This window comes from Pteropus vampyrus, unplaced genomic scaffold (assembly GCF_000151845.1).
Source record: "Pteropus vampyrus isolate Shadow unplaced genomic scaffold, Pvam_2.0 Scaffold394, whole genome shotgun sequence".
NCBI lineage: Eukaryota > Metazoa > Chordata > Mammalia > Chiroptera > Pteropodidae > Pteropus > Pteropus vampyrus.
The window spans coordinates 2,374,203-2,445,504 of NW_011889175.1; the positions used below are offsets into that span (position 1 = coordinate 2,374,203).

At 36.2% G+C, this 71,302-nt stretch overlaps 2 protein-coding genes and 1 pseudogene across 3 annotated transcripts in view; all 3 read left to right on the plus strand.

Annotated features, from left to right (window-relative positions):
* Window positions 1–66, plus strand: part of UTP4 (UTP4, small subunit processome component) — a 25,723-nt gene extending 25,657 nt beyond the window's left edge. For both annotated transcript variants that reach the window (XM_011380564.2, XM_011380565.2), the window contains exon 17: window positions 1–66. This exon is cut by the window's left edge and continues 141 nt beyond it. The gene's annotated coding sequence lies outside the window, so the exon portion shown is untranslated.
* Window positions 67–8,362: 8,296 nt separating this feature from the next.
* Window positions 8,363–60,659, plus strand: LOC105305779 (beta-2-syntrophin). Its single transcript, XM_011380581.2, has 4 exons — window positions 8,363–8,993; window positions 43,589–43,802; window positions 54,353–54,563; window positions 60,488–60,659. The coding sequence occupies exons 1-4, from the start codon at window positions 8,408–8,410 to the stop codon at window positions 60,632–60,634; spliced, it is 1,158 nt and encodes a 385-aa protein (XP_011378883.2). The 5' UTR covers window positions 8,363–8,407; the 3' UTR covers window positions 60,635–60,659.
* LOC111731730 lies at window positions 19,118–19,236 on the plus strand (annotated as a pseudogene).
* Window positions 60,660–71,302: the final 10,643 nt, after the last annotated feature.

The window sequence follows — 71,302 nt, forward strand, 5'->3', positions numbered from 1 at the left end:
TGAACTGTTCTACCCTGTTTGTTTTCACAAATCATGATAATAAAACAAAGTTATTCTTTAGGACTAGTCATTGAAAATGTTACCTTTCAGAATAGCGGGCAATAATTTCCTTCCATTGAATGAACGTGAATGGGAATGCCAAGGTATTTGTAGCTGGAATAATGTTCCGGGTAGCTACAAATTTATCCAACTTTTTCAGGATCCAGTTTGTACTTTAGACCATAATCTCAAAAAATAAAAAATAAAAAATTATAGTTACTCTCTGTTCCCTCGCACATGTCGGAGGTTTCAGAGTGCTGATGACCTTCACCGTCTGCCAGCCTCTAGCCTGTAGCCCAAGCAAAGGTGTGGGGACCTGCCTAACATTGCCCTAGAAGGCAGGGAACCCAATCTTGCTTACTAAAGATATCCTAACTACCAGTATCAATAGTCAGCCTATACTTCAAGAAAGAATTTTAACTACAGTGTTCCATCTGAAAAGCAGATGCTTTTGATAGTCAAGTATTAATTTTATTTAAAGGGAAAAAAAAATAGGCTTTGAGATATCAGTCCCATTAACTCTCTTTTCACCTATTAATTGCCAATTTCAAAGGTTAAGGAAACATTGGGCATTTTGTTAAGAAATAGGAGTGGAAGTGGGGACCAGAAAGCCTGCCATATATATTATCTTTTCTGTCTTCCTTTACTTGCTTTGACATTGTCATTCCCGTGGGTGTTATCAACTGACTAGTTTTAATTTGATCTTTTACATTAGAAAACGAAGAACTATACTTAACCTGAACTGAGTGGATATATTTCTTTCCCATCTCAGTGAATGTATTCTGTTGCATGCCTGTGGAAACCCAGTATGTGTGGTTTTGTTTGTGTGTTTTTGGGAAGGAGGGCTGTGATACAGGTGGAGAAGTATGCGGGTTCTGCTGACATAGTAAAGTGCTGGTTAAAAAAACATTTTGCTAAATGAACCCTACTCTTGAGTTTGGAAAGGGAAAATATTAGAATTTTAAGGAGAATTAACAGAGGTAATAAGAGGCAAACAGAGCCCAATACTTTATAACGTAAAGGACAACCTATTTCAGGTTCATTTGCTAAGAGTTAACAGATACAAGATTTAGAATGGACACTGCTTCTCAGCCCTGCCTGTTTAGATTTTTTTACAGAGATAGTAATTTAAACAAATAAGTGCAACTTTTTAGGTCCTCTGTGTAAAATAACGTTCCTTTTCTCTTACTTGGATAAATGTCCTCAGTGTGGCATATTCTCCCTGTCTGCATTAGACTGGACTGTTACAACCTTTCAGTAGACAGGAAGATCCTGCCCTTTCTAAGAGATGTTTTAGGTGCTCTTTTGTGTGGTTGAAACCAAAGTTCAAGTCACCAGTCTACATTGAATATGACCAGAAGGAGGCTGGGATGCCTTAAATATTAACTCTCTTGCCTTTCACTGACTGTAGAGCTATAAATTCAAGGAATCTTTATTGACTGGAGTCTTAAGACTTGATTTACTTAACCTTTAAACATTCTGAAACCTTGTGGATCATGGAGAGTGTAATTCTGACAGAGAGGCTCACATTATCTGAGTGAAGAAGTAAAACTTCAGAAAGTAGAAGGCATTCCTTTGCAACATTTCCAGCCACTGGTTTGTATTTCCATAAATGGAATGGGAAGGAAGAGCTTTGGGCCTTGAAATCTTCTTAAGTAGAGAACTTTTGAGTACAAATGAAGCAGAAACTAATTGGGGTGAGTTAGAGAATTTGGGGGAAGAGAAGGGGAAGCAATATTAGATAAGAGGACACATCAGTGCATGTGTTTGGGGTGATTTTACTTTGGGAATTCGTGTAACCTAAATGCCTTATGTTTCTGTTTCAGGCATTTTGCAGACTGCAGCTCATATTTGGGTTCTACAGAAAAATTTGAGACCAGCCTAGAAACAGTCTTTTTTTGCTGACCTGACTCAGATGCTTTAAAGATTCACTTTTCTCATATAGTAAATTAATAATCTGACCTCTAGATAGATAATACACCCTTCACCATGGAGATTACAATAGATTAGACTGGCATATCGGAAGAAAGTTAGAGATTATCTAGTTTGGGGGTTTTTAAGATTTTTTTAAGCATCAAAACTTTCTTCAAATGGAACTTTATCCTGAACTGCAATACATTATATAGAAAAAGGTGAAGCTGTTCTGGTGGTTGGGAGGAGGGATGGGAAGGAAGCAGAGGTTTGTGAAAGGAACTGTGTGTTTCTTGGCCTTATATTTTATGCTCATGGCAATAGAGACCCAAAAGAACAAGGGACACACAATGGTTTGGTAGAGGTGAAGGTGGCATTCTTACAGTTATTTCCTCACTGTCTCTTGGTTATAGAGACCCAGTCATAAGTGTGATGTGATTAGTGGGCATGTTATGCAAAAGATTTTTCATTTCACAGACAGGGAAGGTATTTAAGCATTACTTGCTCTGGATGAGCACTTGATTTAGCTATAACCTTGAGTGCTGTTGGGCATAAAACTGTAGAGTTATAATGAACAACCTAGTATATTGTCTGCTAGTGCTTGCATGGGACTGTGACGCGGGTGAATTTTTGGGAGTGGAATTTATAGCTCATATTGTGTCCGTTTTCTTTCACTTTTAGTTGCCCTTTGGAATGGCTGTATTTTGATCGGCAGTGTTTGAAAGTACTCATTTCCTTACACCTGGACAATATAGTGATAGACTAGTTTTAGCCCATCTAATTTCTTTTGCTAATGAGCTTGCTTAGTTTTTTATGTGTTTTGTCTGTTTAGCTAATTGTGTAAATTGCATATTCATAATCTTTTTTCTAATGCGTTTTTTTTCCTTTCATATTTCAAGGTATTTTCTGGTGTAGATCAGCTCTATGCAGTAAATTGTCTGTGGTAGTGGAAATATTCTGTGTCCATGCTGTACAATAAGATAGTTGCAAGCTACATGTGGCTATTGAGCTCTTGAAATGTGGCTAATGTGACAAAGGAACTGAATTTTTTATTTTATTTAATTTTAATTTAAATATCTACATTTAAAAAAAAAATAAATAAATATCTCCATGTGGCTAGCGGGTTTCATATTGGGCAGCACAGACCTAGCTATTAAGGCTTAGCTTTGTGTCAGTCCTTTGTCTCCAGGAAGTTAAAGAACTTAATACTCATACATTTAGTGAGTACCTACTATATGCTATGTGCCAACAATAGATGAAAGATGATCTCAGCCCTCAAGAACTTCACAGCCTCGTTGAGGAGAGAAACAAGTAGATGAACAATGCTACAGTAGAGATGAGCACAGAGAAGGGGTTGGAGAGAAGGTTGAAAGTAGGAGGTGGTACTAGAGCTAATAACTCTTAGGATTGGTTAGTAATTAGTAAGGTGGAAGGGAGAAGAAAAGAGGCATTCCTGGAGCATTCTCAGTGCAAAGGCCTGAAATGAGGGAGACATAGCCTGTCCAAGGGTCTGCCAGTACCACATGGTCAAAACAGCATATATTAGATATAGAGGAAAATGAGGCTGAGAGGGCAGGCAAGGCCTACCATAGAACTGAGAGGCACTCAGATTCAAAGGAATGGCACAGTGGAAATGCCTCTTCGTGTAAGTAAGGAGCAGAAAAGACTGGAAGTTAGAAGAGGGGCAGAAAAACAGGCTATTGTGTAGGTTCTTGACTTGGGCATCTATATTTGTTTGCTAGGCTGCCATAACAGTGTCACAGACTGGATGGCTTAAACAATAGAAATTTATTTTCTAACAATTCTTGCTTGAGGCTAGAAATCTGAGATTAAGATATTAGCATTGATTTCTTCTAAGGCCTCTCTCCTTGGCTTGTAGATGGCCACCTTCCAGTGTTTCGCATGGTCTTCCCTTTCTGCGTCTGTGTCCTAATCTCTTATAAGTGACTTCATTTTAGTTTAGTTACCTCTGAAAAGATCCTGTCTCTAAATACAGTCACATTCTGTGGGTTAGGACTTCAACCTATAGATTTAGAGGAGACACAGTTCAGCCATAAGAGTCCGTGGAAGGGCTTTAGGGTCTTTGTGAGCCCTGAAGTTTGAATGCTGAATTTCGCACTAGTGTGCTTTTGTTTGAGGCATGTCCACAACATTCTGATGATTCCCAAAGGGATCCATGATCCCTGCAATTGGCTAGTTCATCAGCTAACTCAGGAGGGAGTTAAAGCTGTAGGATGAAGGCCTAGAAATACCATATGCATCAATAAATATGATTTGGTGTTCAATAGTATATAAAAAATGAGAGTCGAAGCTGACTATAAGACTGCAAGTCTTATGAAATTCTGTCCCCCAATTCTGTAAATTGGGGTGCAGGGGGGTCTTATTTGAGGACCTTATTTGAATTTCATGGCAAATTGTGTAATTTCCATGATTGTCCAAAAAAAAACTGGTAATTTTCCATAACTAAGTGGATTCACTGAAACTAACCTTCTGCTTAGTATGTCTTTGCTAATATTTTCCTAAAAAGAAAGTCACAGAGCTACAAAACTGTCACCAGCTGCTTCTTATTAGTAATGTGGTTAGCAGATGTGGGGTTTCATAGTCATAAAGCATGAGATAGTTAATCCATTTTTGTGGGTTTCAGATGGATAGTGATTTATCTTGGGATTAATTTTAAAATGTGCTTGCATCAGCTAAAAGACATATGCACCTTTCTTTCCCTCTTTCACTTTGTTTCTGCTGGAAAGAAGAATACATTTTAGGATGTTTCTCCTGGAAGGCAAAAGAGTACTGCCCATCGAAAAGGACAGTTGATCTCACTGTCTTCTAACTGGAGAAGAGTTATGCGTGGATAATTTTTCAAAGTTGAATGTTTGGTTATCTTACAAACTTATTTCTCCCTTTGACCTCTTTCGTAGTAATTGAGCAGCTCTCGCTTTTGTTCCACTGGCATCAGGCTGTTTTGTGGTAGTGACCAGGCTTGCTAAGGGCTCCAATTTGGCCTGGGGCTCTTTTTCTTTATGAAATTAACACTTAAACCTTGGAATGAGCCCCAGATCTACTAATTCTTTCCTTTGACGGACTCTTGGTGATATGTACTCACTTTCAGCAGAAGTGTAGCTTTATACAAGATCTCTTTGTCACCAAAATTAATTTGGTCATTTGTCCTCTAAGCCTGGAATCAAATGATATCATGGCAGACTCATTCCTAGATAACCATCAAAGGTTTTGTTGTTGCTGTTGAAGCTGAAGGTCAATAGGTAATAATAATAGCAGTGGGTACTTTTTATGGAACTCTTATAGTGTGGCAGGTACATTGCTGCTAAGTACTTTGCATACGTCACTCCGGTCAACCATCCTCAGATGTAGAAGGTATCTGAATTTCTCCAAAGAAGAAACTGAGGCCTATGACCTCAGCCCCTTCATCATTGTCCTATAGCTAGTAAGTGGCTGAACTGCAATTTGAACCTTGTGCTCTTAATTACCATGCTAAATTATGCATCTACTATGAGGGAAAAGGAAAAAACACCCCTGGGTTTTGAGAGGGCATAGAATCAGAGCCTGAGTCATAGAATTATAGGAAATTCTAGAACTGAAGAGAGCTAATTTAACCCTCTAATTTTAAAGCAGCAAAGATCTTTTCCTTGTTCTGAGAAATAGTAAGATAACAGCTTCAGCAGAGGAGAATATATATTGATGGGTGACAAGAGTGGAAGGTTATTAGGAATTATTTCCACCGTTTCCTTTTTTAGAGGTAGATTAACACACCTGTTCAAAAATTATCTAAGCTTGTCTCAGCATCCCTAAAGAAGCTATGGAAACAGATGTGTACTCTTTTTATTTCAGATTTCATTATCCACCATAAGTTGATTTCCACTGAGTAATTGAGATTTCTAAGATGGTAATTTTCACTCTGCAAGGACCCAATAACCTTCCGAGGGATTATTTGAAATGACTACTGTGCAGGAGGCACTGAATTTCAATCGTATGTTTAATGAGTTCCTGTTCTGCAAGGCAATATTTTTGGAATAGTGGGGAAGAAGAAGTCGGGTGGTCTCTGCCCTTCTATATTTTAAAATCTATTTGGACAAGACAGCCAGTCATAAAACAAAATTATTTAAAGGAAAAATCCCAACAAATGGGGTAGGGAAAACGGGAATAAGATCTTACTAGGTGGAAAAGTGGTTGAAAGGGGCAGGAGGTGTGTAGAAGGATGGACTCGGGGATTTGCAAGGCATCACTGGGAGACACTGGATGAGTTTGGCTGATCTGAAAATAGTAATGAAAGAGATTGTTGAAAATTGATTTCAGTTCTGATAGAGAAACTTGTAAAAACAGCTTGTCAATTGGGAATTTTTGTGGATGTATTTTAAAACTACTTAGTAAAAAAAACCCCAACTAATCCAAATCTTCATTATCTTCTCCCAGGGTTAAATATTTTGTTACATAACTTACTGTCTTACCTAAGTGCCCTCATTTACTATTTGGTTGAAAGATCTATAACTTCCTCCAACCCTATTGACCGAAAGGTCTTGAAACTTTTAGAATTTCCAGCATTTCTCTTACTGATAAAGGTGTCCTCAAATGCCCAACCTCTGGGTGATTACATATGTAAAAGTGTTCAAAGTAGTGCTCATACTCTAAGGAATCAGCTGCCAAGTGCTCTCTAATAAGCAGAAATTTCACATAACGCAGGCCTCGGGGGGCTTATGCCTCAGCTGGAGCAAAGCCAGAAATGTCCGTGACTGAAGGTGCACTTGGGTACATTGGGACCAGCTGGAACAGTGAGCTGGCCTTCCTGCAAATTGATTAGGAGAGGGCTGAAGAGTTGAGCTTCTGCTGACATATGCAACTTGGAAAATCCTGCTCTACTAATTGCAGAGAGGATTCTGCTGTAATGATTTTTTTGGGTAAGATACTTTTCTCATTTTGAATTTTTTCTTCATTTGGGCTCTGGCTGCTTTCCAGTTTCTATTTTTATTGTTTAAACTCCTGGTATAGGAAGTTTTGCTTACACATGAATGTGTGTTCATAGAGTGGTGCATCGGACATGGCTTACGAGCTTCAACATGTACTTCGTGAGCTAGCAGGTATACAGCCCCGTTTACAGGAATTGGTGCACACTTCCTCTACTTGCAGCCCCCCAACCCGTGCCTTGCCAATGAAAACATGAGGTTTTCACTTTTACTGAAGTCAAGTCAGAGGTCACCTTGACCTTATATTTTTGCTGAGATCTCTCTCAACAGTGTGATTTCTGGACCCTCATTTTTGAGGTCTGAGATATGTAGTAGTAAAGAAAAGCACTGAACCAGGAGCTAGGAGATCTGAGTTTTCTGTTTCCTTACTGTGGACTTTGGGCCAGAGTCTTTGGCTCTCTGGACCCCAGTTTCCTCAGCTCTTCCAGCCCAAGAAGCTAGAGGAAGCAGGTAGATTGCATCACCCATATTTTCTGATAAAAGCCATTGCAGGCTCTGCAGAGTGCATGCAATTTCTGGAGCCTCCCATCTATACTTGGTCCAACAAAATGCCTCCAGGATAAGAAAGTCAGATCTGCAAAACCAAGTCCAAACTCTTTGATATTTGATTTTTTGAGGCTTTTCACACTCATATCCTGCTGCCTCCACTGATCTTGTGCTCTGTTCACATTGGCATTATGGAATTCTTCCTAAGTAACCATCATTCTGCAAGTAACTCTGAGTCCTATACCAATCATACCTGCAAGGACTGAAGAAGCTATGATCCCCTCTCGCATTACAGGCAAGTAAACAGGTGACTACAGAGCAGATTCATGTCTCTGGACCTTTGCTTATGCAGTTCCCTCTGCTCCACCTACCTATTCGCCTTCTATTGTGATCTCTGTGAAGCTGACCCCAGGCCCAACAGAATGTTGCTTCTACTCTGCTCTCAGGGCGTTTTCTGTGTGTCATTTAACCACATAGTATCACACCAGGTTGGTTGGATCTTCCTTTTCCTTCTCTACCAGACCGCTAGCTATCAGCTGCGGTACATTTTACTCAGCTCCTCTCCAGGCCTCAAAAAGAGCACAGCGGCAGAGCCCTAAGTAGATCCGAATGAACCAATCAATGCAAGAATGAACGTGCAACTCAGTCTTGCAGTCTTGCAAAGTGCTTCTCGAAGCTGATCTTGCTTGCCGTGCCCACGCAGCTCCCGGGAACTGCACGGTACAGGTCGGAAGTTTGTGTGTGGGGGGGTGGGGGGGACCCGTCGGTAGCGAACATAAGGAGAACATGAGATGGACCCCCACAGCGATCCTGCTGCCCACGTCCGGTGAGCTGCAAAGGAGTGGACTGCGGGCAACTCCTTAACCTCCCGGAAGCGGCTCCTCTCCCCGCCCCCAGGTGGGCGTACCCTCATGAATAATGAATCACCGCGTGGGGAGGGGCCGGGCCCGCCCCCTCGGGCGGGAAGAGGGAAGCGCTGAAGCTGCCTGACTGGAATGAGGGTAGCTGCGGCAACTGCGGCGGCGGGAGCGGGGCCGGCCATGGCGGTGTGGACGCGGGCCACCAAAGCGGGGCTGGTGGAGCTACTCCTAAGGGAGCGCTGGGTCCGGGTGGTGGCCGAACTGAGCGGGGAGAGCCTGAGTCTGACGGGCGACGCCGCGGCGGCTGAGGCCGAGCCCGCTCTGGGGCCGGCGGCGGCCGCTTTCAACGGCCTCCCGAACGGCGGCGGCGGCGGCGCCGGCGACTCGTTGCCCGGGAGCCCGAGCCGCGGCCTGGGTCCCCCGAGCCCGCTTGCGCCACCGCGGGGCCCGGCTTCTGAGGCGGGCGCGTCGCCGCCGGTGCGTCGGGTGCGGGTGGTGAAACAGGAGGCGGGCGGCCTGGGCATCAGCATCAAAGGCGGCCGCGAGAACCGGATGCCGATCCTCATCTCCAAGATCTTCCCGGGTCTGGCGGCGGACCAGAGCCGGGCACTGCGGCTGGGCGACGCCATCCTGTCGGTGAACGGCACGGACCTGCGCCAGGCCACCCACGACCAGGCCGTGCAAGCGCTGAAGCGCGCGGGCAAGGAGGTGCTGCTGGAGGGTGAGCGGGGCCGGCGGGCGGCGGGCTGGCGGGCCGGCGGGCCGGCGCTCACTTTGTTTCGGCCACCCTGCCCCTTTTGCAGAGCGAGCCCGTTCCCTCCCCCTCCGAGGCCTCGTCTTCCCCTCAGCTGGTGTGGCCCGGCTCTCCCCGGACTTAGAGCATGGAAAAACTGATGCTCCTTGCAGGAAAAGTTGGGCAGCCGCCGAAGTGTAGCTTGCAGTCCCCTAAGGAAGACTCGGTTGAGATTTAGTATAAAGCAGCCGCGCTCGAAGCCTCGCCTCTGCACATTAAGCTGACACTAAGAACTAGAGGGCCGAGTTCTGGAGGTCTCCTTTTGCCTCCTAAGAAGTACCGGGTTAGCGCTTTCTTCACTCATTTTTGGCTCCCCGGGGCGGGCGGGTCTGTTTTAAAAAAAAAAAAAAGAAAGAAAAAGAAAAAAAATCGTCTACACCGTTGCCAGCGGTATGCTTGGGCGAACCACCAAAACGCTGGTTAATTTATGGGAATTTAACCCATCGTTGGCTCTCAACAATAACCATAGGAGATCATAGCATTTCCTTGAAGCGAGAAAGCTGAAACAGCAAGTTTGTGTGGTTAATGAGCCTTGTTTAACAGTAGAGGCTCACGTGTTCGAACATTTACTGCCAACTAGAGTTTTGCCCCTTTTGCAAGAGACTGGTGCCAGCTTCCTACCATTCACGGGCGTGCTGCTGCAAGGCTTTAAGCTTTTAGAAGCCTGAAATGTTAAATCGCAAGATGTGTTTGAATAGCCAGGAGTATTATTTACTTTAATATATATGTGGTCTGTAACCTGTATCTTTTATGGTGAATTTATGGAACTAAGATAGAATTAAATCTCTTCTCCTTGGAGGAATCATGCATGTTGGAGGTGATAGAGTATTGTAAATGTGAGCAGAGAAGCCAGTTGCTTACTTCAGTTTTTGAGCGATTGGCTTTCTTTCATTGGTGATTCAGTCATTCAGTGAGCATTTATTGCTGGCCATATAGAAGAGAATATAAAAGACGATGGATCTATTTGGTCTCTAGTTGAGGAAATAATAGAAAAATGCAAGACTAACAAGTTCTTGATTATGTAGTGCAAACTATATATAAATGCCAAGGGAATGCAAAATTAGGAATTAGTGGAAATCAGGATTAGTCAGGGAGGACTTTTTCAAGGAGCTGAATCTTGAGCCAGGACTCCAAGAAGGTGATGGACATAGGCAGAGATGAGTCAGGAGGGTATTCCTGGCAGAGGAAGAACAGAGGGAAGGGGTAGGGAGCAGGAGATAGGAAGAGACCAATCCTCAAACTGAGGCCAAAAGTCCAACCTGGCAAGGTGATTTTCACTTTTTTCAAAATCGCTGGTAAATATTTGGCAAAATATTAGTTTGCAAGTAAATGATTGAATGTGCTCCAATTGTGAAATTCCAGTGTCCCACTTTATAATATCTTATTTATAAATCTTATTTATGTCTCACTTATAGGTGGGACTAGACACTGCTCATAAATTAGTGTTAATAAAAGAAGTAGAATTACAGATTGTGGCTTGGGCGGCGTGTATTTGAAAAATCGTTTACCTTAAACATATACCTTAAAGTTGGCCTCGCTGAGCATTTGGTTATATATTCTTAGAGCCAGAATTTGAATATGGTACTGTTTATGTAGTACTTAGTGGTGATGGGCAGACATTTCAACTCTTTACACCATAGTTTTTAAAATATAGTTTTTGTTTAAATATAATTTGAAGTGCTATTTATACCAATTAAATGAAAATCACCTAGTATTCATTAGTCTAAAATGGACCACATATGCGTTTAGAAGGAGGGTTTGCAAACGACGGCGTAACATTTTACTGAATGCCTTTTTACCTAACACACAGGTTCTGCTTTATTTTCCCACTTTGGAGAAGACAAGCAGGTTTTGTCCCTATATGTTGGGGGGAGTATGAAATTGCACTTCCAAGCCAGGGGATATAAAAATAAAATTACTTAGAATAAGCAAAAATCACTGAAAACAGTGACTTAATTGAACCAGTCAAACTATTTAAAATAGAGAGCTGATGTCCCATCTAGGTAGGCCACTTTTAAAAGAGGTTTTTATGCATAGCTCTTAAAATTTTGGAACTGTATTGTCCTTTCATTAGATGTCTCAAAACTTGAAAAACTGCCTAAACATAGCACAGTGATGCTCTTTTGTGGTGTGGGCAGGGAATTTCAGGCATGCCCTTGCCACCCCCAAGCCAAAGAAAGCTGTAGTCTCTGGTTGCCTGCGGTTAGGGGACTGAGTTAAAGTGTTCCTATTTATCTTATGGGTTGGTAGGGATTATTCATTTATACATCTAACATTTATTCAACTCTGCCCTGTGCCAGAAGCAGTTGAGGATACCTAATTCCTGCCCTCAGGAAGTTTGGAGTTGAGATAACAAATAAGTACAGCAAAGGGCTAAAGCAAAGGGCTGTTAACAGGACACGAAGGAGAGATCTCTAGAAGACCACAGTGGGGGTCAGAGGTTACAGTGCCTAGGAAGAGGTTGATGGAGAAGTTGAAGCATGAATTGAGCCTTCCCCTAAGAAGAGAAAGCTGCCACCAGTGAAGACATGCAAGTGAGAGACATTAAGAAGGTATTCTGCTGAGTGAGGGTAGAGTACAATTGTGGACTTTGTGGTCAAACAGGAGCTTATTTCTAGCTAGTGGTTTGTAACCCCTAGCAAGTTACTCAACCTTGCTAAACCTTAGTTTCCTCATCTGTAAAACCAGGATGGTGATAACGCCTCCTTCAAAGGTTGTTATTCATTTGACATTTTATGTGCTGGGCCCTTTTTTTTAGGGACTGGAGTACAGCAGTAAACAACAAAAAACAAAGTCTGAATGAGGAAGGTAGGACTGGGTCATGAAGGTGTGCCTTGCATTAACAAAGACACTCTCAGAATAGCCAGGATAACAAGTTGTTAAATCTAAGGCTCTATTTTACTTGAAAAGAAATACCTGATAAGAATAAGAGTTATTTTAAGTGAACAGGTTAAGAATGAGTTTGCATTTCTTGGATGCCAACATCTTTTCCTAATCTTATTGTCTTGTTTTCCTGTCATCTCTGGTATAAACCAACTTTTTTTACCCTTAAATTTTGCGTTTAGTTTCCCATACATCTGACTTTTCCTTCACACTTGCTGCTCAGAACCTTAAAACTAGCTGTTTACTGTGTACTTGTAGTTTTGGCTAGTGACTGTTAGGATTGATGTTAAAATTTGCAGATATACAGATTGTAAGCATAAAGGGTGACTACTTACCTATCAGATATCGTATGTTGAATTTATCCTGTATCCTGGGTGCTAGAAATAGGATTTATGCAGAAAGCTTCTATAATTTATATTTTTAGGGCTTTAAAATTGGCTAAATGAACACGAATTAGATTATACATCAAAGTGTTCTGGAGAAGGTTAGGAAAAACTATATTAAGTGTCCAGTTTAAGGTTTGATATTTGAGAAAAGATCAATATTTTTGAAGCAATTCTCATTGGAATGTTGTTGGAAAATCATTTTTATTGCCTAAATATGATTTTAAAAATATTGTTATCGGATCTATTAAGAAAATGGTTAAGTGTATAGAGGAAGTGGATTGGTATGAAATTTAACTTTAGAATTAAAAATAATTTTTGTATGTAGAATGGTTAGAGATTTTGAGTGTTATATATAATATGGCTCGTTGTATATGTTAGGGGACATGTAACAAATACTGCTGACATTATTAGGCTACTAAAATAAAGAAGTTACTTTGGATTCCTTCACTGCCACTTTCTTCATTGTATGTTGAATAAGTTGAGAGTCTCCTAGGGAAACATTTTACATTTTCTATGAGGCTGGTGTATATTAATTAATGTAGCTCTTAAAGAACAACTAAATTGTCAGGACATTTGTGTTTCTCTGTTCTTTTATTTAGCTAGCCTCTTTATATTTCACTTGAATGATTAGATGTGTTTATATGAGAAGCTATGTCTTTGTAACCAGATTATTTCTTATGGAGTCTCTTTCATGCTAAAATATCTTCAAATTATTATCAAAATGAGAAGTTTATTCTAATACAGAGTGGTTATGAAAATTCTAAGAACATTTTTAGAAACCATAACCAGGCTTTAATTTAGATCTCAACTGATAACTCAGTAACTTGAACTGATATAGTTCCTGTTGTGTAGACCTTCTGGGATAAAGGTTACTTTACTTTGTGATCAAATGTGTGTCTTTGTACATAAGAGATGAGGTACAGCCTGTGGCTATGGAACAGTGGTCATTTAAGGGTCCAATCACTTTCCTTGGCTAGATTAATACACTGTCCTATCTGAAAAACAAATAATGCTGCTTGTTTGCTTTTTCCACTAAATAGTATAATAATGCGTTGCATTTTTATCAGAACTTTAAAATTATCTTTGCATTTTTATCTGTATTTTTTTCATTTGACCTTTACACAGTCCTTTGAAGTGGTGGGCTGTTTATCTTGTTTTACAGACGATTACACTGCAGTTCATTAAAGTTGAGAGTTACCAAAGGTCTCAGAATTTCTTTTGATTTTTAGAGGAAAATTTTTAATGTTTCTTTTGGGCAAGAGGAAAAATCTTACTTAGAATTTAAAAAGTTGTAAAGGCTCATCTTCCAGATGAGGAATTAATGACCAGAGAGGTTAAGTGGCATGTTTAATTAGTGGTGGAACTTGGACTAAAACCCAGTCCAGTTCTTCTTCCCTTGTACCATGCTACCTACAACCAGTTGGTCAGATCTTTTAGCATCTCCTATGCATCATCATGTTGCATTGTGTTAAGAGATCAGTGTGCAAAAAAGTTGAACGTGGTCCCTGGCATCAAAGCACTTGGACCAAAATTGGAGAGAGAAAGCTACCACATCGAGAGTAATTGCTAAAATATGTAGTACTCGCTCTTCAAGAGTTCTCTGAAGGGACTGATCCATTGAGGGATGGAAGCGTTGAGCATGACTTCGTGGGGAAAGGATAATTTGATCTGAGGCTTGTGGGACAGGTCGCTTTTCTATGTGGAAGGCAGCCCAAGCTGAGGGGTAACCTGAGCAAAAGCCAAAATGAACATGATATATGATAGGAAGTGAGGAGAATAGGATTGGATTTAAGGAAAGAAAATTAGTCTGTGTATATAGTTTGGAGCTAGATTATGCAAGGCCTTGAAAGTCAGCAAAGGAATTTGGTCCTTTTCATTCTTCCTTAGTCAACATTTATTAAGTACCTACTGCAAACAAGTTGTTCCCATAGATGCTGGGAATTCAAAATTGGAAGTAATCCCTGCCCCTTAGGCAAATAAGGAAACAGTTATAGCAGTGCTTTAAAAGAGGTGAGAACATGGTGCCCTGGAGACAAAGAAGTGCAAAGGGATAGCACTTCAAAGATGAGAAAGTGATAAGTATACGTGTGTTAAGAGAAGTAAAAACAGATAAGGTATGGGAAGTGTATATTGGGAGAGCAGGCTGGAAAGGCCAAATCATCAAGGGCCTTGTATGTAGTGCCAAGCAGTGGTCTCTAAGTGATGTTTACATTTACTTTTCAAGAAGATCTTGAGCTTTATTAATATTGTGTAGATGACACTGAGTCTCTCATTTAGTCTTTTGAGACAGTGCCATTACACATTCTATATACAAGGTGATGTCTTGAGGGAAAAGTGGAAGCTTCACAAGGCAGAGGGATTGAGAGTAGTGACTTTACTTATTTGTCTTTATTATCACATTGCAACTTATTGCAGTTTACTTCTTGAGTCTGAGTGGATTTACATGATATTATCAGCTTTTAACTAAATTCGTCTTTACACAGCGAACAAGTGGCTTAAAGATTTGCACAAAGAAACCATGGGTTGAAGATAATTCTAACACCACAAACAATAACAAAAAGATAAAGCTGACATTTCTTGTAGTAGCTCTTTGACCATATCTGTCAGGAAAACAGCCTAAAAAATGAAATTGCCAAGAAGACTATTTGAAATGTGGATTAACACATCATTAATGAATTTTACCCTAAAAATGTATTGTACTTTGAGTCGTATAGTAGCTAATGATAGTATGACTTCATCAGGGATGTTTGTATTTATTTCATCTTTATCTTATTCTTTCTCGAGTTCTATATTTTATGTATCTTTTATAACATATGCATTAATAAATATTCATAGATGGAGGGTGTCCACTCACATTTTTCCTGATGAGTGTGTACCATTAAACATTTTAGGCCTGGAAAGGCACTCAGGCTTTACAGTCCTTTAAATGAGGAAGTGCTTCAAATGAGGGAGTGATGTCTTACAAAGTTCAGAGTGGCAGATGGAATGTAGGAGCTCGAGACATGAGGTAAGAGAATGCAGTTATGAGGGTGTTGCAAGACCCAAGGATAATGAGACTAGATAGTACAGTATAAAGCTGAAAAATATTGAGGAGATAGAAACAACAGGTTTAAATAATCAGTTTGTTTGGGGGCTGAGGTAGAGAGAAAAGTGGAGGATAGCTCCTAGATTTTTGGCTTGGGAAAGTGGATAACTATGAAACAAAAATGAACGGGAGAAGCACTAGTTTCTTGAGTGAAGATAAGTTTGATTTTAGACATTTTGAATTCGAGTTACCTGTACAACAACCTGGTGCAAAAGGCCAGTAGCTGGTTTGAAGTACAGGTCTGTAATTCAAGAGAGATGTTAGAACGGAACTGAAGATTTGAGATGTAATCATCGAGAGAGAGTGCAAATTAAAAAGAGAAGTAGAATTAGGATGGAAGACCGCAGAACTCCTCCATTTAAAGTGAGAGTGGAAGAAGAGGAATCTGGAAAGAAATGAGCCAGAAGGTAGGGACAAAGTCTGAAGCAAATGGTGCAGTAGAAGTCAGGGAGGCAAGAGTTTCAAAGAGAGAGAGAGATGATCAGTATCTTCACATGCTACAGAAGCCAGGAAAGTCAAGAACAACTAACTAGTCCATTGGATTTGGTAATGAGAGAACAAGACTGTTAGAGTGCTCGTAAGAGCAGTTTCAGCAGCGTGATGGGAGCAGAAGGCAGTGAGTTGACTGCGCTTTTTAAAAGCTTCTCAGAAAAATAGAAGAAGCAAAGATGGTAACTAGAGTTGAATGAAGTGTCCAAAGAAGGTTTTACTTTTGTGGTGGCTTGTTTTTTATTTTGTTATAAATGAGAAAGAATTAGCACATACTTGTATAGCAAGGAGAAGAGGCCAACAGAGGGAGAAAGAGGTTGAAGAGATAAAAAGGGTGGAGAACTGATGCAATCTATTTTTGAGCCAGGAAGTGACACGATGGGAACAGAATTTTGGGTTGGCAGCAGTGGATGCACTGAATGCAATGCAAGGAGGAAAGACCAAAGGTAGGAAAACTACAGCTGTTGTAGCAAAACGCAATCCACAGAGGTGATAACCATTGAAGAGGTGGGGGTGATAGTGGTAGTGGTAGCACTGGGAATACAGAGGAAGATTCAGTTCAAGAAATATTTTAAAATAGGCTATTCTTGTCAGGGGAGAGCAGAATCCATTGGGGACCTTCTCCTACCCAGACAGCCTCTTTCTGACTGCCTGTACACCCAAAGAATCTCTGGCAGTGAGCCTGTGTTACTAGCACAGGCGTTTGATTCCTCAGAGATATTGGGGTGGAAAATTGAGAGCCACTGTTTTAAAGGAAGAAATGACAGGATGTGGGGGCAGACTGGATATAGTGAATTAGCCCTGAGATTTCTATCTAGGGACAGTGGAAGATTGGTTGTTACCAGTGGTGGTTGGGAGGGGGGGGGATGGAATAATTGGGAGAGTGTTAAATTTATATCATTTAGCTTTGTTATAAAGCACTTAGGCAGAGTAATTCTGCCAGCTGTGGGGAGTGAGAAGAAAAATTTTAGTTTATAAACGTTATATAGAGTTACACAGCATGAGAACATATCCTTCCTTTAAAGGATATTTTTTTCTGGATGAGAGAAATGAGCTTTTGGCTTCCTCTGGAGAAATGATAGTGTGTTCAGGCGAGTTTAATATTTTGTGCCTGGAGAAATACAGTTAATTTAGTTATTTTATTTAAGTACTATTCTAAGGAAAATACACTGATTCCTTCATAAAATTTGTGTTTGATCTCTATGTGAAAACAAAACTCATGAAATAGTTTTGTATATGAACAAAGTGCCAGTGACTATGGTGTCAGTAGATTTGCCTTGTGGAAAGAGTAAAGAGTTACAAAACGCAAATTTGCTTTTGTTTCTGTGACTGGCTCCCAAGACATTGCTAGAATGCTTTGATATATTTTGAATACATGATGTGTAGGTTTTTGTTTTTTTTTTATTCCTTTGGCTTTTCTACAACATTTTTTCTTTCTACCACCTTCTGACCCTGTTGTTTTTAAATTTGCAAATTATTTAGAACACTTTTATGAAAAGTAAACTTAATGGGATAGAGATGAGAAAGTTGAATCGTGTATCTTTCCACTTAATTAATCTGTCATCTATATATAAAATGTTAAAACTCACACTTGGAAAAGAGAAGCTTTGGTTTTTTTGTTGTTGTTGAAAGAGACTCAGAAAAATTATAGATTTATTTATTTTTAGTAAAACGAGTTGATCAACTAACAAAAATTTTTAAAAAGCACAGAAATCTATCAAGCTAGTTCAAATAAAAGGGTGAGGGTTTTGTAAAGATACAGACAGGTCCCAGGACTCAAGGAAAAGCTGAGCCGCCAGGCTTTGGAAATTTTAAAAACCACTGAGGATCACCGCTGAGGATCACGCTCTCTCACACCCTCTCTTGTCTCCTCATCTCAGAGCTTTTCTGTTTCTGAGAATACCTTTTGCAACAGCTTTGTTCTAGTCCTTTTGTGATTTTATTTTTTACATTTAACTCCTTAATTTATGTAGAATTGTTTTTTCCATATGGTGTGCAGTGGAGATTTAACCTTATTTTTTTCAAATAGCTGATTGTCTCAACATTACTTCTTAAATAATCCTCTCGTGTGCATTATCTGTTAGATTTATGGGGCTGCCTGGAGTGCCATGTGGGGAAGGATTCCAAAGCCATGTCTGGGTTCAGCAGAAAAGCATGCTACTTAATTAGTGATGTCTGCAGCGAATGTGCTAGAGTGAGGTACAATACACATGCTACCTACCCATCACTGTAGGAATGACCTGTTCTTTCCTCATTGATTTGAAGTGCATCTTTTTTTATATACCTGATTATTTATATTCTATGATCCGATCCTGAATTTTCTGTTGTATTCTATTGGAGTGTTTTGTAACATACCATACTATATGTTGTATCTTTAACATTTAATATCTAATAATTCAAGTGGACTATACCAGTCAAGAAAAATTTGAAAAATAACAATAAATAATTGCAGACTGATATTGTTACTTAATTCTCCAGGTAAAATTTGGACTGATTTTATCATTCTTTTTAAAAAAATCCTTTGGTATTTTGATTAAAATTATATTAAATTCATAAATTAATCTAAAGAGAACTAATGTCTTTGTAATATCTCTCCCATCATTCTGGACCACATTCATCTATGTTCCAATCATATGGCAAGGGCTATGGGATGTTTGGATTGGCCAGACTTCGATCAGGTACTCACTTTGGAGCCAGAGAATATGGCAGCCTCTCCTGCACAGCCTCCCACATGGACTAAAAGTGGAGATTTCTCAAAAGAGAATCAAGGTGATGTTACCAGAAGGAGGGCATGGATGCTAGGCAGACATATAAAACAGACATTCACCCCAATGTTCTAAAGACATCAGAAGATAGTTACAGAATTAGAGCTTAAATGAGAAACTACCATATTAGTTTAGAGATTTAGAAACTCCATAGATAGTTGTAAAAGAAAACAAGAAGAATAAGTGTGCTTGGGTACAGGTGAGCTAGTTAGAGCTTTTTAAAAACTCTTGACACTCCAAAGTAAATAAGAAGTTATTCTCAGCATTTATTTGTGACATTTTGAACACTGCTTTTGTATGAAATTCAAGCAACTTAACAATATACACTATGATTATCATTTTATAATTAAGGACAACAAAAATATAAGCTTAGGGACAGACCCTGAAGTTAGAGATAGATTGGGATAGGGAAAAATCTTTGTCTATCAAAATAAACACTTTTTTGTCTACAACCATGCTACCCTGAACAAACCTGATCTTGTCTGATCTCAGAAGCTAAGCAGGGTCAGGCCTGGTTAGTACTTGGATGGGAGACCGCCTAGGAAGACCAGGGGCTGTAGGCATAAAAAATAAGGGATTGTAAGTTGACAAGGTCCTTGCAATCTGTGAGGTCAACTAAGGGTTGCCTCACCTAAAACAAAACAAAACAAAAAACCCCAAAGTGCCTTTCTCACGTGTTGTTGTGAGGATTAAAGGAGGTAATACCTGTAAAGTGCTGAAACAGTTGCTGGCACATGGTAAAAACTCAATAAGTAAACCAAAATAGACACTTTTTTTTTTTTTAGTAAGAATTATTTTGTTTGCAGAAACCCAAACCAAACTAAGGAGAGGTGGAATGTATTGCCTCATAAAACTCCTAAGACTGTGGGTGGATCTAGGTTTAGGTCCAGAGCGATCCAAAGGCTCAAATTATCTTGGTTGCAACATCTGCTATAGAGAGTCTAATTCTGTATAGTCAGCTAAGATGGTGCTGGCAGTTCTGGAAATATATTGCCCTACCTTAGTTACCCCTGCTAAAAAAGAAAAGTTTTTCTTCTAGTCCTATGGGAAAGACTCTGGTTGGCTGCGCCTTGTCTACCCCTTGGACCTATCATTATTTCTAAGATGATGGAGACTACCGTGATCTAGGCCGGGGTCACATGCCCATCTGTGGTATATTGAGATTGGCAGACTCACCACATTATAAAGTGCAGAATGGATGGTTGCTAGGCAAACTTATGTCCACTACAATAATGCAGATGTTAAAGCTGTGGAGCTTAAAATATTTTTGTTGCTAGATTATAAATTTTTAAAAATTAAAACAATACAAATAATGACATTATTGAGAGCTTACTCTACTAAAGATCTTTACATTTATTCTTTTAATAACCCCGTGTGATAGGTAACATCATGCCCATTTTAAATGTGAAGAAATCGAGGCCTGGAGTGGTAGAGACAAGGTAATCACTCAGATTTATCATACTCTACAGCTCTTGGTATTTAACATTATAATAGACTGCTTTTCTGATGGGTCACCTTAGGTTAAGAAACTCGCAAATCTAAAGACCAACAGGATTTATTGTTATGATTGGCTTAATGTACAGGAAATTATGCTCTGAATTCTGTATGGCCGTGTCTGTCTGGAGGTTATTGTTAATGTCTCCCAGTCTTTTCATTTCTGATTTTTTTATGCCGGGTACAATTGATAGTTGTATGTGACTAGAACACTGTCTTGGATTTGTCTTCTTATTTTGCTGTAATTGTTGGCTAGTAAAGGTACTGTTAGCTGTTTTCATTGCAGCAAGAGCTGTCTACATTTTACAAAATCACTAAGTTGCTTTATTATATTTTAGAGTACTAAGGGTAAAGATTGTGTATTAGTCTCCTCAAAGATTATTAATTATATTCTAGAATAAAACTTTTTACAATGAACATAAAGTAAAATTGAAAAAATTAAGCTGGCTCTAGGCAAATATAAATTTTGCAAAACAAAAAAATGCTAAAGCGAATTTCTAAAAATCACTGTTCACCACAGATGTTTTAATGTTAACCTGCTTTGTCCACTTACGGTGTAATAAAGTTGATTTTTATACTCATTAATTTCATTTTAGGATATAGAATTATGATGGTATTCACAAGATTAGTATTAAACATTTATATTGAAAATAAATGAAATAATTTTAAATGCTGCCAAGCTGGTTTTTAGCAGCCAGGTCTAGCAGGTCGTGTCAGACAACCATATTTATGTGTGTATTTCCACAGATGTATTTTGATAAGAAAAATGTTTTCCTTGCATGTTTTTCTTCTGCTTCTCTCCAAGGAGATTGTAGTTAGGAGGAAGAAAATCTAGCCCCCTCTTATTTCTCTACCACCTACCAGTTTCTTAACACTATTCTTTTATTTCTCAGATTTCCTCCAACTTCCTCTGTGCTTGGGTCTCAAAGGAAGTCTGCGGGATCATTAAGGCATCTCTAACCCTCAGGAAGTAGTTAAAGAAACTATCTGAGTCTTTTGGTGCCCAAAATGCTTTGATTCTAAACTAAAGCATGAGAAGACAAGATATTTGGGGGGGAAAATACAGCAAAGCATTTCTGACGGCCGTTAGCTCTCTTTGTTACCTTGGGAAAAATAATTTCAGCATTACAAGCCTTAACATTTCTTATCTATTAAAAGTATGATGCCTTCCAGTTCTCATATTTTAGAATTGTAAATATGAGATAATTCAGAGAATGAAGAATTGTGGTTAATATAAACTGACTATATACAAATACATAGATTGCTGGAGAATTAGAATGTAATCAAATTATTTTTAATACTAAAAATATTTTAAATACAGTTGAATCTTTGATTGTGCCGATGGAACTTCAGGATTTATAATACCTTATTGTGAACTTTACTGTTGTAATAGAGATGCATGGAAGTGCCAGATAATAGATTTTATATTAATAGATTTGCAGATAAATCAGCTTTTGTTTTTCCGCCTTTCACTATAACTAGTAACTCATCTTCTTTAGGCTAACACAAGCTTTAGGCTAAAACGATCTTTTTCTTCAAACAGAAAAGAATCACTTAGAGAAGAGATAAATATTGACCCACCTAGATTGCAATTAATTTTGTCTCTGATTATTGTATAACTTGAGGTTTCTTTAGCATATGTGCTGCCCAAGTGAGCCCTAACTTGAAGTTTCTTCGTTGTTTTTTAGTGAATGAGGGCAGGACTCTTTTAATGAATATTGCAAAGTAAGGTCAAAGCCTAGAACTTAGATGCCAGGTAATCCTTTTTGCCCTTTTTAGTGTGAGAAATCATGAGAAATTGGAAGATTATTTGCATAAATATTGTATTTATTTGTGTTGGCCATTGTTAAGCAAATTTACTCAAACACGGTTTAGGAATTTAGATGCTAGGAATATTTTGACAAGGTGGGGAATAAATTTCTTTTGCAAAGAAATTAATATATATCTCATTTAGCATTAGCACACTGGTAGGAAATTATTTTTTTATCTGGTGTTTTGCTCCTCTAGACTGTTCTTGGCACCTAGCAAAGTGCTGGTCACATCACTGGTATTACAGGGCATCAAATCTCAAGTATAAAAAGGGCATTTAAAATATAGTTGACCTAAACAAACAAACAATAAGAAAAACAAAACAAAACAAAAAAGAAACAAAAAAATAAAATATAGGTGACCTAAAAATGCTCTCGCAATGCAATTTATTTTTCAGGCCCAGAGAATTGAAATATAAGAAAAACAACAAATTTGTGATACATTAAGTTCAGGATATGATTACTGCTAGGGCAGAAAGAAGATGGATGGAGTCAGGGAGAGGTTCAGAGGAGCTTTTTGTTAGGAAATAAAACTGAGCAAATACGACAATGTTAAGACTGTTAAAGATGGGTATGTGAATGTTCATTATATCGTACTCTTTTAGCATATTAAAATATACAATTTTAAAATTCAGATAAAGTCCAGTTTTTCTTTGTGCTGGATCACTTAACTATCACTTTAATTCTGATTCATTAACTTTTTAAAAAATAATATGTTCTTAGGTATTCAGTATGAGTTTTGACAATTATATTCATCTGTGTAACCACTAGATAAGCTCTAGGCCACTTCTATCACTCTCAGAAGGTTCTCTCATTACCCTTTCTAGTCAATTCGTCTTCCCATCCCCACTTTTCTGATTTCTTTCACCATAAGTTGGTTTTGTCTGTTCTTGAAATTTGTAGGAATGGAGTCATATAGTAGTTGTTCTTTTGTATAAGCCTCTTTCCCTTAATATCATGTTTTTGAGATTCATGGTTGTTACATGTATCAATAGTTGATTATTTTTCAGAGCTGGTTAATATTCCATTAGACAAGTATACCATAATTTTCCTGTTGATAAAATTTGGATTGTTTTCAGTTTCTGAATGCCATAGGTAAGACTGCTGTGAACATTCTTGTGTTCAGTTTTGTGTATGTGAATATATGTTTTCATTTCTCTTAGGTGAATATTAAGAGTGGAATTGGTGGTTCATAGCGTTCATGTTTAACTTTATAAGAAACTGCCAAACAGTTCCTTAGAGTAGGTATGCCATTTTACACTCTCAACAACAATGTATGAGAGGTCCACGCACTTGCTAACATAAGATGTTATTAATCTTTTTTTGTTAGCCTTTTAGTAAGTGTGGAATGATATTTCTTTGTGATTTTTAGTTTCTGTTTTCCTGATGAATAAAGATAAGCCACCTTTCCATGTGTTTATTGGCCATTCAGTTATCTTAAAAAGTATCTGTTCAAGTGTTTTACCTGTTTTTTTTTTTTTTTACTGGGTTGTTTATCTCTTTATTGTTGGTTTGTAGAACTCTTTATATATTCTGGATACAAGTTTTGTCAGATGTGTATGTTGTGAATACTTTTTCCAGTCTGTAGCTTGTCTACTCATTTTCTTAATGGGGGATTTGGATTAACTGACATTTTTCTTTTATGGTTAGTGTTGTGTGTCCTGTACAGCAAATCTTTGCCTACTTCAAGGTCACAAAGATCTATGTTTCCTTCTAGAAGCTTTATGTGTGCTTCAAGTTTAGACCTATAATCCATCTTGAAATAATTTTTATATATTGACTATTTTTCTTTGCTATTACTTTGCCCCCACCTGACTGACAAGGTCCTTTGAACCCTAAAGATCCTCATTATTTCTCTTTAGGGGGGTAATTGTAAAAGACTCCTCTGTAACTTGTACCAAACACTTTACTAAACACTGCTGCCTCCTATTCATTTATTGTGTTCCCTCTTCAGTGGGGTCTCACTAAGTCTAAGACAAATCGAGTCACCCCTCTGTGTTTTTATAGTTACTCCCTATCACACTTTCTGGTTTTAAAGCAAAATATTCAGGAAAACCATAGGAAAACAGCATCTTGGCCTCAGAGTTGCCACTTGGAATAATGATATTATATGTGAATGCATGCTTATTAAAAGGATTTTGATGCCTTCTTTACCTTTGATTTAAATCTTGTGCAGTGTTAGCATTGTGATGGTATTGTCACAGAACCAAAAGGGCTACTCATTAACATTACTAAATGGGAGAGAGTGCATTGAAGCAAAAGTTGAGGTCTTATAATTCGTGAGACTCTCTTAAATGCAGCTTTGTACTTAAACCATTAGGCTACTTTATTTTTTTGATGTTGATGTGCTGAATGGGGAGGGCGGAAAAGTGGTGAAATTGAAAGGATTAAGGGGGTAAATACAAAAAATCCTTTTATACTGGCTTATCTGTTTTATACTGTTATCATTTTATCTGTTTGAAGAAATCTAAAATTATTTATGAAAGGAATACATTTTTAAGTCGAAGATGGGAAACTGTTGCTAAATCATTGGGTGTTAACTGGGTTAGGATAGAGACCAGAGTATGCTGAAAGGAATGTTAATCCTGCTAAATTTTATTTATTGTCAACAACAATATGCCAAAACAAACAAAAACAAAAAATAAAGTAAAAAACCGACCTGAGAAACTATTCTCAGACTTTAAGAAAAAAAGATTGAACAGTTATTTTGGATTTCTTATAGAGGGTAATAATCTTGAGTTTGGTTAAAACATTTTCTGTGAGCAATCAACTCTTAAATATTTATGTGAGATTGATCAATTTTGCTGTTTATTTTCCTAAAATATTTCATCTCAATCAGTTTTATCTTGCCCTCTCTGGTTCTGCCTGGTGAGCGAACTGCTACAATCTGCTTTTACTATGAGAAGAAAGATGAATTTTAATATTTGCTTGAGCATAATGTAATTGGAGAGGTAAAGCTGCTGCTTACAAAATAACAAAAAATTCTCAAGATTTAAATCATTTTTGAAATATCCACTGTCGTGGACTTTTTCCATATCCTTTCCACTAGTGAGAATGGTAGAGTTAGAGAAGTCTTGACCTCCGTAGAATTCTGCTTTTTACATGTTTTTAACTTGCTGGCTGTTTATGCATACCACTTCCATGATATTATGCTAGCAGTATCTCCTTAGCAGTAGGAGTGAGCTGTACAGCTGTCGTAGGCCAGTACAGGCACAGCCTGGGAGCCTTAATCCAGGCAAGAGCTAGGGTGTCAGTGGCTTATTGTGGTCTAGGGGCAAGTAAAAGGTCGAGAAATCTATAGGTCAACAAAGTAAGGCGATCAGCACAGGCCAGGGTTGCCTGTCTTTCAGGGCAAGAAAAAGGACTAATAAACAATGTACTCAAGTGAATCTATGCCGATGATTGTGTTGTATTATAGAAATAGCATTGGCTTTGGAGCCAAGCAGACCTAGTGTTCTGCATGATGTCGGGAAGATAGCGTACACTCGTAGTTTCTTTTTCGGTCAAATGACTGTGAAGCTTACATAAAATATTTTATATAATGTACCTAGCACATAATCGGTATTTGAAAAGTATTTAATATCCCTTCCCTTCTATATTTCATATCTGGATGGAAAATTGTTTCCGGATTTCATTCTGCCCGTCTGGAGAAACTGGTGCTAGCTAGTTTAGGAGCAGGTCAATGAAACAACCCAGCAGACAGGGCCCTGATTCATCTCCCTCATGTATGCCCCATGTTTAGGTCATCTGCTCCTATAGTGCCAGCTCTTACCTGAGTATCTATAATGTTCAGCTACAAATTTTTGTTTTTAGCATTTCTGTGATCCCTTACTAGCATATCAAATTTAACCATGACCTGGGCAAACTTCTTTGCAGCCACTTATTATTTCATTAAGGGGCTGTCTTCTCTTTCTCTTTGGCTAGGAGGCTTTCTCATTGTTCTTTTCCCTCCTAATTTTTACCTCCAAGTTTGTGAAGAAAGCAGGAGTAACTCCTCATATCTCCCCAGTTAGTAGGCACCGTTTTGAACAAAAATTCCTACCTCTGAAGAGCTTATAATGAAAGGTAATATGGTGATTACTATTCATACCAAATGTAGGTTGTGAATTTTATATACTATTGATATTTTTTAAAATAATGTTAACCTTTGAATTTTTGCCTTTTCTCTTTCATTTAAAGATAGTTTTCTTAAACCCTTTCCTTACCTTTTTAATTGCAGTAGGAATCTGTTGTTTCATTGTTTCTTGAGAACCTCCCCTTAATATTGTCTTTTAAACTGACACAGGTGACTGGCTTTTGCTCTGAGTACGAGGAACCAGAGTGGATAGATAGCATTGGGACTCAGCTGCATTTGCTTCCATGTGGTCACTAGGACCACCAGAAATCTCCTACTGGGCACCAGATTCATCGAATTGTATGCCATCAGGTCATATTCCATATATGGAATTTTATTGCTCCTCAAAAGAAGAAACATGTTGAGACAATAGTTTCTGAGAAGTCAGACTTTGCCCCAATTTCTTTCAGACTTAGTACCTCAGGCCTTAAGTAACATAGATTTAAAATTCTTTCAGGAGCACAAATTCTTCACCGGGACAGATGAGTCATTGATTTTGCTCTGTGGAAAGAAAGGATCTCAAGTTAATACATTGCCCACAACCTAAATGCAGATTTAAGCTTTGGGAAACTTCAAATACATTTAAGAACATTCAGTCTTAAACTGAAGCACAGTATTTTCAGATGATCCACCAACATATGGAAATTTGCAACATCGGCCTCTTCAATAATCCATCTCAGTTGAATAGTTTAAGCAAGTATTTTCCACTCTCCAGTTAACCACATTTTTCTTGGCATGAAATTACTTTTCTACTAATTCAAATTGTTAGTTTGACTGTTGGGCTGAATTCAGTTATGGAAATGGAAATAGAAATTATTTAGTGATCTTACTGCTGTGTCATTCACATATGGTCACAGCGTTTATATACTGATGCTTTTGGGTATGTAGAAGTTTTTATTATTTACTTAATTTATTTTTCATGAAAATATAGCAGACATACAATATTATATTAGTTTCAGGTGTACAACATAGTGATTTAACATTTATATACTTTACAATATGATCACTACAGTGTCTACTAACCGTCTGTCACCATACAAGTTATTATGATATCATTGACTATTTTCCCTATGCCGTACATTACATCCTTGTAACTTCTTTATTTTATAACTGGATGTTTGTACCTCTGATTCTCCTTTACCTTTTTCATTATCCCCCTACCTCCTTCTCCTCTAACAACCATCACTTGTTTCTCTGCATCTATGAATCTGTTTCTGTTTTATTTGTTCATTTGTTTTGTTTTTTCAAATTCCACATATGAGTGAAATCATATGGTATTTGTCTTTCTCTGTTTAACTTATTTCACTTAGCACAATACCTGCTAGGTCCATCCATTGTTGTCGCAAATGGCAAGATTCCATTCTTTTTTATGACTGAGTATATTCTAGTGTGTGTGTGTATGTACATAAGCGTGTACATACACCACATCTTTATCCATTCTTCTATTTATGGACAGACACTTAGGTTGCTTTCATATCTTAGCTATTGTAAATAATGCTGCCATGAACATAGGGATGCATATATCTTTTCAAATTAGCGTTTTTGTTTTCTTTGGATAAATATGCAAGAGTGGAATTGCTGGGTTATAAGGTAGTACTATTTTTAATTTTTGAGGAACCTCCATATTGTTTCCATAGTGGCTGCACCCATTTACAATCCAACCAACAGTGCACGAGGGTTCCCTTTTCTCCACATCCTCACCAACACTTGTTATTTGTTGATTTTTTGATAATAGTCATTCTGACACATATGAAGTGATATTTCATCGTGATTTTGATTGGCATTTCCCTGATGATTAGTGATATTGAGCATCTTTTCCTATGTCTGTTGGCCATCTGTATGTCTTCTTTGGAGAAATGTCTATTTAGGTCCTCTGCCCATTTTTAATCAGATTGTTTTTTTGATATTGAATTGTATGAGTTCTTTATATATTTTGGATATATACTGTGATGTTGGTTCGTTACCCTCAAATTATATTTTTAATTGGCTATATACCTCCTGGCAATGAATCATATGCATGACTCAGTTTACTTTCTTAGAGTTCGGGGTGGAAATATTAAGTACTTTTATAACTGCCTTCAGTTCTATCCTAGGTAAGGGATTGTTACCAGAATTCATGTTTCACAGATACTTCCTGTGACCGCTTGTAGGGCAGGGAAAGAGACCTCCAGTTAAATCTTTTCTCTTTCCTTCCCTCTCTTGCCCACTGATCCGTGGTTGTTTGTTCTGGCATTTTGTTTGGTGGGTGTGAGTGACGTAATGACTTTTCCTTTTAATTGGGTAATATTTTTTTTACCTGTTCTTCTTTCCTGCATCTAGCATTTCCAGCCTACTTCTTTCACATTTGACCAGCATGGTCTCTTAGTGATCCCAAACAAAGAATTTTAAGATTCTGGCAACTTTAGATTGGTTTGAGAGAGGAAAAGGGCAAATTTGGGGTAAACTGTGCAGGTATCTTTGGAGTGCACAGAGACAGCCCCTTTCCCTGATTATGTGTTATTACTAAGGGCAGGAGCCCTGTAATACACATTTTACACTAATGTCCAGCTCACAACAAATGTGATGTTTTTGATGCACGAGATCCTTTCTTTACTCAAAAGTTATCTTAAAAAATACACATATATCTATTATCTTATGATGTTTTTGATCTGTGTTTTAGTAGTGATCTCAAACTCTGCTCTGAAGGAAAAGTCTTAGTTTTTAAGGTACTTCTTTCGTACACCTACCTTAGTATCTCTTAAAGGAGAAATAATCCATAACAACCAACACTACTTTTCATGATGTCTGATAATCTTTAATATCAGCAACCCTTCAACAGCAGATCACTGTTTTTCACCTTGAACCCTACACTCTAGACTTTCTTAACTTCTTACATTTCTCTGAATGTTTCATGTTCCTCTGTGCCTCTGTGCTGTAACCCCAGCCATACTTGTTTATTTCCATCTTGTCTGCCTGTGGCACTTCTGATTATCTTTCAATGATCAAGGACCCTCCTGAGCAAAACCTTTCTTGACTGACTCCATTCTACCTTTCCCTTCAAAGTTGAGCACTTTTTTATGTTACCTTTTTTACTTTGTGTAATACATTTTTATATATATTTCTATAACAGTGCTTAATATACTGAGTTGTAATTATTTGTTCATTGGTAAAATATAGTAGTAGTTACATGCTTGGTCTTTCTTTCCATCTTTGCTATTTAATGGCAAAATGGCAAGTGGCAAGTTTTTTACCTTCTCTAAGACCTTGTTTTCCGTTTGTGAAATAGTAATGTACCTATCTCATAGGGTTTTTATGAGATTAAATGAAATTATACACATAAAACAAAACACTTAAAGGTTATGTATATGGCTAGCCATGTTTGCAAAGAGCAGATTGCAATACTTTTTCCTGAATAAATCCTTTGCGGTGACAAAAAATAAGTAAAGAAAACACAACTCTGTTTTTGGCATATATTGAATATTCAATGAGTAGTGAGAATGGTGACCGCATATTTGTGTCCTCTATTATATTCTGAGCTTCTTAAAGACATGAGATTTGTTTTATTCATCTTTTGTTTCCCAGTATTTTGTCTTTAACAGGTTTGTTCAGTAAATGGTTATTCAACGGGAAAATAACCATTCAACATCATGAGATCTTTACTCATATTTTCTTTATGTTCTTCTGTACTTTTTTCTTTTTTTCTTCCCCATTCCAACAGATTGTACTGTGAGATATACTATTGTTTTAGGGGTTTTGTACACTGTGTATGGCTTCAAACACAAATAGAACTCTTAGAAACATCTATTTTAACCTTCAGTAAGAGTTACTTATCTGTTAATTGTAAATTAAAATATGCTATGTTTAATATTAGACTAGGATTTCACGACTTAAGAGTCTTAGAAGTTCTGTTCAACTGTCTTAGCATGTTTTTGAATGTGCAAAGTACATTCATTAGTTCTTGCAGAGTGAGAGTTATTTTACATGAAAACAAGGAACCATACTCTTGTCTCTTGAGGGAGGGTGTACTGTAGATGATTGAGAAAGAAGATAAGAGTGACTGGGCTCTTCTAATTTTGTATGAGCCGGGAAAGCCCAACACATATGTATTCGGAGATTTCTAGTTCTTATTTTTAACCCACATAGAAAAGGGAGACATTTCCTATTAAAGGGCCTACTGTGGTTCATATGTGTATGCTTTTCTACTCATTCCATTGCATTGTTGCTGAGATAGTATTTGTTTCACACTTTTCTTCTAGGATTTCCACCATTAGAAAATAAAAACATAATTGTAAAATTAGAGCACCGAGGCATTTTTAAAGATTTGCATTTATACTATCAAAACATTTTGTTCATTCACCAAACTTTCAGCAAAATAATCCAAGTTTAAGAATTATTCAGTTTTCTTCGCTAGCACAAGGCTGTTATCACCACTTGAATTTTGAGCTTTATTTCAGCCTTTGTGCTATCGACGTAGTAGGCTTATACACTCGAGAATGACGGTGCTGAGAAGAGCCTGTTTCCTCAGAACTTTGTCTGCTTTGTGAGCCTTATCTCATTAACCCTCACAGTAGTTCTCTGGCATGTATTGGTCAGACTCAGAAAGGGACAGTGGTCATTTTTCTGAATTCCCACTACATGTAATCCATTTTGTTATATGATAATGGTCTTGGGAGGAGATTTTAATCACTGCGTACACTAATTCACTTAACAAACACTTATTGAGCACCTGCTTTTTGCTATGTACCATGTTAATTTCTGAAGCTGGTGAAAATGATTGTCAAGTTCTACATTAGGTAAGAATAGTAATTTCTCAAATTCGTATAGCTTTTATAATATCTTTTTAAAATCCTTTTCCATACTTTAATTCATTCAATCTTCACAATACCCCCCAAAGGATAGGTTTTATGATTTTACATTATAATCAAACTGAAATCCAAAGAAATGGAATTAAGCCACTTGTATGGAAATAAGTTCTGAAGAGATGGGCACATAGAAGCACAATCTCATCTAAAAATAACTTTCGTGGAAAAAACAGTATCCTTATTTCATGCTCTTTATTTAGTTTTAGCTTTGCTGGGGCTACTGTACTGCTTTTCCAACCACTCTCTCCCGCACCCATTGCCGCCAAGCCTACGACAGCAGGGAAGGAAACAGTGGCTGTGACTGTCCAGGCTCCTGTGTTTCTCATGGCTCAGAAAGCACCATTTGCTATCTGGGTGGGAATTGGGAAGATGCTGGTCAAAGAGGACAAACTCTAGTGAGTTCAATAGTGATACTTGATTTTCTTTTTAAAGTCTTATGTCTGATATAGAAAAAGTGAATCACTGCAGGGTGAAAGGACTCTGGCCTGAGTTTTTGAAATATGTTAATGGTAAAGTAATAGAAATAAAATATACCTTCCTGCAAGATTGTTATCATTCGTGTTTTGCCCTTTTTGCTTTTTTTCTCATTCTTGAAAGGTGAATTGAAATGCTCACTTGCTTTCATACATGGTGAGTTTATCACGTTAATCTTAGAAAAAACCTGACTACTTCATTTTTTAGCTAAAAGACCCAGTGAGCAAGTTTGAGTGCTGACTCATTTGTACTGCCTGCCGAGTAAACTATACAAATAGTGTTTTATGATTTAACTCTATCTAAAAAAAACAATTTGAAAATTGAAGATGTGTTCGGGAAAAGACATGGGTTTTTAGCCGTGGCTTTGCCACAGACTGACTATGACTTAGAATTCTGTTTTCTAATTTATGAGCCTCATTTTCTTAAGGTTTCAGTTTAGCATTTTTATAAATGAACAGTTCGGATTGAATTATCACTAAGGTCTCCTCTAGCTCTATAATTCTATTATACATTATTTTTTGATTAGTATTTGTACTCAGGATACTCTGGATGGGGGCCAAACATAATATACTTGAAATTAATAGCTATTTTATTCACCTTCTCTAAATATTGTCATTTATTAGGCTATCTTGAGTGTAGCTATATAATTCATGTGTACTTACTATACTGATGAATCTTTCTCCTTTCCTAGAATAATCTCCAGGAGAGAGAGAAGGATTTAGCATGCATGAAGATAAATATAATCTCAAGATAAGCACTCTTACTGATTATACGAAGCTAATATTAACACAAATTGGCTGTCAATTCCAAGGACAAACTTTCACATATCCAAAGCTGCCCTGTAATTTTTACTTTAATATTATTTGACAAGAATATTTGTCATGGAATTTTGGAATTGAATGCAGATTCCTATATAATGGCAGTATTCTTTGTTTTTCTTTTCCATTATTCTAACACCTCAAATTTATTCAGGCTCATTAAGAACGAAGTAAAAGTGGGTTGAGGAAGTGAGAAGATGCTGCTCAAAGAGTACAAACTTCCAATTATAAGATGAATAAATTTTGGGGATCTAATATTTAGCATGGTGACTATAGTTAGCGATACTGTATAGTATACCTAAAAGTTGTTAAGAAAGTAGATCTTAAAGTGTTCTGACTTCAGACAAAAAAACTGTAATTATGTGAGGTGATAGATGTATCAACTGACCTTATTGTGATAATCAGTTTCGAATCATTTGCATCATTTTGTAGAATGCCTATCAATTTGGATTTGTCTTCTGTTTTATCATAAATAGACTGAACTTATGTATTTTTAGCAGGAAAAAACAAACTGATATATCCTCAGTGTATATGGGAGAGTAGGATGCATGACATTGGTTTGTCTTAATACTGGTGATGTAAACCTTGATTACTGCGGGATTTCTTCACATAAAGTTACTGTTTTTCCCTTTGTAACTAATAAATATCTTGGGGGAGATTTGTTGAGACTGCAAATACCTTGTTACTCTTTAAACTTTTCACTAATTTTATCATTCATCAGTGGGTCTTGCCTACAGCAATTATTACTGTAGTGTTTTAATGATTATTTTCTATTTCTCGCATTCCTTTGACATTTATTGTCATTTATAAAAACTGTTCCTTTTCCCCATTTGTTTATTTATTTGCATCAATATAGACTTAAGAATATTCATTTTATAGGTTATAATCTCATACCACTATTATTTATTTTGATACTCAAATTGTATCAGCTTTTGTTTTCATTACCTTTTAATTTAAAAAATGAATAAAAAATTTTCACCAAGTATAGTTACTTTATGAGGGTTGAGCAATATATTGCACGATAGCTTAATGTTCAATAGTTGATTTCTATGAACTCTGACAATTCTTAGTCTCCTACCACTGAACTCCTTAGTCATGTGTTATATAAGAATGAGGAGGGAAAGAACATGAACACATCTTTGTCTTTTCTCCTCTTCCTGAACCCAGTTAATTCTGCCAATTTGGTCAGAAAATCCTTAATGACAACAAAAACTTGGCAGTTACTAAGGGCAGTTCTTTTGCACAATAAAAAAAAAAAATTACAAAGTGTTTAAAGATATGGAAACTTGGATGGAATTCTTGTTCCCCAGTGGTGACTCTGTGACTGGGTGTTCAGGATGGAGTGCTTGCTGACCCCCGGAACACAGCTATTGTGCATGGTTAATATTGTGTTTCCGTCTGTATTTTATCACTGGGAGTGCTGATCCAAAACAAACTATCTGGTGTATCCAGCTAGTCCAGGACATACCCACTTAGCAACAAAAGTACGGATAAGGATTTCCTTGTGCTTAAACTGCTAGAGTTTTGGGAGTTTTGTTTTGTTTTTATCTAGTAAAAGAATTGCTGTTTAGTATTTTTAAGTATTTTTCGGTTATTTCATTTTGTTGGCTGTTATATCCAGTTATGTGTAACATTTCATTATAGTATTTATCACGTTATCTTTTATAATTTATACTTTATGAGTGGTCTTTTTTGAGGGGTGCATGAGAAGGAAAAGGATCCTTCTCAGGTAAACAACTTGACAAAGTCTGCACATCAAGTGTTTGAATATCCCACATGCTTTGCTTATAGAGAGTTCTTTGCTGTTGAAAAGGGGGAAACATTATGGTTTTTAAGGATAAAAAATTGTTCCTTATCAATTCTATTAGGGATAGATAAAAGCCTGTACATTGGGTTTGTGAGGCAAGCATTTTCTTTACTTAAGGAAGAATGCTGTAATCCATTATTGACTTCTCACAATAAGATTAAATTTGTATGTCACTGCAAGAGCAAACTGTTCACCTTCAAGCCATGTGTTAAGTTGATAATAATTTATTAAGGAGAATTTTGTTCTAATAGATTTGTTTTGATAGCAAATTTAGCCGAAGAGATCATATATATATAGAATTTGATAACCTTCAGTAAATGGAGAGAGTGACCATGTCCCGCATAGTCAAAAGGCACATAACGGGATCGAACAAGGACCCTTTACCCAAATATTTGCAAAAATCCTTACTCTGGAACTATTAGCAATGTTTTTAAACTGGATTTTATTACTCAAGCTATAAATATTTCTCACAATTTCACAGGGAAATCAAGACTACAAAAATATATCTGTTTGTGACAGAATTTTTCATAATTCATCTAACCAATATTTACAGTACATCTTCTGTTAGTGATCCCTGCTAGATGTTGACCAATGTATAAAATTCATTTGTGCTACAAATGAGTATACATATTGTTATAGTGATGTCATGTGAAGTGGGGTGCAACTTGCTCTAAAAGGTTAGAAACAAGTGTAATGTCGAGCCAGAGTCACAGAAAGATGGTATGAATTTTACCTTGTGAATGTGCAAGAGAACGTATGCAGGTCCTTAACTAGCCCTTCATGAACTGCAACACAGTTCTAAAGAGTTACTAAAAGAAAAAAGTAAAAGAACCTTGGATAAATAAACACTGTAGAAGTGATGTATTGTAGTTATTGTTGACTTTTTTGGTGTCTTCAGTTTTAATCCCTTCAACGTACTTTGGTCAAGTAGAAAAGGAGGGCAAAACAAACTTTGGAAGTAAGCAGATGGAACAATTGTTTCATTTCACATTAAGTAATACTTCTTTTTAGGCAAGAGACAAGTACTAAAATGGAATGGGCTAATAAAAACAGACGTGGCATAGAAAATAAATATAAATTTCAATGCCAAAAGGAAAAGAAAAATATGTAATTTGAAGTAATTTTTCAGATGCAGCATTTCCCAGTTTTGGGATTTGTTATATAAAGGCTTATAAACACACATACTTAATGTATGGCAGTTTCCACAGGGAAATTTGCTGGTAGCTGTCTTTCTTACAAAAACACTTAAAATGCAAACCTAAGATGTTTAAAACTTTTTTTTATAAAATGTTGAAAATCTTGCAGATTATTTTGCAGTTTGTGGAAGCATTCCAAAGAGAACACTTTTAAAATTCATTCCTAAAATATTTACTTTATAAATGACCCACAACTAGTTTTACCATATAAGATTAGTAGTTAAAGAAGAAAACCAAGGAAAAATTATATAGTAAACAGTCCCAAGACTCAAATTATTTCAAACTAGCTTGTTCTGTGTTTATATATATAAAAGCATGAAAGCTAATACTTTTTTATAAAATAGATATCTATGTTAGAATTTGAGGCCAAAATATATTTTTTTTTGCCAATTTACATAAATTTATTATAAAAGGTCATAATTTAAAAATCCTAAAATTTTAATTGCTGGGAACAAATTTCAGAGCTACCTAATTTCTGGTTTATTTGGACCTGTTCCTCTAGAGTCAGAGGTTTAAAAGGAAACTTGAGTTCTTGTCATCCTGATAGAAATTTGAGATCCTCGGAAGGATGTATCTCCTACTTTTATTGATTTGGACAGGCCTTGGATTGAAATGGAGAAGGAACGATGGGTAATGAAGTGAATTGAAAATCCCAGGACCATCATAAACTACAAATTTTTTTTTTAACCAGAAAATGTTGAAATCACATCTTATAAACACATGTACTGACTCCTTCTAAGGACATGCTTGGTTTCTTTGCTGGGGACATTTATTTTTCTCTCCTGATGAATAACAAGAAGAAAGGAGCTAACTTCAGAGTTAAATGATAAGGCAACAATGGGAAATTAAGTATGACTTTGAAAAATGCTGGTACAGCAAATCCAGAGAATTATAACTCAAATTTGTGTTTGATCTGAGGTGTTGGTGATCGTCCTGTAACTCCTCACTGTTATGACCTCACAAATCATTCCTCACATGTCTTTAGATAAAAATTAAAAAAGTATAAAGAGACAAGGATTTCCTGCTTTTAAAGAAGAGAAAATAATAACATCCTGTGTTTGTTGAGGCAGGAGATCAAGGTTGGGTGGGCATACATACCATTTTTCAACCATTAAAATAGCGATGATTGTTTTAAATAAGATTACTTGATGTTGGCAAGTGTACTTACACGGATGTGCTCATGCACTGCTGGTGGAAGTGCCAAATAATACAATTGTTTGGGAGAGTAATTTGCAATATTTATCCTGAGCCATAAATATTCCTTTGACTCAGTAATTTTTCTCCTGAAAAATATGTTCATTACAGTATTATTTAAAGTAAGTGCCCAATAATTAGGGATTGCCTAAATAAATTATGGTAAATACAATGGAATGCTCTTTAGCAATTTTTAAATCATGCTTATGAAGAGTTTGTATAACATGGGAGGGTGTGTCTTACTATGTTAAGCAAAAGACTAAGAAATCTGGAAGAAAATCTGGTGGAGTAAGGAATTTTTACATTTATCTTTTCAGTATTTTCCAGTTTAATTATCTGAGGGAAAAGGGTGAGGCCAACAGGAGGTAAGATGGCGATTGCCAGGGGCTAGGGGAGAAGACAGTGAGGGATTATTGTTTAATGGATTCAGAGTTTCAGTTTGGGAAGATTTGAAAAAGTTTTGAAGATGGATGGTGGTGATGGTTGCGCAATAATGTGAATGTACTTTATACCACTAAACTGCACATGTAAAAAAAAGTGGTTAAAATAGTAAGTTTTATGTTATGTGTATTTTACCACAATTACAACAACAAGGCCGTCACAGTGGTTTGGGTGACCCAGAACCCTGCTGGCAGTGGGAACTGGGAGGAGTAGGTAGGTTAGAGAAAATTTTCAGAACTGAAATGGGACGGTTTGGCCTGTGACTGGATGTGGGGGCTAGGGAAAGGGAGGGTCTGCAAAGGTTTCAAAAAGTGATACCCAAAGTTTGATTGGGCCTGAGAATCAACCATTGGGGGGAACTTTGAATAAAATACACATTATTGAGCTAGGTGGCTAGAAAGATGCTAATGCTAATAATAACTAAAACAATGCACACGGGAGGATTTTAAAGATGATGAAGATTAATTTACATTTGGATATGTTGAATTTGAAGAGTGAAAACAACACTCAGGTGGAAGGAATCAGGGCCAACAAGAGATACTGGTTTTAGAGATCTAGCACTGAAAGTTGCTAGGGACTGCAGGGTTAAAGTGAAAAGAAGGTGAGAAGAAGGGATAGGAGGAGAAACGAGGAATTAGAAAATAAATGATCATAAAGTGAGGTATAAAAAACAATTGATAGAATGCATTGTCAGCTGTTGGAATGGTCAAGAATAAGGACTGAGAAAAGGCCTTTGGATTGGGTGAAAACATTAAGAAATCAGCGACTCTGGAATTCAGTTTTATTCAGAAGAATTAAAGGGTAACAGGAGAAAATAGAAATAGCAATAGCTCACATAAACTACCCCCCACCCCCACCCCAGGAGTGATAAAGCAAGGAAGGAACCAAGTCAGGATTAGTAAGATCAAGGCAAAGCTTTTTCAGTTTGGATAAACTGGTACTATGTTAAGCCAGTATTGCCATAGAGTACTTGTCTCTCGTGGGTCTCTTGTCCCTTTTGCTGTTCTTTCTCTTCTCTCAACACTTTAATGGTGAGATGTCCTCTTCATCATCTGTACTTGGTTATTGTGCCATCTGGCCCTCCAGGTCCACTCTCCTTTCTCTACCTGCTTTCTGTCCCAGGACGCTGATTTGCATAGACTACATCAATAAGCTTGCTTGCCCTTTGGCTATTATTGAGTTCAAGGTGGAACTCCAACAGGATGCTAGAGGGGAGGGGAGGAGAGAGAGGTTGGAGCGTTTATCCCCTTGGCTTCCAATCTGCAGGGGCACTTCAGTTCTGCAGAAATGACTGAAAGTCACTGCTCCTCTCAAGTCAGTCCTCTATAAGACTGTCTGGGTCTGGTAACCACTTCCTCTTCTAGCCCCTTCAGGCCTAGGTGTGGAAACAGAATATCACACTCTGTTTTCCCTTATGGTTTCCTGAACACTTGCTCACAACTTTATAAATTGTCCCTTTATTAACCCTGTGCCATCTGTTTCCTGCTGGGACCCTGATTGATACAGTGATCTTATCCAGCCTAATGGCTTTAAATATCAACCACATGCCAATAACTCCCAGATTTATAGCTCCAACCCAGACCCATCGCCCAAACTGCAGACTCTTATATCCAGCTGCCCGTTAGATTTGATCGTCTAATATATGTCTTAACTTACTGATCTTTCCTCTTAAAACTGCTGTTGATGGCAACTGTCCTTCCAATTGTTTAGGACAAAAATCTCAAAATCTTCCTTAATTCCTCTCTTTTTTCTCACCCCCTTTATCCAGTCTGATCAGGTCTTCCTTTAGTAGAGAATCTGACCAGTTCTTACCACCTCCACTCCTATCACTCTGGTCTCTCACCTCTAATAACCTCTCAGTTGGTTTTCCTGCTTCTGCCTTTGCCCTCTTTCACTTCATTTTCATTATAGTAGTGAGAATGATTAAAATACAAGTTAGATCATGTCACTTCTCTGCTTAAAACCTCCTCTCAATGGCTCCCCATTTCAGAATAAAAGCCAAAGTCCTTACAGTGACGTAAAAGGCCCTACACAATCTGCCTTTTACACCCTTTACCCCTCGATTACCCTGTGCTAGTCACATAGGCTTTCCTTACTTCTTTAACACAGTTTTCTCTGTCTGGACTGCTTCTCCCAGATATCCACAAGACTAACTCTCTCACCTGCTTTAAGTCTTCATTGAAATGTCCTTAATGAGGCTTACTCTAATCACCTTATTTAGAATTGCAAATTGACCCCCCCCTTGCAGCACTCTTGATGCATTTTCCCTTACTGTTTTTTCTTTTCCATAACACTTAACATCTTCTAACATACTCTATAATTTACTTATTTATTTTTTATTTTTAAATTATCATGCAATAAAATTAGCAACACCCCCCCACACACACACACACACATCCGTTTAGGTATACAGTTCTGTATATTTTAACACACGTATAACTGTGTCCTACTGCCACAATCAGGATACAGGACAGTTCTGTGCTCCAAAAAAATAATCACATCTTCCATCCATAACCCCTGGCAACCACTGATCTGCTTGTCGTATAGTTTGTCTTTTCAGTAATGGGATTATGCAGTACATAACCTTTTGACACTGGCTTCTTTTACTCAGCATATTGTCTTTGAGATTTATCCAAGTTGCTGAGTATATCAATCAATAGTTCATTCCTTTTTATTGAGTATTATTCTATTCTGTAGCTATACTGCGATTTATCCATTCACCCATTGAAGGACATTTGGGTTGTTTCCAGTTTGGGCACTTATGAATAGAACTGCTGAAACATTTATGTACAGGCTTTTGTGCAATTATAAGTTTTTATTTCTCTAGAATATAATTTACTTAGTAATTATATTCATCTTTTTTTGCATGTTCACAGACGTATTATTCTTAGCCTCTAAAACAGTTCTTGGCACTTACCAGGTGCTTACTAAATTAGTAAATATGCAGTGTTACTTAAAAATGGAAAGGTGGAGTGAAACCAGAGTTACTCTGAACACATTCAGGGTCTATTCAAACCCCAAGTGGCAGGGGACTTGAATTGAAAGATACCTGCTAGTTGAGAATGTAAAAGGCTTTTACTGAAAGTAAATGTTTTTGGTAGTCATTTATCAGATTTGGAGGAGGAGCTTGAGATCAGGTTGAGGAGAAACCTCTTGGGAGAATACTTTAATAATGATGTCAACATAACTAATTTGTGAGCAAAATGAAATGCCAGTTCTTTTTCCCTAAGGGATAACCCAGAAGAAACTTGCCTACAAAAGCAGGGGAAATAATGACACCATTCTCCCTACATTGTCTGACCCATTTAGTTTCACTTAAATTCAGTAAAGGTTACCAGATGGGATAAGAAAAAGAAGAGCTTTCGAATAAAGAGGAAAATAATGATTAAATGAAAGGTCGATATTTATAAGGGAGAGTGATCGATTTACTGGAATACTTGTGTTAACAGCCATAGGCTATGAAGTATCTTTTGGATAAGCTTTTAAATGACATTCAATTTAAAATCAGATGCTGCTTAATGCCCCAAACTAGAATAGCAGTGTACCTCATTAAAATGCATGGACCTCCTGTAACCCTATTCTTTAGAGTATGGAATTCAGTAAGGATCAGTTGGATCTTGGATCTCATCCAGTGCATTATAGTTTTTGAAGGCTCAACAAGGTTTCACTATAAGGTGATTCCATGTGTAAAGTTTGAGCAAGGTTTCAGAATAAGTTTTTTTTATTTTAAAAATAAGTTTCTATTGGTATAAATGTTCTGAACTCATAAAAATTTCAGGGATATAGAACTATATGAAGAAAGAAATGCAATCCTACACTTATATATAAATACTATTTTGATGAAAATCCTTCCAGACATCTTTCTGGTGGGTATATGGTACATGTATATATTTTTGTTACTCTAAAGAGAAGGGACTGTAGTGATGCTTTTAATGTGGGGGGAAGCCCCCCTCATTTTCAATAAGAGTGATCAGTGCATAGAAGAAAGAAAATTAGCTTCAGCCCTAAACACCTAAAACACTAGAAACATCAGTGTTTAAACATTTTGAGGATGATCTTTATCAGGAAAAATGAATTCTGAAACATATTGTAGGTTCTGAGTTGACCTGAATGCCATGCGGGAGTGTTGGGGCTTTGCTTATCCATCCAAGTATCCAAGTTAAAAGCACTGTGGCAACTAGGGAGGCCTAAGTATAGGACTAAAACAAAACACCATTAACTTCCCACCTTTCCCAAATCTCAGGTAAATTAGAAACAAATATCTATTTACTGTTCCTCAGACATTATGGATGGCCAGGTAGATGGGGATGTGGGCATCATTGTTGTCAGCTCATGTGAAACTTATTGGTCTCTTAAAGCTGTGCAACCGACTGTGTATGTATGTCTGTTTTATTTAAATATGTGTGCAGTAATCAGTTCAGTGATGCTGCTGTGCTTGAATGAACTTCTGAGTAGATCCTAAAGGGTCTTTTTCTAACCACTATAATAATCGAGATTAGTCATTTAGAATGTCTTTAATTTTACCCATTTAGCCCGATAGTTGTTATACTGCCTTAAATAGTTCAAAAAGCAAGTCTCTGCCATTGGCAGTGACTGGAAACTGTAGGAATGTCTGCCAAAGTTCTTGTGATCTAATCCTCTCTTGAAAGTACAAAGCTAAAGCATGTATTGAAATGCCTGAGTCGGCCGCTCATTTTTCTAGGATGAAAAAATCTCCTTGGCGACCTGAGGCAGCTAGCGTTAATTCTCTCCACTTAGAAGTACATGTATTATAGCTATGCACAGAAAGCACATACATATATATATGAACACACCTATACTATATCTAAATGCTGGTATGGCATTATTATATTTTCTAGAATTATGCTTCATTTAAGCAGATCTTTTGTTTAGTAACTTATAAGAAAATAACTTCACCTTTTCTTTTGATTGCTGTTTAAAAATTTTAACTTCTCAAACTTTCTAACTTAGAGAAGGAAAAGAAGGACACCTACTATTTATTGAATTTTTAGTGCATACCTGGAATTTTTACTCGTTTAACTCTCATTTTATACTTGAGGACCTCAGAACAGGCAAGTGAAGTCACATAGCTCTGAGATGGCAAGTACAGTCAGTATTTAAACCAGGTCTGTATGATTCCGAAGACCTCTCTTTTACCATAGCATGCTGTAGAATGAACTATAGGATGCTAAGCTTATAAAAGACTATTATCAATATCATTAAGTAAAAAGATATAAGATGCAGGACAGTAAGCATAATGTACTGCCACAGTGTGAAATGTGTGTATACATATATATGTATTCACATGCGTGTGTGTCTGTTTTACATACACTTAGAATACCTAGTGTATCTGTGGAAGACCATGTGGTGTTTGCCACCAGGGATGGGAACTGGGCTGCTAGAAATCTAGGCTTATTATAAAATCTTTTATACCTTTTGAATTTTGTTTTATGTGCATCTTACCTATTTTAAAAAGAAATTGTTTTAAAGACTGTTGTTAGTGTTTTTAGAAACATCTGATTGTTTTTCAGATTTACTAATCTATTAGCAAAATTTCATAGGCTTGTAAAGCTTCTAATCCTACAAAATGTTAATGCTAGCTATTATGATACTGATAAGCATTGATAATGATCATATCTTTCTAGTTTTCAATTCCCATTAGATGCTACTCTAATGACCTGCCACATTGGAATTTGAGAGGGAGGTAGAATACTGACGTAACATAGTGATGTTAGAAGAAGTAACGGTGACTGATTCATCTACATTCAACCATTTCTTTCCTTTTATTGCTATTTAAGATTTTAAGAATCTTTAGTTTATCTAGTTCTGAAAACAAGCATACCATGCCTCAGATGACAGTAGTTGCTGGTCACGACTGAGGGAAAGGAAGTATCTGATATAAGTCCTAAAATTGAACTTAAAAGAAAAAAGTTTCCCGTATACTGAAAGCTGTATTTTAATTTTGGGCTGCCATTCGTGGAAATACCTTATCTTGAATACACTTTATTTTTGTACTTCTTTGTTCTTGTTTTTAAAACTGTAATGATCTATTTACATAGCTGTATCCCTTACTAGACTGGTCGTTCCTTGAGAGCAGGGCCCATGCCTCATTTTCTCTTAACGCTTGGTAGTTGGCTAAAATATTGATTGAGTTGATTCAAATTGAACTAGAGATACTTAGCTTAGTTGTGGCTGGTCAACTACCTTAACAGTTCAAGTGTTTAATTATTCATTTGTTCCTTCACTCATTTACTGAACAGATACTGTTCTAGATGTGGATATTAAGATTGAATAAATCACAGCCTCTGCCCTCGGGGAAACTCAACAGCCTGCAGGGGGAACAGAAGTTTTAGCAAAGGATTATAACCCAGGGCGCTAAGAGTTTTTTACAGAGACATAATGGTAACACTCTGGAGAGAGTGGACAGGAAAGTCTGCTGAGGAGGTGACGCTTGAGTAGCCTTAACCAGGGAGACAAAAGGAGAAAGGAGACCTAAGCAGAAGGAACAGTACGTGCAAAGACTTAGAAGTTAGTTTTTAGAATAGAGTAATGGCATTTCATTTAGATTACATGCCCTTAAAGGACCCTGCAATCTTAAGATACTGTGTGCTGGCTCTTTAACTTAGTATATTTTTTTACTTCATGCCAAATATTTCATGTGCGTGTATTTCAGTTATCATATTTTATAGGAAGCAAAAATACTAATCTCCTTTGATTTTTGTTCACAGTCAAGTTCATCCGAGAAGTAACACCGTATATCAAGAAGCCATCATTAGTATCAGATCTGCCATGGGAAGGTGCAGCTCCCCAGTCACCAAGCTTTAGTGGCAGTGAGGACTCTGGTTCTCCGAAACACCAGAACAGTACCAAGGACAGGAAGGTCATCCCTCTCAAAATGTGTTTTGCTGCTAGAAACCTAAGCATGCCGGATCTGGAGAACAGGTGAGCTGTTCTTAAGCAGAGCATCATACTTACAGCTTTGCAAACTTAAAGACATGTCACAATATTACTTATGCATATTATTATGTGATAATACAACTGTCGACTAAATTATACAGAAGAAAACATCAGTCTGAGATGAGAATAAATTTCGGAGTTTCATATTTAAATTCCTTATACATATATGTACGGTACATATATAGAAAAAGTTTGGACAAACACATAGGAAACTTAATGGTGGATTCTCCTGGGGAGTGAAATGGGATTAGAAGGTAGAAGGAAAGAAGGGGCTTCTACTCCTCATTTTAGACCTTTCTGGAGTGTCGTTATTACTTTTTTTCACTATGAACATTTTTCAACTTTATAGTTGAAAAAAAATCGTATTAAAGAAATTTTTTAAAATGTCTCTTTAGATGGAAATTTCTTGCACTGTGGATAGTGTAAAGAATCAGAGATCTGCATCGTAAATCCGGCTGCATCAGCTAGCAGTGTGACCCTGGCGAGTTAGTCTCTCTTGACCCAAGTTTCTTCATTTGTAAAATGAGAGAGTTGGATTGGATTATTTCTGATGTCCCTCTTAGTTCTATAATCATTTGGGATCTATGACTTTGTCTTCATTAACTCCATGAAGTGATACTGGTAAACCTAGTGTTAGGTTAGAGATTAGGGGGAAAATAAGAGATAAAGAAACTTGTCCAAAGACATAGTTAATGACAAACTTTTTATAACAAGCTTTCATTTTTAAGATCTCCTCTGAACTGAATACACAGCCAGGTGTCTAATCAGAATAGGATGGATCATAGAAGACAGCAAGAAGCTGAAAGATTTTCTTGGGTATTTTAAGCCCTAGGAACATTAAAGCTCCTGTTCTGTAATGTATCGTGTGATATGCTCTAAAGAGCTGAGCTCTACAATCAGACAGACCTTGATTTGAATCCTTACCCCATCACTTGCTCAAAGGAAGGCTCTGAGCAAGTCGCTTCACCTCCATAAACTGCCATATCCAACTCATCTGTTATAAAAAAGGAAATAATACTTAACTCAGTGTATAGATTAAATCTGAAAACCTTTGCATAGAGCCAAGCACGTAGTAGGTTCTCGAGAAATAATACCTTTAAAAAGTCTTAACTGCCAACTCTATACACATTTTGAAAATTATATTCTGATATACTTGTATTTTTGTTACCTTTTATTTTTATCTTTATTTTTTATTTTTTTTGTTGCCTTTTAAAAGTTCGAGAAATTGTTATTTTACATTTGTATTCATGAGAGTGTATTTATATTGGATCATATCTAAGTGTAACAGCTTGATCTTTAAAGAAATGCTATATTTATTTTTTCATAAAGTAAGAATTTAATTTGTAAAGTAAATAGTCACTTCTGCCTCTTAAATTCAAATTAAAATTTTTTTCTTCAAATGAGATACATTTATGTAGAACCTTTGGTCTGTTACTCATGGACTTAAGGAAAAATTAGATAATAGAGACCATAGAGAAAGAACTAGAATAGAGAAACAATGCAATAAAAAACAAAAAGCAGTTAAATTTTTCAACTGGTTGTCAGGCTGAGGAAAGTATTCAGGCTAAGGCCCTTCATTATAAATCATTTCCGAGAATGAGAATAGATAACCTGTTCGGGCTTCTGTTACAAAATACCAAAGACTGGGTGGCTTAGAAACACCAGCAGTTTATTTTTCACAGTTCTGGGCAAGACTGGGAAGTCCAAGATCAAGGCTCTGGCAGATTCAGCATCTGGTGAGGGCCTGCGTCCTAATTCACAGATGGCTACCCTCCTTGCTACATCCTCACATGACAGAAGAGTCTAGAGAGCTCTCTGGGGTTTCCTTTATAAGAGCAGTAATCCCATTCACGTGATTACCTCCCAAAGGCCCCATCTGCTAATATTATCACATTGCGGGGGAGGTAGGATTTTAACATATGAATGGGGGAACACAGACATTTAGTCTTTAGTACCTATAGTGCTGCTGATATAGCTGGATATTGGATAAAAAGGCAAAGTATTTTAAAGTTTGCGTAGAACTCGGGTTGTGCGAGTGGGAATAGAAAAGGAGGAAGGTGATGTGAATTGGCTATATTGCTGAAAGTTGCGCTACGTTATCATCTACTAAGACATCTTTAGAGCTCAGTGACTTTGGCCTTCATTAACACTTGGGGCTGCATTCTCTTTAGCGTTTAAATATACTAAAGACATACGATGGATAGTCAGGTTTGAAATAGGTCTTCAGAATGAATTGGAGAGGGCAGTTTGAGTTACAAAAGTTGTATCACACCTTACTCTTCAGTAAGATGGATCAGTCTACTTAACCATGGTGTACTATACAAGGAGAGGTCTTAGAAGATTCCGGCTATTGCAGATTCCGAGTCATCATGCTGCAAAATAGTGTTTCTAATTTTACTTGAAATATCAAGATTTAGAGATGATCTGTTTTGTGTAAAATATAAATTGAAAGAGATTCAAGGTTATTTCTATATCATTCTTACTTGCAATCCAATGTGCTTTCTAGAGAAAAAGAAAAGCAGTAGAATTACAAGTACCTGACAAAATTATGCATAACTTATACCCAATGGAATGTGAACATCTGTTAGGTCTTGACAGAAAAAAAAAATAGTGAGAACCACTGACTAATTAGACAGAAGTTAGGATGATGGTCTTTGTAACTTTGGCTAAACTATTTGTTTCCCACAAGCCTTGGTTTTCTCTTGTACAAAATGAAAGGTTATGTGAGGATTAAATAAGAGAATAATTGTAAAATTAGCATGGTAATCTCGCAATATATTATTATAGGTGCTGTTAGTGTCCTTATGACCTCAAATAGGTCCCTTAATTTTTCTTTTCTCCTGCTTTCTCTGTCTGTAAAATGGACATAATACTACCTGCTTAACTTTACTCTTTAAAACTACTTCAAGGATAAATAAAATAATATCTATAAAATCACTTGGACTCTTTGATCCTTAAATTCATCTCCACTCTGTCAAAGAAAGTGTCATGACAGGTAACACAGCTTCAGCATTTAAGCCATGCAGAAAAACGGTTCATATAGGAACAGCAAAAATAAGTTTCATCAGAACATCTGTCACCAAAACACTTATTAAATTGCAGCTTGTAACTAACTGACCATGTTTCTATTTGAAAATCTTAATCTTCCACATAGTCTCTTGTAAAACTCTGGGCAAGAAATAGGCTTAGATGCTCCCTAATCTGGAAAATACTTATGAATCTGTTTTTAAGCCATAGGTAGGCATGTGGTTTCCCATCATTCTTCATTTTTTTCGTAACATTATGAAAAACTTCAGATAGCAAAGTCAAAAGAATTTTATAGTCAACACTCATTTTTCTACCACTTGGATTCTACCATGAACATTTTACTATATTAGCTTTATCACAGATTAGCCCATCCATCCATTTGCCAGTCCATCAATTTTTTAGATGCATTTCAAAGTGAATTACAGACATTAATATACTTCCCTTTAAATATTTAAGCATGCATATAAATAACTAGAGTTCATTGTTTTGTTATAGTTTTTCTCTTTTGAGGAAATATTTATATAACAGTAAAATGCACAAATCATAATTTTGACAAATATATACAATTTACACAACTTAAGCCTATTAAGATATAGAACATTATCATCACCCTGGAAAGTTTTCTTATGCCCCTTCTTAGTCAGTTCCCTCACCCACCTCCCAAAGCAACTACTATTCTGACTTTTTACCATTAGATTAGTTTAACTACTCTAAAACTTCATGTAAATATAATCATACCATGTGTATTCTTTTGTGATAGAATTCTTTTACTCCACATTAGGTTTTTGAGATTCATCCATCTTGTTCCTTGTATCAATAGTTCTTTCTCCCTATTCCTGAGTAGTGTTGTGTTGTATGACTATATTACAGTTTCTTTATCCATTTTCCTATTGCTGGACCCCTGAGATATTTCCATTCTGGGGCTAATATTAATAAAGTTACTATGAATATTTTTATATAACCCTTTTTGTGGGCATACATTTTCCTTTCTCTTGAGTAAATTCTTAAGAGTAGAATTGCTGGGTCAAAAGGTAGGTGTATGTTTAGTCTTTTAAAAAACTACCAACACTTTTTCCCAAAGTGATTGTGCCATTTTACATTCACACCAGCAGTGTGTGAGAGTTTCCGTTGCTCCACACACAGCCTCTCCAACACTGACAATGTCAATCTTTTTAATATTAACTATTCTAGTGGGTCTGTAGGAATCTCTTCGTGTTTCATTCTTCACTTTCTAAACCAAAAACTTATTCGACATTAGAGGGAAACATCCTTTTCTTCTGTTTTACTACTTCAAGTTAGTTTCACTGTCTAGAGCTAGAAAAAATGCTGACCATCAGAATGAGTAAGCAAGGAGGGGGAGGAAATTTGTTCACTTGTTCCACCTCATGACCTCACCAGATGCTTCTGATAGTTACAAGCAGTTCATTCTGGAAAGTGAAAGCTAAATAGATAATGATGAAGTCCGGGGAGAGAACATGAGCCCATTGTTAGCAAACAGCTTCGTGGGCATTGTGGAGTTTAGCAAGGACAAGATGTTCTTAAACACTGTTTTTCGGAAATGTAAATCTCTTGCCTTTGAGCTGGTTCATCTTCACATTGGCTCTTTTCCGTGTAAGAGGTAAATTTTGGCTTTATGACATATAAAACAATATGAGTATTACTAAATTATACATGTAGTTCAATTTTGTCAAAGACTTTACTAAACAGAAGAAATAAGCAGGCTGGACTTACTCCTCTGCTTCTGTGTACCTAAACATTGATTTGATTCATATGATCAAAATGTAATTGCATTTCTCAGGAAATCCTCAGTGGTTTGACTAGAAGCCAAAACGCTTCACACTGTAGCTGTTTCCTCCTCTCTCCTGTGAACCCAGACAATTACTGGCAGATTGCCTCCAAATTTTTATGAGAGGAGTTTTTATATGAATTTTTCTTTTAAAACAGCAGTAGGCTTTAGGAAATACTTTGTCCCCTTTATCAGCTCTAGGGGCTGCTTCTTCAAAGGCAGATTCTTCTGGAATTTAGAAGAATCAGGATTTTGGAGTTTCTCTTTTTTTTTCTTCTAATTTAATTTGCTAATTCACAGAATCACTGTAAAATTTTTCTTTTCATGAAAATTTAGTGATCCTGGCCTGAGAACTAATTTACTGCCGGTTTTCATCTTTTTCCAGCTCAGTGGTCCCAATCTCATTTCCTTTTTAATCATGCTTAGTTTTATTTTATAACAGACTTATTTTCCATTCTTCCAGTTATTAACAACTGGGATCTTTGACCTCAGGACTTTTAGAGTTTAGATTTGTCGAAGGAGATGTGTCTGAGAGACTATCCCAGGAACTGTATGAGGTGTAAAAGCTTTTTCAGAAGGTGAACATTTTGTGCCCAGGGAAAGATGAACTGATTCCTATCTTTAGTGCTAAGTAGGTTAGAATGAGTGAAAGGCATTTCTTGTCATGGTTTTGCGACTGAACTTTTAACATGTGTTTAAAGGACATTAAGCTGGTTATAGTGCCAAAACAACCAGGTGGAAATAAATAGCCCTTGTAGAAAACAATTATCCTGATAATAAAGGGTCTGAATTAAGGATATCACTGGCTCTTCCACCCAATAAGGTGGGATGAAGGCAGGTTTAAGGGTAGGCTACCCACTGGCCTTTGGGTGTGAGGGATGCTGATACAGACTCTCAGCCAGCCCCTTTCATTTTAGCTGTGTGCTTTACTCTCACTTCCAGTGGTAACTGGTGCCTCCAATTCTCCAGCTTTTTTTGGATTCTGCAGCATGGATTGGCTGGGTTTGACTTTTCCCACTTTTCTTAGGTCTAATATTAAGTCATTTAACTTTTTTGTTTGTTTGCTGGTTTCTAAAATTTTGTTGTAGTCATTCTTCTCCTGTTTTCCCTGAGCTTGAGGAATTATGCTTTTTAGAAACTACTTTAAAGTTTGCTGATGAATTCTTGGATACAACAAAATCACATAAAATAAAAATTGATAAGTTGAACTTTATTAAAGTTAAAAATTTCTGCTCTATAAAAGACACTGTATTAGAGTTCTCCAGGGAAACAGAACAAATAGGAAAGATGGATGGATGGATGGGTAGGTAGGTAGATGATAGATAGATAGATAGATAGATAGATAGATAGATAGATAGATTTATTAATTATAGGAATTGGCTCATGCTATTATGGAGTCCAAGAATTCCCATGATCTGCTATTTGCAAGTTGGAGAACCAGGAAAGCCAGTGGTATAATTCAGTCTGAGTTCAAAACCCAAGAACCAGGAGTTCCAATGTGCAAAGACAGGAGAAAATGGATGTCCCAACTCAAGCAGGGAGCAAATTTGCCCTTCCTTCATCTTTTTGTTCTATTCGTGCCCTCAGTGGATTGGACATTGCCCTCCCAAGTTGATGAGGAGCATCTTCTTTACCCAGTCTACTGGTTCAAATGCTAATCTCTTCCGGAAACAGACACCCCCAGAAGTAATGTTTTACCAGCTCTCTGGGTATCCCTTAGCCCAGTCAAGTTGGAGCTTAAATTAACCATCACACACTGTTAAGAGTATGAAAAGACAAGCCACAGATTGGTAGAAAATTTTCATTAACTATGTATCAGGTAAAGGGCTGATATCCAAATTAACGATTCTTAAAACTCTTAAAAATGGGCAACAGATCTGAACAGACACTTCACCAAAAGAGGAACACGGGTGGCAAATAAACATATGAAAGGTGCTCAACATCACATGTCATTAGAGAATTGCAAATTAAAACAGTGAGATACCACTACACACCTAATAAAATGGCCAAAATCCAAAACATTGACAACAACCAATGCTGGTGAGGATGTAGAGCAACAAGAACTCTTATTCATTGCTGGTGGCGGTACCAAAAGGTACAGCTACTTTGTAAGACAGTTTGTCAAAGCTAAACATGGTCTTACCATATGACCCAGCATCATGCTCCTTGGTATTTACCCAAAGGAGTTGAAAACTTGTGTCCATACAAAAATCTGAAGCTTTATAGCAGCTTTATTCATGATTTTCCAAACTTGAAAGCAATCAAGAAGTCTTTCAAAAGATGAATGGTGTATCCAGATAATGGAATATTATTCAGTGATAAAAAGAAATCAAGCTAGGAAAGACATGGAGGAATCTTAAACGTATATTGCCGAATGAAAAAAAAACAAACAAACAATCCAAAAAGGCTACATACTGTGTAATTCTCTGGAGACAGTAAAAAGATCAGTGGTTGCTGAAAGTTCAAGGCCAGGGGGTAGTAATGGGGGAATCAGTAGATGGCACATGGGATTTTTTAGAGCAGTGAAGCTATAGTATTCTGTCCGATACTGTAATGATAGATGATGTCATTATACATTTGTCAAAACTCATAGAATATACAACACAAAAAGTGAAATAGGACTTTAGTGAATAATAATATATTAATATTGGCTCATCGATTGTAACATATGTACCACACTCTAATGCAAGATGTTCATAGTAAGGCATACGAGGGAGGGTATTTGGGAGCTTTCTGTATTTTTTTTTTTCTCATTTTTTTCTGTAAACGTAATACTGCTAAAAGAAAAAGCCTATTTTAAAAAAAATTCCCTTCAACTATTGTTTTTAGTGGGATTTCAGGAAGGAGTAGAATGGATATGTGTGCTAAATTGCCATCTTGTACAGAAAGTTCTAGAAATACTTTTTAAAATTGGTATAAGTAATAAAATATAAAATAACTCGCTTTGGGTTTATATTCATACATTACCTAATAATCTAGCACTGCATTTTATAGATAACTACTTGTCATCAAGTAAATTACTCTGTAATAAGTTTAGCTACTTAAATGATTATTTGAGCAGTTTCTCTGAATAATACAGTTGTTAAATCATCAAAAAGATTATGAGATGACTCTACCTTTAAGTGCAAAATTTTATTGTTATATAGTGTAATGTACTGTTTTAAATCTTCTCATAACAAATGTAAAGCTATTTTTCTACTAGAGAATGTAATCAATGTTTTAGCCAAATATTTAAAGGACCATGACAGCAACAATTGATATAGTGAAAAATAACATCAAAAAGAATAAATATTATAAAATACATAGAGGACTAAATAAAGGTCAATGTGAATATTAAGTTATTGGTCAGAAATCTCTTATCTTCCTCTTTCTACTTTTGTTGGGCTTTTAGGATGAGGAAGTCCTCCTGTGTAGCAGTCTGTATCCTACCGGTGAGCTCTGTGTAGTCTCATCCTTGGATCCAAATAAATTTCCACAGGCCATTTCTCTCTCTATCGTAAATCATCTTACATTTCACCATAGATTATTTTTTAATTCATTTATTTTTAAATTTTTACTTATACATATAACATTAAATTTACCATCTAACCATTTTAAAGTGTGCAATTCAGTAGTATTAAGTATATTCATATTGTTGCAATCCTAATCTTCAGAACTTTTTCATCTTGCAAAACTAAAACTCTACTCGTTACTCTTCCCCCTTCCCACTTCCTCCCAACCTCTGGCAGCTACCATTCCATTTTTTGTTTCTATGAGTTCGACTACTCTAGACCTCATATAAGTTGAATCATACAATACTTGTCTTTTTGTGACTGGCTTATTTCACTTAGCATAATGTCCTCAAGATTCGTCCATGTTGTAGCGCATGTCAGAAATTCTTTTTTAAGACAATAATATTTCATTGTATGTATAGACCACATTTCGTTTATCTGTTCTATCAATAGACATTTGAGTTATTATACTTTTTGGCTTTTGTCAATGATGCTGCTATGAACATGAGTATAGAGAGTTCTCATAAAATTATTTTTTTAATTTATTGTTTTGATCGTGTTGTTCCCAAGCTACTTCTCACTAGATTTAGCTATAAGATAGGAAATCAAATAAATAACTTCATCAGAACTGTATCTAAAAATCCTACTCTAACTAATATGAGGTCTCAGGTACAGGCTTTAAGTGTTTTGGCTGTTCACAGATCTTATTTTATGTTTCGGCTATTTTCTAGAACTTTTTGGCCCATTTAGCTACTGCTCTAGACCTGTGAAGGCATATAAAACATGGATAGGACTGGTGCCTAGACCTCAGTGGGAGGGCAGGTGAGTAGGTGAGATAGGTGCCAGGTCGATGTGTTTATAAACTGTCTCATAGCATGACACCATTTTGGGGAATGTGCCCCAGAGATTTAGAGGCTTCCATTGTAGTCCTTTGCCATTACCATTTTAAGAATGCCTTTTTAAGACAAGAACTTCATAGTAGTCATCACAGTCCTTTATAGAAGCACTTTTCGTAACCTATAATTGTGTATTAATTAATTGTTAATTTTCCGCCTTCCCCATTAGACAGACTATAGACCTAGTGAAAGTAGAGATTATGTTTTCAATCTTTTTCACCATTGCATCTCAAATACAAGTGTCTACCACAGTATCCGGTATATAGTAGGTGCTCAATAAATGTGTGTTTAAGAAAAGATAGACTGACCAGAGTTTAAATGAGAATGAATATTTTCCATGTTAAATGTGGCAAATTAAAATAATTGGCAAAAGAGAGGGATGCAAGCTTCAAGGCAGAAATGCTAGGGAGCATGTAAACTATTTTTGATAAGTGGTGCAGGATCTGGTAACAGAGCCTCAAGGCAGCAAAACTGTCTTTAGAAAGATGAAAGAATGAAGAGATCTCTCCTTGGTCACTCACAGTTTGTCAGTTTCCAGCCTACCATGAAAAACACGCCTAAGAGCTTTTTTTTTTTTTCCATTTTGAAAGATATTTATGTTCACTGTTAGAACACAGCATTGTGTATATTTTATGTTATTTATTTATTTGACTCTTTAAACTCATCTCATTAAAAACTTTGGCCAAAATGCAATACCTACCCAATAAATTGCTGTATAAGGAATTTGTTCAATGTACTTAAAATTTTTTAGCTAACTTCTAAAGATTACTTTTGAAGTATAGATTGTTCTCAGTTGAGTATTAACAATGATAGTTATAGAGTTAAAGATCTCTTAACTATTTTCTACTATGACTCGGTGGATGATTTAATCATATGATGTTACCCAGATACTAAAACAGTTCCAGATTTTCATAAAGAGTCATATTCTTCAGATATTTTCTCTTTTCTTTAGTTCATACAGTGGAGATTTCAAAATTTTTAAAAAATATCAATTCCTTATTTACAGTCTGTCTATGAGATTCAGCAAGCATGCTTTCCGTTTCTTTGACATGGAAATTAAGGCAAAGTGAAATGTTCTATTATAGACTATACAATAGATCTCTTCACTCTAGGTCATTACAGTAACACATTGAAACAAAAGACTCAGCAGTTAGTCTTTCTGATGATTATGTTTCAATATGTGGTTTTTCTCTGGAATTGGACCCTTGGGAATTAAAAGAAAGTATCTCTATCCTGGAATGTAAAATTACAATAGATTTCCAGTAATGTATGTTAACTCTGACAGGTTTAATGTCTCCTATTCTAGCTCACTTTCTTTTTTCTTTTTCCACACAGATTGATAGAGCTACATTCTCCTGATAGCAGGAACACACTGATCCTACGCTGCAAGGATACAGCAACAGCACACTCCTGGTTCGTAGCTATCCACACCAACATAATGGCTCTCCTCCCACAGGTGTTGGCTGAACTCAATGCCATGCTTGGTGCAACTAGTACAGCAGGTGGCAGCAAGGAGGTCAAGCACATTGCCTGGCTGGCAGAACAGGTAGGCTGGGAGGCAGGGCAGGGTCTCACATGGTTGCCATTCGGAGCCAGGATGCTTCCCCCATTTCATATTTATCATACAGTCAGGTCCTGGATATCTAGCTTGCAGATCTTTTGTCTCTCCTCCCCACCATTTAGCTATTTGTTGTTAATTATCACCTTCGTGGGAAGAATTGACTGTCATGATAATCATCATCACAGTATAAAACGATGTTCTTATCACGATCTATGTTCTTAATGACAGAGGATCATTTTCATGATTTTAGAACAGGATCAGCAAACTGTTTCTGCAAAGGGCCAGATAGTGTCACAACTTCCTGACTCTGCCGCTGTAGCAGGAAAATAGTCATAGACAATATGAAAATGAATAGGTGTGGCTGTATTTCAGTAAATATTTGTAAAAACCGGTAGTGGGCTGCGTTCAGCCCACAGGTCATAGTTTCCTAACCCTGTGCTGGTCCATTGACAGAGTTTCAGGAACAGCAGTCTTACTCCTCTGCTCCGGGAAAAGTATAAATATAGAAAATATTTTACAAGCCATTGGACAAATGTCTTCCACAATTTATCTTCCACAATTGAAAAATGAAGAGAAGAGAAACAAGTAAACCTAATTGGATATGGGTTGAAGGGAAAGGAAGAACATACTCCGAGTTATTTTAGATCCCAAGTTTGACGAAAGGGAGACTAAAGGTTGTACGTGACATTATGGTCCATACTTTTTCTTTCAGATTCTTCACTGTCAACTGGGCTAGAAAGAGCTAAAATAGATGATTGGACTTGGGGTTCAGAGATGATTGTTTAAGTGCTAGTTTTGTTTTTCACTGGTTTTAGATCTTTTTAAAATTTTCTTCATTTCTTTGATACTGGTTCCCTCATGTATGTGTGAGGGGGCAGGGATTGCGTCAGTATCAGCCCTAGAAGGTTTTGTTCTTTTGTCTTAGAGAGTTTCCCAGGTCTGGCCCTTTATCATGCACCGCAACAGGATTCCGATTTGATAGATCAGTCACCAGGATTGGCAGTCTCGTTTAGTAGCTTTTGGTGATTGTGTGGTAGATTAATTTTGGACTCTACTATTTTTTTTCAGCTCTGAAATTTTATGAGTGTTTCAAATAATAATTATGATAAATTAGAACACAGGATTACTACTGTGATGATTTCTAGGAAGCATAATTAGAATAAATAAGCAGAGAAACTAATGAAAATCATGATATAAGTATTTATAACTTGTGAAAGTTTTAGTATTTTAGTTATGTTTATCATTGTTTCTGTATTTTTATGTACTGGTTGAAAAGCTCTATTGTAGTAAGTGTTCCATGCCCTCAGCAATCTTCCTGATTTTAAAAAGGCAATATACTAATACATTCACATGGTTCAAAAATCAGAGGTGAAAAGTTTTACTTTCCTTCCTGTCTTGTCCCCCATCCACCGAATTCCGACCCCCTTTTTCCCAGAGAGGTCATTAATTTTATTATTATCTAGTGATTTTTTTGAGAGTTTCTCTGTGCAAATAAAAGTAGATATGAACATATCTTTCTTTTTCTCTCTTATATTACATGATAGCATATTATTTTGTTCTTTTTTTTTTTTCATTAAGCAGTATTTCCTGGACAGCTTTCCATATCAATGAACAGAGGCCATTCTTTTTTCCAACTGTATAGTTTTCCACTGTGTGGCTATAATTAAATAAGCATTCGTCCAGTTTTGTTGTTATAATCTTTTGCTATTACATATGATGCTATAATAAAGAACCTCATAGTTTGTCCTTTTACAGATTGCTATCCAAACTCTTTGGTTCCAGAGCTCAAATAGATCAGAAAGCAAGGGAACCAACATTATCTGAATATATTTGGTTCTTAAGTTTGTGTTACTGAGTAGTAAAACTTTGGTTAGAAAGGGATTTATCCAAAAATTTGCATCAGGTCCTGAATTTGGAGAGTTCAGAGAGCAGGAGATATTTCTTTACCCGTAGGATAAACCCAGAAGTGCTGAGTCAAAGGGTGTATCAGTTATCTACTGCTTAGTTTCTAAGGATCAGGAATCTGGTTATGGTTTAACTGGGTGATTCTGGCTCAGGATACCTCATGAAGTTTTAGTCAAGCTGTCAGCCAGCGTAGCAGTCATCCGAGGGCTCAACTCGGGTTGGCAGGGCCACTTCCAGCATGATTCATTCACATGGCTGTTGGCAGGAGGCCTCAGTTTCTTGCTATCTGTTGGTAAAAGTCTTTAGTTCTTAGCCATGTAGGCCTTTCCACGGGGTTGCCTGAATGTCCTCAAGACATGGCTGCCGATTTTTTCCAGAGCTAGTGATCTGAGAGAGAAAACAAGATGGAAGCTACAGTGTCCTTTATGACTGCTTTGTTCTTTTCACTAGAAGAGAGTTGCTAAGTCCAGCCTACATGCAAGGACTTCACCTCTTAAAGAGAAGAGTAGTAAAGAATCAGCAGACATATTTTTACACTACCACAAAGGGTATATGCCTTTGTAATTTTGATAAATATTGCCATATTGCCTTCCATCAGGTTTGAACTAATTTAGATTCCCACCAGTAATGTATGAGAGTTGCCAGACTTTTAAAGTGAACTTAATTTGATCTATGATACATATAGACTAGTAGAAAGGAGAAAAATAAAGCCACCAGTTCATCACAATCTGTCTTTTATGGACCATATTATATTTCCTTTACTCAATTGTGAGCTCTTGGAAGACAGGAACACACTTTTTCCAAGTGTTTTTTTGCCCCAGAGAACTTAGCCTAATGCTTTATATGTAATAGATGCTCAGTAATTTTTTTCTTTTTGTTTACATATATATGAAGAGCAAGCAACCAAGTCACTTTTTATAAAATATTGTCCAACGATACAACTCAGGGTTAGGAAATAATACTAAGTAGAAAAGTTTCAACCACTTTAAAAATAGTACCACTGAACTAATTCAAAGAGCTATTTCTAAAATACTCTTGTTTTTTACTTTTTTGAAGTAGGTGTTTGGGTTACCCAAATCAAATATCACTCTCAGAATAAGGTGTTCAAGCAAAATTGGATGTATTTCTCAGATGTATTATAATGAATCAAAATTGGATGTATTTCTCAGATGTATTATAATGAACTTATGTATCTGATAAAAGTAGAACCCATTTATGACTCTAAGATTCTTTTATGAGTGTAAAAATGGTCAAGATAATTTCAGATCATGTAATCTGTTTAATATAGGTAAGCATTTCTTTTGGCAAGAGGTGTACCTCCTGAAAAGCTTGCATGTAAATGAAGCTTTTTCATTTATATTTAGAAAAGAGTCATTTGGGGCAGATAAGAAAGAATCTTTAAATGATTTCTCCTTAATTTATCTTTTTTGTTATTTCACAATGTCATAAATTGAGTTTGTTTAAAACAAGTAAGACCTATAATACAGATATTTGATAACTGAGAGATCATCTGTTCTGTGCATAGGGACTTCAGCCTTCTTTTTTGATACTGATTTTTCTGTGACTGATAGTTTACCTTTTAGTTGGTTATATACTTTAAGGGTAATTTTAAGTACTCCAAATGGGGGGACATGTATTACCTATAAAAGCAGTATTTTTAAGCGTTTGAGTATAAATTAGAAAAGCCAAGTCAGCCAAAGAAGGCTTTGTTTCTATAGTTTCGACTTTGTCCCTGATAATTCCCCAAATATGTAAAGATTCAAATTAGGATTAGTGAAATGGTTTATTTAATGTTTGCTTCTTTGTTTTCTTTTATAAAAATAACAGAAGTACATCACCTGTCAAAAAGATTTATAAGATAAAAATATTTAAGGAATGACTAATAACTATTAGTATTTTTTCATGTTAGTGTTATCGAACTCTATTTATTAGAAAATAAAATTTGTAGAAGGTTCTTGTTGGCCCAGAGTGTATGCATGTGTATGCATGTGTGGGTGTTGAAACACAAACAAACCAGAACCCTAACATTAGTATCCCTTTTTTCTCCAGCCAAAAACTGAATAGTGGAGCCCCAAGGCTGCTTGCACTGATACAACTGAAAACACATGCTATATATAGCAGGTAGCATTTTGATTCCAGTGAAAGCAAACAGTATCTTTATAAGTTAAGGCAAATAGATAAACAGAATGTCTTAAATTGCAGTTTAAATTTCCCCCAGTGGTAAATAGAAGAGGAAAAAGATATTTTCCAAAAATAAGGACTCAAGAGAGCTAAAGAATAAACACTTTTTAAAAATGAATTGAACAAAACGTTTTCTCTCTTGAAATTGGTTATTGCTTTTATTGCCATTAGCAGTTTTTTGTTTTGTTTTGTTTTTAGAGCCTAAAATATCTTCTTTGGGAAGAAATACATTTAATTTAGGTTTTCCAAATAAATATGCTCTGATCTAGCCTTCAAACTAGCTCCCTTATAATACAAAGGAAAATTAATTTTTAAAAATCAGATTATCATTTGAACCTTTTGGGAGGATAGATTTTTCATTATTTTCCCTATTGAAATATTACTTATAACAATCTCAGACACAGACTTATTAGTGCACATAAACTAGAAATCCCTTTGGGGTGTCTATGACCCAAAAATATAAGAATCTAAGAGAACCTCTTTAGAGCTGATAGTCTCCCTCTAGATATTACAGAGTTACTCATAGACTAATATAGAAGTCTTAGAAAACTTGGGTTTGCCAATAAGAAAATGTAATCATTTCTACAATACCTTGCTTGAATTCTCCAAGTCAGGTCATATATTTTATGCTTTTAGCATATGGTAGAACAAGGGTCCCTACAATAGCTGGAATTCATTTCCCACTCCTGGGATCAGCTTGTGGCTCCAGCTAAGAGAAAAGAGTCCTGGTGATAGATATTATAATACAGAACTGAACCACCGCTTTTCAGACTATAGATGTATTCTTAAGGTACTCTGACATGTTCAAATTATCTTCAGAAGTCACTGAGGAGAAGAAACTAAAAAGTGGCTCTGGAGACAACTCTTTAAGAGACAAGTGATTCATCAATTTGGATCCTTCTTGAAGCCACCCACCAGTGATAGTGAGCTGAACGTTCAGTGTTCAGAAACCATTGTTAAGCATTCTCTGCTCAAAGTTCTTACCTCACGAGGGCAGATGTTTTGATGATACCAGAGCTTTTCTTGAACACAGGCTTTTGCTTTTTGGCTTTGGATCCTTGACAATATGGATAAACAGTGGTTGTTTTCCGACATTTTTAACTCCTCACAGAGGTAACTGGAGCTTTATGCAAGTAAATGCAATGGCATATTTGAAACTGAAACATAAACTTCCGAAAGTGTAATGGAGAAGTCTGACAATAGTTTATATGAGTGTTTTCCAAAATACAACATAGTAGGTCATCAGCATTTAAAAAAAAATAGAATAGACATTATCAGAGTACACTGCATAAAATATAGGGATTGTGTTATTTTGGAAATTTTTCATTCAGTTATTTACATAAGTGTATATTAGGTTGCAATGTAAAGTATATTTCTTATTATAGGTCGACAAAAAATATTTGAAAAACACTGATGTTTAGATTATGCAGACTTATTTGGTGGTAGAATTTTGTTTCTCTCTTAGATGATGTTTCTCTTACATCAGATACACTAACATCATTATGAATTTTAACAGATTAGTGTGTATTTAATCAGAATTGGTGATAATTAGTTATTATAGAATGGGAAAAAACTGTCATATCACTAGATAATATCTGTAACTTACTCAGGTTGAGCTTTTTCAAACTACACAATCCACCTCATACCTCCCAATGAACCCCTGCCCTTGGGAAGGAACCTGATGGGATGTTCCCTGTTTCTCAAGTCTTTTGAGATGGGGAAACAAAATGGAGACCCCCTATGTTAAACCTTCATTTAAGGGACTTTTACAAATACATATCGTTATAGTTAGCTCTGCTTTCTGGATTTCACCATTGGAACAGGCAAAACTAGATGGTGGAAGACAACAATGGAGACCTGTTCTCATGGCTGTGACTGAGAAGGATTTGCTGCTTTATGACTGTATGCCATGGACAAGGGATGCCTGGGCATCACCATGTCACAGCTACCCTCTTGTTGCCACAAGGTAAGACAAAAGACAAAAACATAAAATAAAATATCTATCTTACTCTAAATCTTCTAAAGAATTTTAAAGTGAATTCTATTAAGTGCCTAAAATAGCATTTAAGTAGCTGATATAGTTGATTTAGACAAAGACTTTTTTTTTTCCAACCTTATTGATTACTTCGCCTCTCCTAGCTCAGAATAAATGGTTTCTGTCATTAGTATTTTTGTGTGCATTTTTAAGTTGAAGCAGCTTCCTAATTGCTTCCTCCAAGGTTTGCTTAGTCATGAAGATAAGTAGTATTTTTTTTCCTTTACTTTATTGACTCTGACAAGAAAACCACTGAAATTGTGGTAGCCTTTTGACTGAGTGATGAAATCATTTAAACCAGAATGTGGTACTGTGGATAAACCACACAACTCAGCCAAAACATTCTTCAACTTCTCTTTCTGGTATAAGAGCACATAATTTTGATTCCATCAAATAAACATTGATTTGACCTGAAGCAACAGGATGTTTCTAGCATGCCAGATGTCGGGAGTTGGAAGGCAAAGAACAGAGGAATGTAGATTTGGGGGCCAATATGTTTTAAGAGATAATTAGAAACTAGTGTGAAACTAGAAAACATTCACATTCAGTCTTATTTGGGCTTAAAAAAGAATCAGATCTTTTTGTAAATAAAAAACTATACCTTAAAAAGGAGCCCCACAGAAAAGTATTTGGCAGTCAAAAAAACTAAATGCTGAAACCATCTGGAACAGTGGGGTGGGGGTGGGGGTGGGGGTCCTGCCTTGAGCAAACAAAGATTCATGTGAGGAAGAATATTCTTTACAAGAAGACTCACGTTATATAGGATTTTCTTCAACTTGCCGAGTTCCCTTACATTTATAATTTTTTAAATAAAATAATTTTCACATAGTTTTTCAGGAATTCCTCTGTAATTAAGAGCTGGAGCACCTAGATCACAGAACAGAGATAAGAGATTTGGGTTTTTTTGTTTGTTTGTTTTTTTTAATTCCCCACTAAATTATAACCTTCTTGAGGTCAAGAACTGTGATTTAGTTATCTCAGCACTTCCCATAATGCTTTGCATATAGTAGGCCCTCAATAAATCTTAGTTGAGTTAAATTCTATTACTTAAATTATAGTTTGTTATAGTTACATTGAGAGCATGATAGAAATCCTATGAAAACATGTGAACATATCTCAGTCAGTATAATAGAGTAATTAAATTTATATTTTCCAAAGATTTTGAGCTTTAAATATGACTGTAGAGGTCTCTTAGGTTTAAATTTCATGGGAAAAGCTCATATTCTAGTTGTGAACATAGAATGCAAAGTGGGTAGCTTTATCCTTAGACATTTCCTTAGCTGCATATCACTGGAGGGATGGAGCAGAAACCTGTGACATCCCATAGGTGAGCCTTTGTTTACTACTAGAAATTTTGATCCCATAAACAAATAATTTTTGGTCATAGACTAGACTGGCCTAGATCACCAAAGCACTTTGGTACTATAGAAGGAGATGAGGTAGTTGTGTGTGTACTATCACTGTGGTATTAATTTGCAACCAGGGAAAAGATATAAATAAGATTTAAGAGCTAAACTATAAAATTCTTAGTTTTATACAGGAGTAGATCTTCATGACCTTGGCTTAGGCAGCACTTTCTTAGATATGACACCAAAAATATAAGCAACAAAAGAAAAAATAAATAAATTGAACTTTATCAACATTAAAAACTTTTGTGCTTCAGATGTCACCATCAAGAAAGTGAAAATACAACCCACAAAATGGGAGAAAATATTTGCAAGTTATATATCTTATCTGGGACTTGTATCTAGAAAAATATAAGAACTCTTACAACTCAATAATAAATAGATAAATTACCCAATTAAAAAATGAGAAAAAGATCTGAATAGACATTTGTCCAAAGAAGATATACAAATTGCTAATGAGCACATGAAAAGGTAGTCAGCATAATTAGCCATCAGGGAAATGCAAATCAAAACCACAGAGAGATACAACTTCCCACCCACTGGGATGGCTATAATTAAAAAGACAGATAATTAAAAATAAATAAATAAATACAGAAAGACAGATAATAGCAAGTGTAGACTAGGATGTGGAGAAAATGGAACCCTCACACACTGCTGGTGGGAATGTAAAATGGTGTCTTTATTGAGGAAAACAGTCTGGCAATTGCTCAGAAGGGTAAACATAGCGTCACCACGTACAATTATACTTGTATGTTGTGTACTCAAGAGAAATGAAAACTTACGTCTGCCCCAAAACTTATACGTGACTGTTTGTAACAGATTCATAACACCCAAACAGTGCAAACAACTCAAGTGTTTGTTAGCTGATGAATGGATAAACAAAATATGTCATATCCACACAATAGAATATTATTCAGCAATAAAAAAAAAGAATGAAGTTTTGATAAACTGCAACATAGATGAACCTTGAAAATATTATGCTAAGTGAAAGGAGTTAAACACAAAAGACCACATATTATATGATTCTATTTATATAAAATGTGCAGAATGGGCAAATCTATAGACAGAAAGTAGATTAGTCATTCATTGCCGGGGTGGGGTAGAGGACGGGTTGGGAGAAATAAGGAATGACTGTTAATGAGTACAGGATTTCTTTTTGGGTAACGAAAATGTGCTAAAATTGAATGTGGTCATGGTTACATATCTCTGGATATATCAAAATCCTTGAACTTACACTTTAAATGAGTAAAGTGTATGGCATGTGAATTACATCTCAATAAAGACATTGTAATGAATAAAACAACAAACCAAACAAGATTTAATAGAAGGGACTGAGGTCAATCCTTAATAAACTTGAATTTGAATCCCCATTCTACCATTTGTAATAGAATTGGAAGCATGTTACTTATATTTTTTGTGCCACAGATTTTTCATTTGTTAATGAAACCCTAATGGACCCTAATAAGATAGAGTGGGTATGACTATTAAATGAGTTAATACTTGTAAAATGCCTACAGTGGTACCTGATAGGTTGTTAGTTGCTTTCATTATAATTATTATTAAGTGAATATATGTCAAAGAAGAATTCTGTGTAAAAAGTGTAATTGGTTTAATTTGGCCGCTGTTAAAAGAAGAGCATAGTTCTACCCAATAGTTTTTACAACTAGTGAAAGTTTCATATTAAATGTGAAGAATTCAAATGTATTATTTGGATCAACCTAGACATGCAAATTGAACATGGCCATTAATTAAATGGGTGGGGCCTATAGCTCTCTGAACATGTTTCTTAATAAGTTTAATTCATGTAACAGCAGGGATTCTTAACTCCTTGTTCAGGAGCAAAGATGACAGGCAGATGAGAAGTTTAGTTTTTCCATGTGGCCATGTCGGCCAGGTGGAATTGGTTTAAGTCACTGCATGATAGAATTAAGTGGGACTTAATCATCCTCTGCTTCTCAGAGGGGGGTAGAGTATGGCCACTGAGAGAGGCCAGAAGACAGAACCAGACCACGACATGTGCCGCAGAGAAAGGCAAGACCAGAAAGTGGTATACTTTTGTCTTTTTAGTGTGGTGAGGGAAAGAGGGTTTGAAATTTATATGAGTAACGAGAAAGGGCTGAATTTTCACTTTCACCAATTGTATTTCTAATACTTTGGAACATGTTCTCATGAGCGAATGAGTCAGAAAAAAAGATAGTATAAACACATGGAAGAAAAAGAAGTTAAGGAGCTTGATTATCCACAAAAGCAGATATTCCCTGATAAATTAAGAATTAATTATTGTTCAAAAATCAAAGAATATTGTTAGGGTGATGTAAATTAACACGAGTTATTTATATTGGCTTGCATGTTTACAGATTCTTGGAAGCCAAGGAGGGAGAGAGGGAGAGAGAGAGAGAGAAAGTGAGAGAGGGAGAGAGAGAGAGAGAAAGAAAATGGCTGGTGAAGAATTAAATAAAACATGAAAGTGATAAATGAAAAGGATATTTATTCATTCATTCATTCATTCATTCATTTTACACATTTCTTGAGATTAAAGCTAGATACATGATAGAGGTAGAAGAACGCATTGGTTTTAAAGGTGCTGTGAATTTTGCAAGATGTGCATTTTGTAGTTTTTTCTAATATGCTTTCTTTGACTGAAGGAGAAAAAGATCCAAAAAAGTGTAGCTACTTTACAATGTGGAAAATTGAGCGATATTGTACTTATGGGACTTATGGGGCAAAAGCTGCTAAAACGCCTTTGGATGAGCTCATCTGGTCTCCTCGCTAAAGGGGGCCTTTTGGCAGTATGTTCTAACCAACTGCTGCACAGCAAGACTCCAGCAGCTGGTTTGAATTAGATTTCCTCTGCCAAATATTTCATAATCAGATCTGTAGGAAAAATTCTACATTTTATATTATTTAATGTCTGACTTGGGATTAGCAATCAAACTGAATATGGTAGACTACACCCTGCCACTTTCCCCACCCTCTGTCTTACTTGGATCATATTCTCACTTGGAGTAATTTTGAAACTTATTTAATTCTTGCTGAGATAGCTAATGTCTAACTGGCGTAATGGTTCTATGGAAATCAGTTCAGTGAGAAGGTTCTCAAAGTCTACTTTCATGGACCTCTAGGGGTCCCCTCTTTAGGAGGTCTGTGAGTTCAGAACTATTACTAAGATGTTGTTTGCTTTTTTTTCACTGTTGACATTTGCACTGAGGGTTGGTAAAATTGCTGATGCCTTAGCATGAATCAAGGCAGTCGGCACTAAACTGTATGGACTAGCAGGGAGGGAAATGCCAATTTAACCTCAGAACGTCTTTGGTGAAGCAGTCAAAATTATTAATTTTATTTAATCTCAATCATTGAGTACTCATCTTTTTATATTCTGTGAGATGGAATGGGAAGTACTCACAGAGCTCTTCTGCTGCATACTAAAGCATGATGGTTGTTTCAGAAGCATGTGTATAGTTGAGTTATGAGCAGAACTGGCAATTTTTTTTTATGGAACACCATTTTTTACTTGACATAACAACTGGCTGACAAACTGTGGTTAGTGATATTTAGGTATTTGTCAGACATTTTCTCTAAAATACCAAAATGAATTTGTCACTTATGGAAAACATGGATAGCATTTGTTGCCAATTATAAAATTCTAGCTTTCAAACAAAAATTAGAATTCTAGAAAATTTGTATCTCTCACTGTGAACTTGACAGCTTCCCTATACCTAAAGAATTTTCTGGTGAGATCAGTGGTGATATTAGCAAATGTGACTTCTTGATATTGTAGAATGCAATCTTTTAACATTTGGAAAATATGCATAATTCAGTGAAAAATATTTCTCTAATGACCAATATATGATGTTAAAAAATCATGCAAGGATATAAAAAAGATACATTCAAAGTGCAGGAGAGACCAGTGGATTTTTAATGTAGCAGAATATAAAAATTCTATTGATAAGGTTTCAGATTCTCCATTGTAACTAACCTTTAATAAACCACTAGTTGAGTTTTGGTTTGGTGGGCAGAAGGATATCCACAAATATCTGAAAAAGTTATTAAAATACTACTTCCTTTTCTAACTATATACCTTATGAGGCTGGGGTTTCTTCATATACTTCAACTATATACTGCAACAGAATACAGAAGCAGATATGAGAATTAAGCTATCTTTCATTAAGCTGGATATTAAAGAGATTTGCAAAAAATTTAAATCAGTGCCATGCTTCACATTAATTTCTTTTTGTTTTGGAAAATATTATTTTAAATAAAACTGAGTTATTTCTGTTAACATGTAACAGATTTGTTTTTTTTATTTTTAAATGAAATAATAAAAATTTTTAAATTTCTGTTTTAATGTGTAATTGTAGGAGATATCAATAAATATAACCCAAAAGTGGTTTTGGAGTTCTCAGTAGTCTTTAAGAGTATAGAAGCATACTCAGACCAAAAAGTTGACAAACCTTTAGTTTATTGCTTCTCAACTGTGGCTATATACTTGAACCATCAGGAGAAATTTTAATAAAATAAGGTTGACTGGGCCCCACCCTAGACCAGTTAAATCTAAATTTTTGAGTATGTAAGCCAGGCATCAGTAATTTTTAAAAGCTATGCACCAGGTGATTCTAGTGTACAGCCAGGTTTGAGAACTATAGTAATTAACTTGGCTAAACCAGTTGGTAGATTAGAAGAAACTGCCTTTTCCTTGAGAGACACACTCTTGCCTTTTATCTGAACCAAGAGCGACTCCCTGAAAACTAAAGGAAATGGAAAGGAGCATCCATTTGCTCTTAGATGGTTCTTGCTCAGGTTATTAGAAGAGCGAAAGAAGAAACCAACACATTTGTAGAAAAATATTACAGGCATACAGCCTACAATGAAGCCAAGAACAAGTCATTTTATTTATTTCTCTTTGTTGTACATTCATTCCTCAGCCAAGTTTTTTAAAATCTTGTATGGAAAACATTGTCTGCTGGATTTCTTATAAGTGAGGAAGTATGTTTGTTTTGTTATACTGATCTACTTAGAACTTCTTAAATATAGTGAAAATACTTTTGGAAGAAGTGAATAAATTACACTATATTAAATGGTTGTCATGAAACAAAACATTGAATAGTTTAATGACTTTAAGGAAAATTGCTGTTCTCTTGTTTATTCCACATGTATACATCACTATTATTTTTTTAGCAGCTTCATTGAAATATAACTCATACCATATGATTCACTCATTTAAAGTATAATATTTAATGATTTTTATTATGTTCACAGAGTTGTGCAGTCATCACCACAATCAATGTCAGGACACTATGACACCCCCCAAAAGAAGTTCCTTACACATTAGCAGTCACTCATTTTCCCCTCCTTCAACCCTAGGCAACCACAAATCTACTTTCTGCCTCTATAGATTTATCTGTTCCATATAAATGGAATCATACATTTTGTAGCCCATTATTTCTGGCTTGTTTCACTTAGCATAATTTTTTCAAGGTTCATCCATCTTCTAGCATGTGTCACAACTTTATTCCTTTTTATGGCTACATTTTCTTTATTCATCAGTTAATGGACATTTGGTTTGTTTCTATTTTTTGGCTATTATGAATAGTACTGTATGAACATTTGTGAGCAAGTTTTTGTGCTAACATAAGTTTTTAGTTTTCCTGAGTACAAACCAATTAATAGCTATCCTAGACTTAATATTGCTAAAAACAAATCTTGTGCTGTTCTTCCTGTACTCTTCTCCATTAAATAAGTGGCATTTTTCCAGTTGCACACATTAATGTGCAGGTTTTTTTCTATGGATGCACATTTTTAACTCATCTGGGTAAACACCAAAGAATGTGATTACTAGATCATATGGTAAGAGTATGTTTCATTTTGTAAGAAACTGCCAAATTGTCTTCTAAAGTGGCTGTACCATTTGCATTCCAGCATGCAGTGAATAAGAGTTCTCATTAGTCTGCATTCTTTTCAGCACTTGGTGCTGTCAGTGTGGTGGTATGTAATTGTTTTAATTTATAATTCCCTTATAAAATCTTTTCATATGCTTATTTACTATGTCTGTATCATCTTTGCTAAGGTATCTGTTCAGATCTTTTGCCCATTTTTTTTTAGTTTTGCTAACTCCAGAGGTTTTTTTATAAAATTGTGGTAACAAACATGTAACATAAAATTTACCACTTTAACCATTTTTAAGTGTACAGTAACGTTAACTATACATACATGGTTGTGGAAACAGATCCCTAGCACTTTCTCATCTTGCGAAACAGACGTTTTTCCCCTTCAGCCCAGTCCTTAGTAACCACTTCTGTTTCTCTGAATTTGACTAATTAGAGTCAGGCAGCGTTTGTCTTTTTGTGACTGGCTTATTTCACTTGGCATAATGTCCTCAACATTATGTGTTCATGCATGTTGTAGTATATGACAGGATTTCTTTCTTTTTAAGGCCGAATGTATTCGTGTGTGTGTGTGTGTGTGTGTGTGTGTGTGTGTGTGTGTACACACCATATTTTCTTTAGCCATTCATCTGTCACTAGACATTTAGGTTGCTTTTACCTCTTGGCTAATGTGGATAGTGCTACAGTGCACGTGGGTGTGAAATAGCTCTTCGAGAGCCTGTTTTCAGTTCTTTTGGATATATACCAAAAAGTTGGTCTTTCGTCCATTTTTTTAACTGGATCTTTTTCTTATTGTTGAGTATTAAGAGTTCTTTGTATATTTTGGATGCCAGTTCTTTATCATATATGTGTTTTTCATATTTTTTTCCTACTACTCTATGGCTTGTCTTTTCATTCTCTTATCAGTGTCTTTCATGGATTGTACTTTTGGTGTTGTATTTTTTTAGATCACTTACATTTTCTCTTAAGATGTCTTCTAGATGTTATATACTTTTGTGTTTTACATTTAAATCTAAGATCCATTTCGAATTAACTTTTGTGAAAAGTGTGAAGTCTTCCAGAACAGAAAGCACCAGGCCTAGATGAGTTCACTGGTGAAGTCTACCAAACATTTAAGGAAGAAATTTCTTACAATCCCTTTCAGAGGATAAAAGCAGAAGCAATACTTCCTAACTTATTCTGTCAGGCCAGCATTACCCTAATACCAAAACCAGACAGGCATTACAAGAAAAGAAAACTACAGACCAATATCTTTCATGAACATAGCTGCAGAAATGTTCAACAAAATATGAGCAAATAAAATCCGAAAAAGTATAAAAAGAATTATACACCACAACCAAGTGGGATTTATTTTATGTATACAAGCCTTGTTCAACATTCAAAAATCAATTAATGTAATTCATCATACAAACAAGCTAAAGAAAAACAATCACATGATCATATTAAGAGATGCAGAAAAACATCTGACAAAATCCAACACCCATTCATGATAAAAATTCTCAGTAAAATAGGAATAGAGGAGAACTTTCTCAACTTGATAAAAACTATCTACAAAAAATCTATAGCTAACATCAGACTTAGTGGTGACAAACATGAAGCTTTCCCACTAAGATGAAGTACAAGGCAAGGGTGTCCCCTCTCGCCACTCCTTTTCAGCATCATACTGGAAGTCTTTGCTAATGCAATAAAGCAAGAAAAGGAAGTAAAAGTATACAGATTGAAAAGGAAGACATAAAACTTTCTTTGTTTGCAGATGACATGATCATCTATGTAGAAAATCCAAAAGAATCAACAAAAAAACTCCTGGAACTAATAAGCAATTATAGCAGCGTTTCAGGATACAAGGTTAATATACAAAAGTCAACTGCTTTCCTATATACTAACAACGAAGAGGTGGAATTTGAAATTAAAAACACAATCCCATCTACCTTAGCACCCCCTAAAATGAAATGCTTAGGTATAAATCTAACAAAATATGTTCAAGATATGTAGGAGGAAAACTATAAAACTCATGAATAAAATCAAAGAAGAACTATGTAAATGGAGAGGTATTTCATTTCCATGTTTATGGATAGGAAGATTTAAATATTGTCAAGGTGTCAGTTCTTCCCAAATTGATCTGTAGATTCAATGCAATCCCAATAAAAATTCTAGCAAGTTATTTTGTGGATATTGACAGACTGATTCTAAAGTTTTTATGGAGAGGAAATGACCCAGAATAGCCAACACGGTATGGAAGAAGAATGAAATTAGAAGACTAACACTACTCAACTTCAAGACTTGATATAAAACTACCCTAATCAAGACAGTGTAGTTTTGGCAAAATAATAGATAAATAGATCAATGAAACAGAATGAAGAGCTCAGAATTAGATCTTTATAAATATAGCCAACTGATCTTTGGCAAAGGAGCAAAGGCAATACAATGGAGCAAAAATAGCGTCTTCAACAAGTGGTAAAGGAACAATTAGACGTCCACATGCAAAAAAATGAAAATAAAAAAAGAATCTAAACACAGATCTTACACCCTTTACAAAATTAACTCAAAATGGATCATAGACCTAAATGTAAAATGCAAAACTATAAAACTCCTTGGAGATAATGTGGGAGAAAACCTGTATGACCTTGGGTATGGCAGTGGCCTTTTTAGATACAATACCAAAGGCATCCATGAAAGAAATAACTGATAAGCTGCACTTTATTAAAATTAAAGATTTCTCCGCTGTGAAAGACAATATGAAGAGAATCAGAAGACATACCACAGACTGGGAAAAATATTCACAAAAGACACATCTGATAAAAGACTATTATCCATAATATACAAAGAACTCTTAAAGCTCAACAATAAAAAAAGAAATAACTCAATTAAAAAATGGGTCAAGGACCTGAACAGGCACTTTACCAAAGAAAATATAGAGATGGCAAATAAGAATATGGAAATACGCTCCACACCATATGTCATCAGAGAAATGCAAATTAAATCAACAGTGAGATACCACTACACACTTATTAGAATGGCCAATATCCAGAGGAATGACAACAGCAAATGCTGGTGAGGATGTGGAGCAACAGGAATTCTCATACATTGCTGGTGAGGATGCAAAATGGTATGGCTACTTTGGGAGACAGTTTGGCATTTTCCTACAAACATACTCTTACCATACAAGCCAGCAATTACACTCCAATGGAGCTGTAAACTTGTGTTCACACAAAAAGCTGCACAAAGTTTTTTATAGCAGCTTTATGCATCATTGTCAAAACATAGAAGCAACCAAGATGTCTTTCAGTAGGAGAACAGATAAATAAACTTCTGGTC

Coding starts and splice junctions, on each gene's coding strand:
- LOC105305779 (XM_011380581.2), top strand. CDS start 8,408: ATGAGGGTAGCTGCGGCAACTGCGGCGGCGGGAGCGGGGCCGGCCATG. Junction 43,803..54,352: donor ATGCCGGATCTGGAGAACAG/GTGAGCTGTTCT, acceptor TTTTCCACACAG/ATTGATAGAGCTACATTCTC. Junction 54,564..60,487: donor TTGCCTGGCTGGCAGAACAG/GTAGGCTGGGAG, acceptor CCATTGGAACAG/GCAAAACTAGATGGTGGAAG.